This window comes from Tamandua tetradactyla, chromosome 20, assembly GCF_023851605.1.
Source record: "Tamandua tetradactyla isolate mTamTet1 chromosome 20, mTamTet1.pri, whole genome shotgun sequence".
NCBI lineage: Eukaryota > Metazoa > Chordata > Mammalia > Pilosa > Myrmecophagidae > Tamandua > Tamandua tetradactyla.
In genome coordinates, this window is record NC_135346.1 from 41007167 (window position 1) to 41079255 (window position 72089).

A 72089-nucleotide genomic window follows, 5' to 3' on the forward strand; every position below is an offset into this window, starting at 1 on the left:
TGGCACAGTTTCCTCCTTCTATAGGTTTTTGACAGGCCAGTTCTGTGCCATGGTTGGCTGAGATATTTTCTTCCTGGAAATTTGCCCTGGAGTCTGTTTATTCAGCCCACCCAACTTTTTTTTGTTTTGTTTTGTTTTTTTTGGCATAGGCAGGCTTCAGGAACCAAACCTGGGTCTCCCACATGGCAGCCAAGAACTCTGCCACTGAGCCACCGTTGCCTACCCCACCCAACAATTTTATGAACTATTTAGTAATAATAGTCTAACAATATCAATAAAAATAATAATAAACACTTTTTGATCTACCTGTTACTAAATTATTTTCTTAAGTACATTTAAGTAATTAGAGTGGATTCTGTTGTCTGCACCTAGGAACTCCAATAATACGGAGAAGCAAAAAAAGGAAGAAAGAGAGGGAAATGGAGGAGGAAAATAAGCTAAAGAGGAAGTAGTAGCTAAGGTGCCAGCTTAGTTTTCTGATGAATTTCTTAAAAGTATATTAAATCCATGGAAAGGTGTCCACGGCATACCACATTTTAAAAAATTGTATAATATGATCCAATTTCTGTGAAGAAAAATATATGCACACATCCATACATACACATGGACAGCATATATGTGCTAACGACTGTTATTTCTGGATAATGAAATCACAAGGGATTTTCTTTTTAAATTATTTTTAATTGTTCTATAATGAGCATGGATAATAATAATTACAGAGCATGATAAAAATAATAATATCATTTTCTCTGGGTCCCACTCTTATTCTTCAATCTTGGGTAATAAGTTTATCAGACATCAGTGTTGGTGAATGGGTGCAGAAAAGAAAATTGACGTTCTGAGAGACGGCATAGCTCATCCAACTTTACCCCCTTTTAATGTATTCTCTCTCCCAGGTAACAAAAGAAGTAAAGTGGCTAGAAGCACTGGTTTAAGAGTCAAGAGTCTGATTTTTAGTCCCGTTTCACTAGTCAATAGCTGTGTAACCACAGGAGTTTCCTAACCTCTCTGAGTCTCTGTTTCTTCCATCTGCAAATTGGGTATAATAATAGTATGGACCTCCTAGGTTGATGTATCTAATGATATGCTGCATGCAAAAAGCTTAGAACACTGCTTAATCACGCTCAGTAAACTTTAGCTAATACTACTATAGTTTTTGCCAGTATTATCTTATTATAATAGACATTTCTTTAATTCTGAGAGGAGTGGGGGCAAGGACTTTCTGGGGCACATTATAACATGCTATCTCTGGATTCTGGGTTCTGCAAAAGTGGAGACCTATCCTAATCATCTTTGTACTCTCAGCATCCAGCATAGCGGATGCTAGCTGAAGTGAATGAATTAATGAATTAATGAGCAGGTAGATGGAAAGGTGAATGGAAGCATGGAAGGTTGGAACGACACAGGACCAAGAAGATGGGAGGTAAATAAACGAGTTACTGAGGAAATGGATGGGGGAATGGGAAGAGGGAGTATTTTAAGAGACTAAGTATATTAAATGCCTGGATGGGAAGGCAGGTGGTTGGGTGCAGGAGTGGGTAGGTGGGTGGATGGATGAATGGATGGATGGACGGACTAATGGATGGGAGGAAGAGAGGGTTTTTACAGACATAGTGTTTGAGCAAATGCCTGGCTGGATGGAACAGCTAGTGGCCGGATGGATAATGAATGGTCAGAAGGGCAGATGGCTGCCTCTTGGTTTGTCTCTCCCTCCATCCCCACAGCCCACGCTTCCTCGGTTCCAGGACTGCAGAAGTCAAGCCAGGGCGCCCCCGACCGACGAGCTTTATCAGCGAGCTCGGGGCTCAGCCGGCGGCCTGGCAGCTCCGAGGCCCCCAGCACCCGCGGTGGGGCGGCGCTCGCTGGCCTCGCCTCTGCCGCGCGGGGCTCGTCTGCATTGACGTCGGCGGCGGCGGCCGGGCTCTGGGGAGCCGAGGTGAATTGTGATGCATCTCGCGAGCGGCGGCTAAAAAAAGCGCGGTGACTCACCGCTGGCTGCGGAAAGTTCCACGAGCGCCGGCCGCGCAGGGGAGGCGGCGCCTGCTGCGCGGGGCTTCGGCCAGGTGTGTCTCGAAAGCAAAACAGCCAGGACCGTGGGCACCGGGTCCAGCGGGAACCAGGAGCCCCGGGGGCTCCTGTGCCTCCCTCGCTGGACTTGGGTTCCGTGGCTCTGAGTGTAGAGCCGACCCCTGGGATGAAGAATTCAGCTGGCAGGTGCAACTGGGACAACAATCGCTCACATTCGTTGATCTTACTATGTGCTAAGTCTCCCATGCCTCTTAATTCATTTATTCCTCAGAACAACCCCTAAGAGACTTAACATGATTTTTCCCGTTTTACAGATGAGAGTACTATGGCCAGAGGGCAAAGGGACTTGCCAGACTGGGTGATACAGATGCTTCTCCAGCCAAACCTCTCAATATCCCCAATAAAATAGAGATTTCACAACACTGTAGAACCCCTACTATGTGTCCAGGGCTATGCTGGCAAGGTGATGAGAATGGTTCCTGCTGGCAGGGAAGATGAACAAGGTGGGAGACAGCGTGCATTAGGATGCTGCAGGGACTCGTAACCGGAACACCCGCCTAACCAAGGCCGTCAAGAAAGGATTCAAGAGGAAGTAACTTTGAAGCCAAGGCCTGAAGGATAATTAGAAGTTAGCCATATGGAAAGGAGGTGAGAAGAGAGTTCCAGTCAAAGAGAACAGCATGTGCCACTGTCCGGAGGTGGAAGGGAACTGAAAAACATTCAACATTCCTGGACCGGAGAGTGCAGAGGAGGAAGAGAGGTGGGGGAAAAGTAGCCAGTTCATAAGGGGAGCCTGGTTAAGGACTTGGGACTTGGCCAGCGTGCAAAGCAGCTAGCAACCCTACACAGCCGACTGCATTTACTGGGAGCTGAGTGAAATCAGTTCTGTCTGAGCCAAAGGCTGAATTAATGCTATCTGGTGGGATAGGGATACCAGGGAAGGCTTCACTGTGGGATGGGCATTTAGGCTGGGCCTGGTTGAGGGAACTTCTGTAGAGAGGGAAGGGGGGCATGGCAGGGGAACAGCCTAGGCAGTGACATAGATGGCATAGAATCGCATCTAGGCTCTTTAAAGATGCTCTTGAGAGGCCAGGAATTCATTCACATGACCAGGGCCAATGCAGTATCATTCTTCTAGGGCCTGGTGTGTGGACAAAGCAGCCAGTGCCACAATGAGCACCATGTAAATAGAAGGCACAGTCCTGGTCTTTACAAGACATCCATCCATCAGTAAAGGGAACCTGAAAACAGAATTCATTTAACTGTTCAACAATATTTACTGCGTACTGTGGTAGTTAGATTTAGTTGTCAACTTGGCCAGGTGAAGGCACCTAGTTCTGTTGCTGTGGACATGAGCCAATGGTACGTGAACCTCACCTATTTCTGATTACATCTGCAGTCGGCTAGGAGGTGTGCCTGCAGCAATGAATGATGTTTGACTTAATTGGCTGGTGCTTAAATGAGAAAACAACGTAGCACAAGCCAAGCAGCTCAGCATACCTCATCTCAGCACTCACAGCTCAGCCCATGCCTTTGGAGATGCAGAAAGAAATCACCCTGGGGAAAGTTGTTGGAACCCGGAGGCCTGGAGAGAAGGCCAGCAGAGATCACCCTGGGCCTTCCCACGTGAGAAAGAAGCTCAGTTGAAAGTTAGCTGCCTTTCCTCTGAAGAACTAATGAAATAAATCCCCTTTTATTAAAAGCCAATCCATCTCTGGTGTGTTGCATTCTGGCAGCTAGCAAACTAGAACACACACCTACTATATGTCAGGTGTTGTGATAGGCACTAGAAATTCAGTGAGGAGCAGAAAGGGACATGGTCAATATACTTATAGTGCTTAAGCCCAAGAAAGAAAATATTAATGAAAACAAAAGCAATAAGCGCATAATTCCCATCCTGAGAGTTCCCTGAGGCAGAGGTATGCAGTGCTATGAATTCTCATAACAGGAAAGGATTGCTTTGTCCTGGAGAGCCCAGGAAGATTCTTTAACAATGTGACAATTGAGCCAGGATCTGAAGGATAAGAAGTAGGTAACAAGGCAGAGATGGGAGGAAAAAGTGTTCCAGGCAGGGGGAACAGCATGTACAAACCCCTGTAGTAAGAAGGATGGCATGACGAATGGAGAATGAGAGGGTGTGTGGTACAAAAGCAGGCTTCTTGACAGGTAACAGATCGTTTGGCCCTTATGAACCACAAAAATTGGAGATTTTTCCTAGGAACAACGGGAATTCACTGAAGTATGTTATCTACGCCATCTGGGTGTACCCTGGACAAAACTGTGGGCAACACACTCCAAGTGCTATGGGTCAGCAGACAGCCAGAGAAGAAGCAGAGACCCATCTTTACTGACCTTGCTTGGTCTTGCCTCATTTAACCTCGAAAAATAACCCTGCAAGATTCTGCAACATTCCAGGGTCCAAACTTCAGTGTCCAGAACCCATCTTTCTAGTGGAAATGAGAAGCAGCCTCACAGAGAAGGTAGGACCAGAAGTTAGCAGAAAGTAGGATTTGGATTGCCAGAAAGGAGGCAAGGAGGCTTTTCCCAGAAAGGTGAGGAGTCAACAGCAATTTAGAGATGGAACTAAGAATGGCCTAAGAAAGAAACAATACAGGAAGAGCTGCCTGCATAGAACATAAAGCAAAAAAAAAAAAAAAAAAAAAAAGAAAAGACTGGATGGGAATGTACAAAGAGGTTGCTCTCAGAGGCTTATCTCTGAAGGTTACTGTAATTTAAAAAACTTTTTTTTTTTGCTTGTCTTTGTTTTCTAAATTTTCTATAATGTAGAGTCAGTTCTTATGTAAATAGGGGAAATAGTAATAGTTCTATTTTAAAGAGACCATATGAGCTTTTTAATTTCTTGCAGGCAGTTTCTATATCTGTTGCACTTTTTCATCCTCCTATGGAACCCAGTACAATATCAGCACATAATAGGGGCTCAATAAAACTAAGTTAAAGGACTAAGCAGTTGGAGATAAGCATTAAGGTGAAGCAGGATGGTAGAAGGTAGAAAGCATTTTGTTCTGCAACAGAGGTCAGGTCGCCATCTCAAAAATCAATAATCTTGAAACAATCCCTTGGAAGTGTGAATTCACCCGCAGTTGCCTTCATAGCATGTAGTAACCTGACCCTCATCAGATGACATGAGCACAGCCAATAAATTCATCTGCAAGTTTTAATAGTGCTCTTTCCATATGTCCAGGCCTGTATAGGCTCTATGGGGGAACAAATAAAAAAGTATAAGCCAGGGACCTTTGCCAGAGCAAATATTTTGGTGCTGAATGATTTGACTGCATCCAAATCAGGCAGGGGGGCTGCCTCTCCTTACCAAATGACACAACATACTACGTTGTTATAATATTAGGCTCTTAATCATGAAAACACTGGCGTCTGTTTCGGTGAAATTTCCCTCCCAGATGGCACATTCCACTGCTTTTTTGTCGTCTGGAACAGTGTGAGGTTTCTTAAATGGCTTTAAGCTTCCAAATCATCCTCCGCACAATAGCAGCCTGTTCATTAAGTGGTCCCTTTGTGATTGCATTTGATAGATACGAGATGAGAAGGGTTTATTGAGATGTGAAGAACAGCAAGGCAAAGCATCCGGGAGGAGCTCTTCCACACAGAAGGTCTTTGTATGGGCATCACCCAGTGGGCTTCCAGGGGCTCGGGAACAGCTTTGGATGTGCACGAGGGAGAAGGTTCCGGTTTGCATAGGGCTTCATCCTCTACCTCGTGGATACCCAGTCAGATGTAAATGGTGTGTAGGGAACGTTGTGGGGACCGTGCTGTACCCAACCCTTTCCTCTGAGGCAGGCAGCGAAGTGTATGATTTCCAGTTTTTTCTCTGAGCTCGGCTCCTGCTCCTCTCCAAGGTGCCATTGTCAGTCATGCTGCCAGGCGCTGTTTTGACTCCAGCCGTCAAGATTTGGGAAGCGCAGCTCCAAAAAAGGTATCTGCTTTGGAAGCAGTGTTCTGTGTTCTTGGAACAGCAAATGACTGGTGACAACATGTAATTAAATATAAACACTGGGGCGGGAGAACTTGACTTGGAGGGTTGGGGAAGTTTCAGGTCTGACTTGTTAAACTTGGCCTTTTCCAAAGACCTGGCAACTTTCTCCAGAAACAGCACTCCAGGGAATGAGGCCTAAAGATAAGGAGTCTTCAGTTAGATCTCAGTCAGCTGCCCTCCTGCCTCCGGAAGAAATAAATCAGCCCCTGCCTCAATACAGGGATCTGTGATTATCTGATGACTTCTGTGTCTTCCCTCCTGATTAGGCATGTACTAGGAAGAAAGCACATAACTGCAATGTGGGGACCAGCTAATGCGGTCCTATCCTCAAGGAGCTTACAGGCTAGCAGGTTCCTGATTACTTGAGCTATTTGGGGAGAGAGAGTTTGGCTTTTACTTTTTCACTCCAAATGCCCAGCAAAGTGCCTGATGCAAAATAGGTGCTCAATAAATGTTTGTTGAATGCCTGCGGGAGCAAATACCATCTTCCACCCCCTCCTGTATCTCCCATACATCTTCATGTGGTTCTATGCCTTTTTTGAACTTCCTCCTGCTGCCCTTAGTGCTGATTTTCCTAACTTTGGTAGCTCTAGAGAACAACTGTTGCTCAGCTTCTCTACCCAATGCTTCCTATGCTTGGAAATTGTTAATAATTCACTTTTTGGCCTTCCCACCTCCACCTCCTGGTCTCCCCCCACCCTCATCATCTGCTCTTAGTCATCTGTAATAGGAATAATAATTTATTTTGGCACCTTGAAGTCCTTTCCAGCTTGCAAGGGTTTGCACTTGTTAAAGGGAAGTATGATTTCAAGGACTGTGGAAGAGCCTCTAACACACCCAGCCTCACCCAGGCTGCCCCACTCAAATATGGCCCCTAATCTCAGCCACCCACCTCCCACCCACCCACTACCACACACTTGTCCCTCAACCTTAAAATCCAACATCAGCAAATTTAAACTTTCATTCTACTCTTAAAATAAAACTTAGAAAGCCCCTCCCCTGAAACAAGGCATCACCTTGATGTTTAAATTTGTTCACACTGTAGTGTAAATAATACCAGATCTAATGCTGAAAGTGGTTTATGATAGGGAGGAAGGAAAGCTGGAAAACCACAGATATTCCAGGAAATTTTGTCCCAGGCTAGACCTGCCCAGCAACAAATTTTTGACCTTACCAGACAGGTGCAGCAGTTACTGCTATCTTGTTCTTATTGGTGTTATCACTATTACTTCAACAACAACCACTACTGTTAGCATTGCTGCTGTTGTTTCTACTGCACAATCACTAACTAGTCCAGCAAACTTCTGCTTCTTTCTTTAAGTGTCAGCTGAACTGCTGATTGTGTTCGCGAGGGTCTCCACAGACGAGACTGATACTTTTCTTTTATTATTCATTTTAAGCATCAACAGATGTTCTCTTAAAATATTCACAGGTGTTATCAGAGGAAAAGTTTTGATAACTAGTAAACTTTAATCAAACTGGGGCTAAGAGAAAAGGGTTTTTTTCGGGGGTGGGGGCAGGTAATAAGCACAAAATACCACCAAGTGAAGCCACTTACTTCCTTGACTAGACCATTTAACCATTTTTTGTTTCTTTCCTGGTGATGAGCAAACCTCTGCTCAGCAGCTGACTTCCTGGGGGCTTTGTGGAAACCAGTTAAATTCTCTGTTAAATGTTCCTTCTGATGAACCAGTCACAGTCTCAACTCTGAGCACTTCTTACTACAAGGAGGTCCCTGTGAGCATCTTCACCCTCGCAGCCATCCCCAGACTCCCCATGGCTGGCTCTGCTTGACCCTGGGTCCCCTGTGGTAGAGAACTGGTAAGAGGCTTTCTCACTGGCCAGATGCTCCTGCCTCCTGTCTAGTGCCCAGTCTGACCTCCTGGCTCCTGATCTCCTGTCTTCTTCTATCTGTTTATTGACTCCTCACCCTTGTCTCTGTTGGAACTTCTTGCATCCAGGTGCTGCACAGGCACATACTGACTCTCTGCCTGATTTCCCCATGCCTGGCTTCTTCCTGGACCCCACAAGTCATCCTGGGCTAGGTCACCACCGAACAAATAGAGAGGATATAGATCGTAAGTGGCCAACACATCCCCTTGAGGTGATAGAATGGCACCATATAGAAGTCTGCCTACAAATTGCTGGACAAGGAATGGGTCCCATCATTTCTCAGGTGGGACTTAAGGACACCAGTCTATGGCTTAAGCACTTCCTCCCGTGACAACAGCAACACTCTGACCCTTCCTCTTGTTCGATTTGGCCTCCCCTCAGAAGGAAGGCACTGAATGGCAAAATGGCAGATCCATGGGAGAACCGGAGTGTTCAACTTCTCACCTCAGCCTTGCTCACAAGGAGGCGTAATTTCATTCAGAAGCATGGAGAAGAATGTCATTTAAAAATTACATTTCTTATCACTGATGACTTGGTGGTGAGCAGGGGCACATTGTAACAACTACGTGTGCCTCAGTTCATAGGGTACATAGCCAACCCAAAGCTTCCCAAACACCTGCCCTCAAACTGTTGTCCAGTTCTCTGCAAATAAATCACTCAAGAAGCATGTAAAAGACAGAGACTTTTTGAATCCCACTCCCACTGTGATTCAGTAGACCTGGGAAATCATCAGGTGCAGGAAACACAGGCTTAACCTGCGAAAGGAAGGAAGCGATGGAAAGTTAAAAAAAACTCCTTGCTCACTCTGGGGAGAAGCATGTACAATAAGGATGTTGGAGACTAACGTCCAAAACTCATTTGATGGAGACAGTTTGTTCTTCTCTGAGCCTCTTGGGGAAATGACATGGTGGCTAAAAGAATTGTTGATATGTGCTATCCTCTCCCATTAAAAGGAGCTAAAAATGCCCTGGGCACCAAGATGTGAACTATTTCCTTCAGGGTAGAATGGAGCCACTAAAAATAGTTTTGGAAAATAAGGAGTTGTAGAGGTTCAACAAGGAAAACAAATCAGAGATAAATTTGGCTCTGAGAAAGAAAAGAGGAGAAAGAGGCAAGATCTCAGGCAGTAGAGGGAAAGAGGCTATTAGCTTGGGTACATAAAAGCAGGTACATTATTCCCACCCACAGAGCTGCTGGCTGGCATTCCTGCAGCGTAAATCACTCCCTCCAGAGGAAGGAAAGATGAGTCAGAGAGTCAGCCAGGATAGGCTAGGTTATGCCAGGGTAGCAAACAACCCCCCAAATCTTAGAGGCTCAGAAGGGCAAAGGTTTATTTCTTATCACGCTACATGTCTAGTGAGGGTTGGAAGGGGCTCTGCTTCTTGTCATCACTCAGGGACCTGGGCTGGCAAAGGTTCCATTTTCACATGTTCTCTGAGGACCACTTGGCAACAGCAAGAGGTGCTCAATAGCCTGGCACTGGCCATTAGCTGCATCTGCCCAGAAATGACGCATCTCACTGTCCCTCACGTTTCATTGTTCAATGCAGGTTACATGACCCTGCTTGTGTCCCAGTGAGATGAGGAAGTGAAATTCTACCATTTACCAGAAGGAGGAGAAAGGGAATAGATGTAAACAGCTCTCCTGGCTGCTATAATTAGATAAAGGAGAGCTGAGTGTGGGGAGGTGGTGGACAGTGGAAGGAGGGCTCCTTTGGGGCTCCAAATTTGCAGTTTGGGTCTCATGACTCTCTTCTTACCAGTCAAGTGGAGTGAGCCCATGGAGTGGCACTAAGAGTATGCCAGACCTCACCTCCTGCCTGCAAAAAATAAGGGCAGTGTAGTAGTGAAAAGACTCGGTGCTGGAGTCAGGCAGACCTCCATTCATTCATGTCTAGAACCTACCAGCTGTGTGACCTTGGGCAAGTTATTTAATCCCTCCAGACCTCATTTGCCTTAGTTGTCTAAAGTAATATGACAAGAGTGCCTAGTGTTGTCAGGATTCTTGAGAATGTACAAGTAAAATGCTTTGGGCCAGAGCCACTCAAACTGGGCTGTGCAGGGGAATTGTTCTTGTTAACATGCATTTTTGATTCAATAGGTCTGAGGTAGGGCCTGAGGTGATGTATTAACAAACCCCCAGGTGATTCCCATGAACCAAGCTTTAGTAGCAAGGATGGAAAACAAATAGTCCCAGCAATGGTAGATTATATGTATTTTTTAGAGATTTCAAATGTCCTGCTGCCTCCACCCTTGATGAATGGAAGTTAGCTGCTGTGTTGATACAAATATCTGGGTCTGATGCTTCCAGTGCCAGCATTCAGTGGAGGTGTAGTGGTTAAGGGAGCAGGTGCTAGAGTCCAGGCATCTGGGTTTGTCTCCAAGTGACACCAACTTAGTAGTGATGTGTCTTGGAGCAGTCGTGGAAATGCTCTGAACTTCTGTATCAGCATCTGTAAAGTGAGCATCATCATACAGATCCAGAGCCCTCACCTACAATTCCACAATTACAAACAGCTCTGGAGTATGTGAGTTTTTTAACTGAGTTTTGTGTACATTGATCTGTTGGCAAAACTTGACCTGTATCAGCATAAGGCTGTGACTGCCTTTACTTATCCCTCATTTGCAACTATTTTTATGTTTTATCACAAAAATATGAATGTGTTCGATTGCAAAATGCTGCTCCAGACCCTGCTGAGAGTGTTAGATAATATACAGTATATGTACCATGTTACTTTTCTAAAAGTAGAAAAATTGTCACTTCTGAAATACACCTGGCCCAAGGGTTTTAAAGAAGAAATTATAGGCTTATAGTGTCTCTTGCTCTGGTAGTTGAAGGGACCAGGGGGAAATGCATGTAAAACACTTAGCACTGCACCTAACACAAAATAGATGCTTAAGAAATAGAAGTTAATCTGACATTATTCCTCCTCCCAGTGTTTCCCCCAACCTGCAGGGGTAGGGGAGAAAGGGCAGGCAGGAGAGGTGTACAGGACAGGCTCAGGCTTAGCCCAGTTGGTTTTTAGCTCCTTGATTTGTCTTCTGCTTTCTTCTAAGGAAAACAAAAAGCATGGAAATGATTGCATACAATGCAGTGCACACAGGGAAATTGAACAAAAGCAAGACTCAGGCAGGTAGAAAGGGCTCTCCCCTCTGCCTACAAAGCAGCCCATCAGGAATTCAGTTTCACAGTCAGCCAAGGATAGTTGCTTTCCTTGATGCCTCTTTGAATGTACTCTTGAGCACTCTCTGCTTCTCACCTGAGCAAATGACTCTAAGAGGAGAGGCAGGATTTCCGTTCCTTGCTCAGCCAGTCACCTGCTGGGGGAACTCATTCAACTTCACTGGTCTTGGTTTTCTGAAGCAGAAATGGGCCAATAATACAGTACCTTCTCTGATGGCTTTATTGCAAAGGGCAGATAAAAAGCGATTACAGATGCAAATGTATTTTGAAAGGGGATATCTATATCTGCAAGTAGAATCCAATTATTAATTCTACTACAAACCGGAGATGAGCGAGAGGGCTGGCATCACACAGGGAACTCTGCTTAGCACATTCTTTAATCTTGAGCTTGTTGTCAACTCTAATGACATTGTTATTTCCTCTTGGCTCCTTCACCTTGGTCCGAGTCATTTGTGCTTGTCAATTAAGGCCAGCATGATTGAGTTTACACAAATGTGAATGAATGGAATGGCTCAGGGACCACCATCACTTACAGGCAACTGAAATCAAGGTGTTAAGGTAACCTGAAGGCTATCAAATGATAATGATTCCAAAGAGAACAAACATAAACAGGATGCAGATTTGAGAATTTGTCCTTCCAGCCTCTTTTATCTTTAGCTACATCTGCAGACCTCTTGGCCAATAGCTTTTTCTCTGTCTTCACATCCTATGTTCAGAGAAACAACTTTGCGGTCAAACAAACCTGGGTGAGACCCAATCCAGGCTCTTCCATTGCCTCATCTTGGGTCCTTCGGCAAGTTGCTCAGCTTTCCGAGCTTCAGTGTCCTCATCTTTAAAGTGGAGATAATAGCACCTACCTTGCAGAGTGGTTGTAAGGCTTAGGTGTATAAATAGGATGCTAAGTGTTAAATTCCTATTTGTCTCAGAAATTCAATTAAAATCCTCCCACTAAATACAATTGGAGGTAAATAGGCCCATGTACTTAACAGAGGTGCTAGTTACGTAGGTAGATTTAGTAAATAAGATAGAACCAGTCCAATAAATTACCCCATTAACCAGCTCCAGCAACAGAAAAGACTGGAGGTTCAAAAGGGGTTGGAAGAGTCTAGAAAGGGATTTTGTGGCATGTCTTCTCCCAACTCATGGATAGGGAAAGAGGAGTCAGCCAGGGCTGGGGGAAGTGTGCGTGTGTATGTGGGAGTGGGGGGTGGGCAGGAGGATAATGTACAATGTGTGTAGACTTTCTGTTTGGGGAGATGGGAAAGTCTGAGTAATGGAAGGTGGTGAGGGTACTGCAATAATGTGAATGTAATTAATCCCACTGAATGGTATTCCTGGGAGTGGTTGTGATGGGAAAGTTTATGTTGTATATACGTTTCCACAATTTAAAAAACAAAAAAGAGTGACCAAAGAGACCATGACAATTACATGCAATACATGGTCCTAAACTGGATCTAATAACAGAGAAGAAAAAAGCCAAAAGGATATTATTAGGGTATATGAAAAAATAGAAATACAGATTGTAAGCTTTATGTCTGTGTTAGATTTCTTGAAGTTGATAATGTACTTAAGGTAGTTACATAAGTAAATATCCATGTTCTTAGAAATTGTACAAGAAGGATCAAGTGTTCAAGGATTAAGTGATAGATGCAACCTACCCTCAAATGTTTAGGAAATAGATTGGATAGATAGATAAATAGATAGATAGATTGAAAGATATTGACGGATAGATAGACAGATGGCTAGATATGGTAAATATGGTAAAATCAGTGGATCTGGGTATCTTGGAGGTGGCATGTCAAAGTTCTCTGTGTGGGTTTTGCATTATTTTTGCAACTTCCTATAAGTTTGAAATTATTTCAAAATGAAAAGTTTAAGCAAAGAGGACTGCCCCTTCACAAGTCAAATGTGTTGGAAGGGAATAACACAGCCAAGAGAAACATTCACAGAACTTGAGAATGGAGGATGCCTGGAAGAAACCCAGGCAGCCCAGTCATACCCTGGTCAGGTCAGGTCTGCACAAAGAGTAGTGGGATGCCTGTACAAGAGTAGTGGGAGGGCTCCTGCAATGGTATGGCCTGTGCTTGGTGGGATTCATGACCACAGAGGTTGGTCATTTACAGAAGATAGGTGGTGAATTGGGGCCACATGCCAGGAGATAGGGAATGGAAAGAAACAGCCTGCCCTTCCTCCATGTGGCAAGGCAAGAATGCGTGAGTTTCTCATGGGTTGAAGGGGTGCTGCAGAAGCCAGCAGAGCTTAAGTTGTCATGAAAAAACCCAGCAGTAAAAGACTGTGGAGTGGATGACTAGGGCAAGGACAGAAGAATGTCGTGAGAGGTCAGCCTGAGTGCTCCGTGAGGGCCTCTGAGGATCTGCAGCTGTAACCCATGGCAGTCAGCATGTGGGGGCCTGCTCCAGAGGACACTGAACGGCCCAATTCCGATCTTCCCGAAAGAGTGTCCCTTTTCCTTTAATCCCCATTCCCTATCCTGGCACTGAAGGAGTCAGCAGCAGGGACAGAAAAGATGCTTGATTGCAAGTGAAAAAAGAGATCACGTCCCCAGCTGCAGCCTGGAGAGGCTTTGAATAGGATGGGAGATGAAAGTCTTGGTGTAGCCTCAACACAATCAATTGACACCTACAATAGGGTGTTAACGGCCAGAACAGTGCTGCTTTTCATAACCGAACTGAGGAGAAAGCCAGGAGGTGAATCAATCCATGATATCATCAAGGGGCTGGGCGGGGAGTCTGCAGAGCTTTGGGGATTGCAGAAGTTGGAAGAAAAAGAAATCCATTTCCTATTTGTTAACCCTTGAGTTCAGCCCCCCTAAATAAATGGCTACATATATTAAGTACTTAACTCAAGGACTGATATGTGGCTAAGCAGTCAAACAATAGTGAACATTACTATTATTTCTTATCTTAATTTCCATTGCAAACTGATTCAGGCCTTTTAGCCAATGTATAGAAATACCATATACCTAGTAAATGAGAGGATAGAGAGATTTCCCACCCTGCTTTAAAAACTTTTTAAAAAGTATCCGGAGGTATCCCATATTATCAACAGCCCCTTCTAACCTGAAAAAGTTAGAATATGCATAGTTCAAATATCCCAAAAGAGAGGGAGAAAGATAAAGATGATGATGGACTTAGACAAAGAAGGTCGGGTTTAACAAATGAGTGTGAGTGCTGAATCATTATACTAATATTTCTTTTCACCTCCAGTACCTTACAGCGCTAGAAATAAAAACCTAAAATTACAGAATTGTAACCCATACCAAACTCTGAAATCTGCTCTACAACTAATTGCTGCGATGAACTTTGAAATTTATTGCTTTTATGTATATATGTTAAAGAGGAGGAATATAACAGAGAAATGGTATTTAACAAATAAGTATGACTACTGAATCATTATATTGATATTTCTGTTGATCTCCAGTGTCTTGGAGCAGCTAGAAGAAAAAATGAAAAATCATGGAGCTGTAACCCATACCAAACTTTAAAATGTTCTATAACTACTTGTTAAAATGTACTTGGAAATTTATCGCTTTTGTATATATGTATTTCATGATAGAAAAGAGTGTCTGGAGTTGAATTCAGAACCATCTTCAGAATTAGGCTACTGTATGGTCTGTTGATATATTGTCATTGAGTCCTGCCAGGACTCTTCTCATATGTCATGGTGATGCTGTGTGAGTCACCAACTTCACCCATGAGGAGGGAGTGTGTGATTACTGGTGTGGCCTGTTATCCTCCCCAGGACTGATTAGGGCCTAATGAAAGTCAGATGCTGTTGGCCAGCGGTCAGAGTGGAGTCCCCAGCACACTTGGAGCCCACCTCTCACTGTCTCCCACAACAGTCTTCCTCTCCTAGGGCTCATTGCCTCCGGGTCCTGCTCTCTGCTTCCCTAGTGTAGTTGATAAGCCATTTGCTGGCATAGCTCCAAGAGATCAAGGGCCTCAACTTGAACCCTTCCTCTCGTGGAGCTTTGATATTTCCATCTGTAAAATGGTGTTCTAGTTTGCTAGCTGCCGGAATGCAATATACCAGAAACAGAACGGCTTTTAACAAGGGGAATTTAATGAGTTGCTAGTTTACAATTCTAAGGCCGAGAAAATGTCCCAATTACAACAAGTCTATAGAAATGTCCAAAGGCATCCAGGGAAAGATACCTTGGTTCAAGAAGGCCGATGAAGTTCAGGGTTTCTCTCTCAAGTGAGAAGGCACATGGCGAACACAGTCAGGGCTTCTCTCTCAGCTGGGAGGGCACGTGACGAACACAGCGTCATCTGCTAGCTTTGTCTCCTGGCTTCCTGTTTCATGAAGCTCCCTGGGAGGCGTTTTCTTTCTTCATCTCCAAAGGTTGATGCTCGTGGACTCTCTGCATCTCAATGGCTACATCGTTCTGCTCTCTCTGAATCTCTCTCTCCAAAATGTTTCCTCTTTTATAGGACTCCAGTAAACCAATCAAGACCCACTCAAATGGGTGGAGACATGTCATCCCCTAATCCAGTTTAACAACCATTCTTAACTAAATCACATCAACCAGGGAGATGATCTCATTACAGTTTCAAACATACAGTATTGAATAGAGATTATTCTACCTTTATGAAATGGGACTTATATTAAAACATGGCTTTTCTTAGGGGACATGCTTCCTTTCAAACCAGCACAAATGGGAATGATGGTGCCTGCCGTATTTTTCTTGCAGGGTGATTCTGAGTTCAGTGGCAGTCATGGATATGGTAGGACTTGGAAACTTTTTAAGCACCATGTAAATGATTAGGAGCTAATGAGTATATTGTCTTCATTTGCAAAGCCCAGATAAAGCATGTGCACATAAAGTGGTTGGACCTCAATGCACTTGAGTGATAGAAATTCCAGCGATGTCATAGAATCAGTGTGAAACACAATATTGACAACTTCAGTTTGTCCCACTCACTACTTAAAGATCCATCCAACCTCCAATGCTAAATTCCCCACAGACTCATTATTTGATCTGACCCATTCTGGGATCTGCTTAAATTTTGTTGATTTAAAAATAAAATTGACTCTCAAAACCAGGAGCTTATTGGAAACTTGTGCCTCTTCTGTGTAAACATTACCCAGAGCAGCCACTCAGCACACCTAAAACAGTGAATATTGTGGTTCAGCCCCCTTTGTCTTATGCGAGGGATTGCATTTTTTTTTAATGTGTCTATGTGGGTTGCCCTCGTCCTTGTTTGCAGTCTGGCCAGACTCACCTGAGCAGCAGCTCACACTGGCCCAGAGTCTTCTAAGGAGAGACCTGTGTTCTGGGTGCTAACAAGCAACACAAGAACTTTCAAGCCAAGGGAAACATTTTCACTGGCCCCCAAGAGGTAACATCCAAGTCCATGTGCAACTCCAGACTGAATCAAGCAATTAAAATTTGTGTCTGCCCCTGCCCCAAACCTCAAAAATGTTAACATCTTGCACGTGTCAAGAGGGTTATTTATGAAACTATTTGCTTTGTCAACCCCAGGAGGACATTCTGTACTTTTTTGTTGGAATACTGTACATTTATGAACCATGGCTCAAAAATTATCTTTGGCAGGAATATTTATTAGAGAAAAATTCTATCAGCCTCTCGCAAAGCACAGGCTGGGCTCAGTCACAAACGCACGGTGGCTAAGCAGGGTCCGGGTAGAAAACTCTAGCTGCTGCCGGGAATGAATTCCAGATGTGTGCTTCTTCAGGGGAAGGATTTCCATTTCAGATAAAAGGTCTGCTGTCTTTATCTTTTTTTCTCTTTTTCTTTTTTACCTATACTCCTCTATCCCCTTTCTAGACGTATGCTCAAATACTTGGCCTTGAGCATTTAGAACACACAGTCTATTTTTTTGTCTCCTGCATTCAGTGCTTTCACAGCCCCTCCCTGACCTCGTGAAGGCCCCCAGCCTTCTGCTTGCCCAGCTTTAGATCTCCACTTGGTTGGAGAACAGAGGGCTTGGTGCAATGTGAGGTAGACACTGATCTGGGGTAGTAAAACACACAGCCTTCCCAGCAGTTCCACTCATTGAGCTGGTGCATCTGCAACACGTCCTCATGGTCAGCTTCGTCAGCCAACAGTCTTCGGCTGACAAGAGCTCTGAGCCTGTCCATCAGCAGGTGGATTTCTTGCTCTCTCATAAGTTTGGGTGATGAATTTATAATTCATTTTTCTGCTTTCTTCAGGGTTGAAGGCCCAAGGCGGAATGTTCTGTGAGTATGTTGTTCAGGGACAGATGAAGGAAGACAAAGCCATGTGTGCAGTGACCAAAAGAAGCCAGAAGAACCGAGAGGCAACATGTGTGACTGAGCTTCATGTGGTCTTGGCTATGTTTTCCTGTAGCCATAACACCTATGTTTTTGTCTTTAGAAGCCTTTGAATCTTGACTAGGGGCCTATTCTTAAAAGCCTGATCTGCAATGACACGTGGTGTTCTTAGAGAGGGAGTAGAATCTCTTTAGGTAACTTCCTTACCACAGGCACTTAATGGTACTATCAAATATTACCATTATCACCATTTATTAGATATGGCATTTAGCACACTATTTCTGATTCTTAGAAACTGCACAGATCTTATTGTCCTTATTTTACAGATTAAGAAATTGAGGTACAGGGCCGGCCATGGTGGCTCGAAATTGAGGTACAGAATACTTAAGGGTTTTCTAACAATTACACAGCTGATTACAAGTGGAGCTGGTATTCAAACCCAGAATTGACTGACTCTGCAAAGAGAGAGAAGGGAAAAGAGATAAGCCATTGCAGGAATGAGAGAGAGAGAAATCTGAAGCATAAAACAGAGCCATCAACCCTTGGAAGCTTGGGGCTGTTTTCCCAAGCTGCTGTCCCAGCCTCAGTTGACCTTCAGTGATGCGGACGGCTTGAAGGAGAAGTCTCTGTGTGGAAGGCTTCAGTGTGTACATCCAAGGGGTCTGGGCTGTACGTCTTCACAGGGGAGGGCTCCACACCATCCTTGGGCTTTTTGGCAATGGAGACATCAGCAGATCCAGCAGGGGGTTATTCAGGGCCAAGTCAGGAATCTGAAATCCCTGAAAGCTTCTCGGGCTAGTCACTGGGAGTTGAGCTCCCCCAAATGCCTCTCCTTGCCAAGGTCAGGGCACAGAATCAAACTGTCTCTCTAATGGTTCCTCTCCTATCCCAGGCTTTAGCCCTCCCCACCCTAAGGCTGGCACCTTGCCTGCAGAGAGCAGTGACTTCTGGGAGAGGCAGGTCTTCGGACCTCAGGCCACAGTCCAGGGTCAGGAGGCTGTGGGAGGGCTCCCCCGGGGTGTGAGCATGGCTGGAGCTATAAATCCCAGGCCTGGGCATGGGCACAGAGCCAGCAAACACATTTTGGGAGCAGGGCCAACAGGGAGGGAAGACCAAAACAGTTCAAAGTGCCTTTGAAGAAAAACCTTAAGAAGCCTCCAGATCTTAGCAGAGAAGTTGTACCTAGAGGCGTCATCCAAACATAATTAGCTCCATGGAGAAACCAGAACTGCATATCTGAGTCTCCACATCATGAGTTTGAGAAGACACTGTATGGTTGTGTTACAAAAGCTCCATCCATACAGTAAAGGCACCCTGGTTCTAAAACTTTATCTGCTGATACCATCTCTTGATGACTCTGTACGTCAACCTTCTCCCTCAGAAAATGAGAATGAGGTATCTCTGTTTATTAGAAGGTGATTGCATTTGATTGTAAATCAAATCATGTATTTGATTGAGCTGCTCTTAATTCAAAAAGACTCCCTCACTTCTTGAGTATATGACTTTGTCTGAGTTAATGAATCTTAATTTCTCTGTCTCTAAAATGGAAATAATGATATACCTCTTCCATATAGGTCATGTGAGAAGGAGTTAAACATGATTATAAAGATTCCAAACTTGAACTGCATCCTAGCCAATGTGGTCTAGAGGAAAGAGCAACTTTATGTAGACAAAGAATTCTAGATTCAAATACTCTCTCCACCACTTCTTTGCTGACCTTGAGCAAGTTAGTTAAATTATTTAAGTCTCAGTTTCCTCAGGCCTGAATATGAGGATAATGAATGCCTATAGCTCAGGTTTATTGTAAGGATTAAAGGAAGTCATATAATAGGTGCTTAACTCATTAGCTGTCTTCTCCTTCCCCCTTATATCAAGGAAATGGGTTATTGGACAAATTCTGTAAGATAAGGGCCTTCCCAAACCCTTGACCTTGTAGCAGAGAAGCTTAGCCTACCTGTAGGTATGCCTAAGAGTTGCTTCTGGAGGACCTCTTTAGTTGCTCAGATGTGACCTCTCTCTAAGCCCAACTCTCTAAGTAAAAGCGTTGCCCTCCCCCCTACATGGGTCATGACATTCAGGGGTGAAAGTCTCCCTGGTGGCATGGGCAATGACTCTGAGAGATGAGCCTGGCCCTGGCATCATGGGATCAACAATATCATCCTGAACAAAAGGAGGAAAAGAAGTTTAACAAATAAAGTATCAGTGGCTGAGAGAGTTCAAACAGAGTTAAGAGGCTATTTTGGAGGTCACTCTTTAGCAAGATTCAGTTGGACATTGCTACCTATCATAACTTGCCAACCCCAACCAAAACCATTCCAGCCAATCCTAAAGAACACCTATGGCAATATATAAGATTCTGCAAAGGTTCCACGCACTAGTGTAACTTTCCAGAAACCTACAACCTACAGATAGGTCCCTGGAGCAGATAAATCTTGAAACCGAGAGGGCCCAACCTCTCCAGAATGTTAGCTAGTTGCAGCTCCTTACCCCATATTATTGGAAGCCCCTTCCAACATGAAAAAGTTAGAATGGGCATAGCCCAAATACCCCTAAATAGTGAGAGAAAGATCAAAGGTGATGGTGGAGTTTACAGAGAAGGTAGGTTTTAACAAATGAGTATGATTGCTGAATCATTATATTGATATTTCTTTTAGTCTCCAGTATCTTAGAGCAGATAGATGTAAAAGCCTAAAATTGTGGAACTGTAACCCATACCAAACTCTGAAATCTGTTCCACAACTAATTGTTGTGCTGTGCTTTGAAATTTATTGCTTTATTACATATATGTTATTTTGCACACACATAAAAAAAAGTCAATTGTGATGATAAAAAAATATTTATTCCTTTTGGCCTCCTATATTCTGGAGCAGCTAGAAAGTAAAGTCTGGAATGATGGTTTGGTAGCCTAGGACAAACTCTGGGATCTGTCCTGTAACTACGTGATGAAGAGTGCTTTGAAGACTATTGCTTTTTTCTTTCCTTGCTTTGTATATATGTTATATTATACAGTAAAAAACAAGTTAAAAAACAAAAAATAAAAAGATAAGGACCTTCCATCTTCATGGCAGTCTCACGGCTGAGCAACAGACACTTGGAGACACAGGGTCAACTTCCAGTCAAGATGGCGGGATGAACTGAGAAAAGAAGCCCTGCCCTCTCAGATTAAGTACTATTTTTCATTAAAAAATAAAAACATTGGCTTTACTGAAAAGCAAGAAGGAAAATCTCCAGTGCCAAAAACAAAGAGAGAAAAGAAAACTCTTTCGATGTAGCATATCCCACAAAAGGAGGGAAATCCAAGTTTTGAGTCTGCCCGAGGAGCTAGGAAAATGATGGTTGCCAACAGTGGCTGCAGGACTATGTAAAGCCCTTAATCAGCAGACATCTGTTATATCTGGTGATATACAGATAGAAGATGGTAGACTTGGACACAGAAGAGGGTTAATCCTAAAGTACCCCCAAATTCCATTACCCAGAATCCCACACTCTGCTTTCATGCACTCTTCACTTTACCATGTATATCACAAAATTTAGCCATTTGTTCATTTGTTGTTGTTGTCGTTTTTCTTTTCTGCATTACTTAGCCTCTTTGGAAGGAAACAGGAGACTCTCCTTGAGCAAGAATGAAATAATCTGATTTGGTTTTAAGGGACTTTGAGCTTCTTTCCAATGCACCACAAAAGACCATTTTGTGGGGAAAAATGGTGACTAGGGCTTCTGGTGTGGAGGGAGCACGTGAGAATCAAAGAGAAGGGGATCAGATGACAATCTGGGTGGAAGGAGGGTTATTCAAAAGAAGGGAGGATCAAAATTAAGAATTTCTTGATAGAACACTATCAAGAAAGGGAAAAGACAATCCAAAGAATGGAAGAAAGCATTTGCAAATGGAATATCTGACAGAGCCTAAGATATGAACAATATACCAAATACTTACAATTTAACAACAAAGAGACAACCCATATCAAAAATGGACAAAGAACTTGAATAGACATTTCTCCAAAGAAGCTATGCAAATGGCCAATCAATACCTGAAAAGATGGTCACTATCATTAGTCATTAGGGAAATGCAAAGCAAAACAACAACCAAATACTCTTCATACTCATGAGGATGGTTATACAAAATTATACATTGTATGAAAATTATACAATACTTTTTAAAAAACAGAAAACAAAAGTGTTGATAAAGATTGGAGAAATTAGAATTTTTGCACATTGCTGGTGGGAATGTAATATGGTGCAGCCACTGTGGATAATCATTGGCAGTTCCTTGATAAGTTAATTATAGAATTACCATATCACCCAGTAATTCCACTCCTGGATATTTACCCCAAATAATTTAAAACAGATGTTGAAAACAAATCATACAAGAATGCTCAAAATAGCATTATTCACAATAGCCACAAATTAGAAAAAAAAACAAATATCCATCAACTGATGAATGGATAAACAAAATGTGTTATACCCTTCTGCTCTAGTTCACTAGCTGCTGGAATGCAATATACTGAAAACGGAACAGCTTTTAAAAAGGGGAATGCAGTAAGTTGCTAATTTACAGTTCTAAGGCCATGAAAATGTCCAAGTTAAAGCAAGGCTATAGAAATGTCCAATCTAAGGCATCCAGGGAAAGATAAGTTGGTTCAAGAAGGCCAATGACATTCAGGGTTTCTCTCTCAATTGGAAAGACACATAATGAGCATGGCAGCCTCTAGTACCTTTCTCTCCTGGCTTCTTGTTTCACGAAGCTCCCCTGGAGGCATTTTCTTCCTCTCCAAAGGTCTCTGGCTGCGCAGGCTCTTGTAGTTCTTGTGGCTCTGAAGCTTTTTCCAAAATCGTTCCCTCTTAAAGGGCTCCAGTAAGCAACCCCACCTTGAATGTGTGGAGACACATCTCCATGGAACCATCTAATAAAAAATTACCACCCACAATTGGGTGGGTCACATCTCCACGGGAACAATAAAAAAGCTCCCAACCAGCAATTTTGAATGGGGATTAAAGGACATGGCTTTTCAGGGTGCACAACAGATTCATACTGCCACACTATCCAATGGAATATTATTCAGCCATCAAAGGGAAAGAAACACTAATACATGCTCCAACATAGATGAACCTTGAAAACATCATGCTAAGTCAAAGAAGAAGTCAGACACAAAAGACCACATATTATATGATTCCATTTATATGAACTGTCCAGAGTAGGCCAATCCATAGAGACAGAAAGCAAATTAGTGGTTGCCAGGGGCTGGGGGCTGGCAGAATGGGGAGTGACTGCTTAATGGGGAAGGGGATTTTTGGGGGGTGATGAAAATGGTCTGGAACTGGATAGTGGTGATGGTTGCACAACACTGTGAATGTATTAAATGGAATATATTTTATGTTACACATATCCTACCACAATTATATTTTTTTTAAATAAAGAACTTCTGTTCTTCAAGTGAGCAGCGGAAGATAGTGCAAACAGATCCATTTGTGCGCCCAGTGGCCACACTGGATTAAGTGCCACCTACCCTCAGAGAATCCAAGAGCAGAGTGATGTGCTCTGAGGCCTGAAGGAAAGAGAGCCAGCATTACCAAAAACCTCCACAGCTGCCGGAGAATCATGTGATTATTAGAGCCATATGGGTTTAAGATGCTTAAACGGAGTCCATTCCTCAGAATATATTCTTACAAAAGAAGAAGACTGCCAATACTTGCTAACAAGGTTGCTTTTAGATTGAAGATAAGGCCTCCCTCTTAAATGCCCAGCTGATAAAGAAATTTCCAAGTCATTGATGTTGACTTGGAATAATGAAAGAAAAATAAAATTCGGCTTTGAATCTTAGCTCTATCATTTACCAGCAGCAAGGCACAAGCATGTTGTTTATTTCTGAACTGAAGTGTCTGCATCTATAAAATGGGAATGCTAATGGCATCCACTTCATTAGGAATATAATGAGAATGAAATGAAATAATGCATTTAAGGATTTATTAAGTGCACTGATGGCTCATCATGAGCCCTCAATAAATGGTAGTGGTTCAGGCTGTGATCATGATTATTATAGCAGGGGCAGGACTGTTTTTCCAAGATGCCAATCCTCCATCCTGTGACCTCAGATGACTTTCCTTTTCAAATCTGAGCTTAGGGAAATAGTGGTAAAATGTGCCTGAGTTCTGGATTTAGACAGCTTAGGACTGAATCCCTGGTCTGCCATTCACCAAAGGAGTGATTTGGGGCATTTTATGTGACCTCATTAGAACCTTAATTTTTTTCCATTTTAAAATGGGAATGATAACACAACCTACCTCTCAGTAAATGGTTATCATTGTTACTAGTAAGAAGGAAGTGCTGGACCGTTTCCCTTTTCTTTGTACATCTAAGCTTGTGAGTGAATTCCCTCTAGGTCAGACCCCAGGAGTCCCTCACCCCTTACCCACTGCCTTTTGTACCTTTCTCCCTTCCCCAATTGTGCCTTTTACCCCTCCACTGTTGGAGGAAACACAATGAAGGTCCTTCACCTATGACAACCTCATCCCACACCAGGGGCCCCATTCAATCAACTTCCAGGTTCTGATGTTGGAATGATGCTTAGCACGGTTTCTGCCTCAAATTCCTCATCATTACACGGGACACTCAAATATTGGCATCTGAAAGCATAATGAATGTTACGGGCACAACAAAATATTGGGGCCCACAGTAACCCAAGGGCCAAATCACCCTCCAGTAAACAATCCCAGCTAATTGTCCAGAAAGCAGAAGCTTACGTCTCCCTGCCCACTTCTCCTTTTCCTTTAGAAATTCATTTCAGAAAGACAGAGACATAAATATAGATTAGAGTGCACGTAAATGGTAAACGAGTCAAAATATTTAAAGGAAAGGGATCTCTGATTCATGTGCTTCTGATTGCAGCTTGTAATTTACTCCTTTCACGCTTAATGGGCTTCCCCCGGCAAGACTAGGGAACCGAGCTGGCCCTGCTACAGCAGCCAGGTGTGGGCTCTCCCTCCCATCCATTCCAGATGGGACGCCAGAGCCCGAGGAAGGAAGTGCACACGTGCCCACGGGGTATTTGGAGGTTGGGAATGTGATAGCCTGGGAACGGGCCAAGCAGACGAGCATCGTGGTTTAGAACCTAGATTGTGCAGCCAGACAGGCCTGGTGTAAGCCCATCACTTACTGTGCAGCCTTAGACAAGCTAAGTAAGTTCCCCTAAGGCCTAGTCCCCCCACCTGTGAAACCTCAGGGGCCTAGTAAGAGAACTAAATGGGAACACAGATGTAAACCAAGCAGCACAGGGTAAGGCACGTGGTCACTGCTCTATGATATGTCCAACCAGCATGTGTCCGGCTGACAAAAAGACAGTGATTGGATGTTTCTCATGGAAATCCCAGGCTCAGAGGAGACAGTGCTCGCCCAAAGTTATCCAGAACTTTGGGGTCCCGACACCCAGTTCTGTGCTGTTGCCCTGCCCTAGGCAGTACAGTCTCAAGTATTCCACCTCTGGGGCTGGCCTCACCATGAGAAATCAAGCCTGCCCTTGGAGAGTACAGTGTGATCAAGGACAGCAGGAGAACCCAAGTGCCCCAGGAGCCCTTCCTAATGGAGTCTCTCCTCCTTCTCTCCTGACCTGAAGTTACCCCATTCTCTCTGGGTTAGGCAACAGGGTAGAAAGGGACTAGCACCCCTAAATTATAATATCTTATCGCTTAACATATCTTATTGTTTAACTCTCATGACACCTCTATGAGGTGAGTATTTCTGTCTCCAATCTGTAGGTGAAGAAACTGAGGCACAGAGGTGTAGGTGATTGTATACCACACAGGGCCACCCAGGTATTCAAGCCACAAACCTGGGCACCACTACTCATTCCTTGCTCTCTCTTACCCTCTGTATGGAATCCATCACCAAATCCTATGGATGTTTCTCTCAAATTCACCACCTCTTTCCATCTCCATCACCATCATTATAGCCCAAGCCACAATCACTTTAAATCACATTTCCCTGATTTTTGCCCTTTCCCAACCCAAATCCATTCCCCACAAACACTGGGGTAATTTCCATCAAATAAATCACAGCTCATAACACCTGTGCTTCAAAACCTGTCAATGGCTCCCAGCCCACAAGGGAATAAAACCTAAACTTTTTTTCTAGGCCAACAAGCCTAGTCTCTGCCCCACTCCTCATCTCATCCTTATTCCCTGTGCTTCAGCCACACTCACTCACCTCTAGTTATTCAGGCTCACCCAGCTCTATGACTACTTCACGGTCATTGCACATGCTGGTCCTTGTGTCTGGAATGCTTGCCCGCCTACTCACCACCCACACGTTCCGTCCATGTAACTCCAAGGCAGCCTTCAGCTTTCAATCTAAAGGACTCTTCAAAGAATCTTACCCTGACTATAGTCCTCCCTCCACAATTTATTTCCACCTTGTTATTCTTTGCTGGACTTCGTGTTCTTTTACTTCAGAGAACCTTATTACAGTTTGTACCTGTGTATTGCTTAATGTGTATCCTTTCCAAGGAGACTGTAATGAGAATGGAGGCCTCATATTTTGTTCACCATTGTATTCCGAGTGTCAAACACACAGTGCCTGAAATATTGTTGGCACTCAATAAATATTTGCTGAATGAATTCATGAAAGGAAGCCTTGGTATTCCAGCTGCATTCTGTCTGACTTTTGGGCTCTTGCCACCATAAAACAGAAGCAATTCCCTCTTGAAAGTCATGATTAAAATCCACCCATTACACAGCTTCCAGTAGCCATGTTTCTTGAAGATGACTGTATAATGATACAGCTTTTGCAGTGTGGCTGTGTGATTGTGAAAACCTTGTGTCTGATGCTCTTTTTATCTATGGTATGAACAGATGAGTAAAAAAATATGGATAAGAAATAAATGATAACACGGGGAACAAAGGTTAAGATAAATTGAGTAGATTGAAATACTAGTGGTCAGTGAGAGGGAGGAATAAGGGGTATGGTATGTATGAGTTCTTTCTTTTTTCTGTTTCCTTTCTTTTGCTGGAGAGAAGCGAATGTTCATAAAAATGATCACAGTGATGAATACACAACTATGTGATGACATTGTGAGCCATTGGTTGTAACTAGGTCAAGAATGTTTGCATGTTTGTTTGTTGTTTACAATTTTAAAAAATCCACTCATTACACAGCTAATGCTTTCTGACTATGACGGAGCAGCTTGATTCAGGCCCCACTGTAAACAGGTATAAAACCTGCTTTAATTTTTTTTTAATGTCTGTTTGATGACATCAGAGAGCAAGCAAGGCAGCCAGGACTTGAGAGCATAAGTTTCCAGAGAAAAGGGACTCAAGAAAAGTGAGCCTGACATTTTGTTCCACTTTCTACCTTTAAGGCATCTGCTAAATCCCAAGTTGTGTAGGGGTGAGAGGCCAAGAAACCGAGCAGAGAGCATCTGTTCAAAGGCTAAAACTAACTCGCAGCAATGGAAAGATAAAAGTCGGAGTTCATAGATGCTAAGAATGAGGGGCCCTGGTAACACTCCAGACCTCCAGTTAAGACCTGGAATAAAGACACACTAGAAATAGACTAATCCTCAATAAGACTAAGTCTCAGTTTAGCACCATCTCAATGCCAGATTGAAGAAAAGTGATCTGCTCCTATTCTCATTTCTGGCCAGAAGAAAAGAAAGTCTTTTCCAGAAAAAAGATGAAATCTTCTAGAATCTCCACAATTTTTCATCCACAACATCCTCCATTTTCCTCTCTGCAACTCTAAGAAGTTTTATATTTGTCAAAGAAGACCTTGTGTGAATTCCGTGTAAGACTAAAGCCCCTGGACTAAGCTGGACAGACTCCAGAGGCCATGGGCAGCATCAGGAAGAGCATCCTAGGTGGCCAGGTGACAACTGAAGTTGTTAACTGGGAGCTGAGTGCGTTGGAATTTCACTTTGAAGATGGAAAGCTGCCTACCGTGCAGTCAACACACAAATTTATGGAGACCCTATACAAAGGAAATGTCAGCAAGGGGGTGACTTTCTTTAAGACAAGCTATGAAATTGGCTTCAAATTATTAGAATAATGTAATGCTGCAGATGGAAGTGCCCTTAGACATTGTCCAAGGCAAACTTTAATCCCTTTGCTTTTACTGACTGAGGCCTAGAGGTAGGAAATGATCCTCCTACATCCATACATCAGATTGCTTCTTGAACCCGGATGACTGGGCTGTCTCTCCCACAAGACTCCCTCCCTGCTTTTCTGAAGCTCCAAACTCAGACATCTCCAGCCAGCACCCCATCAACACTGCAAACAGCTTCAGCAAGACGATAAATGTCATGTTAGACATCAGATGATAAATGTGATTCCTCCTCAGCAAAGAGAGGTCTGATGGGAGAATACAATGGGATTCCCATGGAATTAAATTCTTCATCTCCCCAAGGACATCACCACATTTTCCCATTTATAGTGTTGTCCTAATAAATACAAAGGAAGTAATAATTCACTGCTATTATTTAAAATCATCCCAAAGCCCTGGCTTTTATAACACCACGTTGGTTAGGACGTTTTCTAACAAGTAGCAGCTGGGTCTTTACACAACACAAAAGCTGGCACTTCCATCTGTGTTGTCATCTTGAAAACAGCAAGGCAGAGCCTCAGAGTTTGGGAAAAGATCAGCAAACATGGTGTGGGAAGGCCAGGTTCCAGTCCTGGACTGGGTGCTTTGGACAAATCTCTAACCTCAAGATAATAACCAATAATCCAGCTCTGTGCCAAAGAGTTTATAAGTCTCCACTCATGTCATTTCATAACAACCTCCTGAGTTAGAGACAGAGGAAATCAAAACCAGAGGCTTTCAACTTCCTTAAGGTTATGTCATCGATATGACAGCTGGGATTCAAACTCAATTGCAGGACATTTGGCTCTTGAACCAGAATCATTTTTGCTTTGTTGTGGTTTGTTTGCTTTTTTACCAATGTTTCGTTGCCTTAGTTTCCTCGTCAGCATACAACCCAGTGTCTGCTGAAGCCTCCCTGCCCTCAGATATTTAAATAATCTTGACTCAAACATCACCCCATCCACCGCCCATGGCAGACCGTAATTTCTCCAAGTCCTCAAGGATATGCCTTATCATGGGTGTCTTGAACTTTGGATCTGCAAGTACTGTCCCCGCCCATTCCATACGAACTTTCTAGATGTGAAACTCAGATCCTTCATGTCAAAATAACTGTGTGGATAAAAAGACAAAAAAAAAATCTGACAAATGGTGCTGCAATAACAGGATACTCATATGGAAAAAGAATGAAATGTGACCCCTACCACATAGCCTTAAAAAAAATGCATGGGCCACGGTGGCTCAGCAGGTAAGAATGCTTGCCTGCCAAGCCCGAGGACCCGGGTTCGATTCCCGATGCCTGCCCATGTTAAAAAAAAAAAAACGCATGGATGTGTGCACATGCATGTGCATGAAATAGGGAATTCATGGATTTAGTGACTTCAAAGGCAATTTGAGAGGTTACAGGAAAGGTCACAACATACAGTCCACCTTCCCTCTTTTGATACCTGTCTTTCCCTCTCCTTCCCCCAGATCCTCCAAAATATCCCTTTCTGAGAAGTCTTGAGGTCAGCAACACTCCTGGACCATGAGACTTACCTGCCCAAACAGGCTTATTCAACCGAGCATTGCCTCAACAACACCAGAGCTCCCTTTAAAGGGAAATCTCAGACACCTCCTGAGAAAGATATTTTTCCATATATGATATGCAAAAGGAAGGGGTTGAGAGAGATGGGAGATTCCCAAACAGGGCTTTTTGAATGCACAGGCCCATGAACTACTTTCAGTATGTTAAAAAGCCTGATAAATATTACACATTTATCAGCAATGAGGGCACATACAAGTCAGGACTTTGTTTGGGGCTGGAGTTATATCAGCTCTGTTTGGTGCCTGTGATTTCCTCATGCTGATCAAAAACTCTTATGGACAGCTATTTGTGTTTCTGATTAATTAAAAGAGCTTAAATAAATCCCTCATTACTTAACATTTGTTGATTCACTCATTCAATAACTATTTATTCATCAATTACTCTATGGCAGGCTTGGGAATTAAGTGGCGAATAAGATGAAGTCCCTGCATTCAAATCGGTGACTGTCAGTAAATAAACAAATAAATTTGCATTATAGTGTTAGATAGAGATGAGAGCTATGAGACCAACAACAAAAAGAAATTGTAGGGAAGGAGGTGCTATTTTGGACAGCATGGCCAAGGAAGGCCTCTCCAGGGAGATGCCACTTGAGCAGAGAACTGAAAGAAGTGATAGATGCAGCCTTGTTATTTGAGGGAGGGAAGGTAGTTCAGGCCTTAGGAATGACAAGTGCGATGGCCCTGAAGTGGGGGAGTTGGGGTGGGGAGTGGTGAGGAGGGACCTGCTTTTTTTGCAATTTGGTCCCCTGTAATTTCAGGCTGCACCTGGTTTGGCTTTTCCAAACCAAAGAGTGTCCCTAAGCCACTCACAAAATATCCTTTCACCTTCACAGCCTCTGCTAACTGGAAAGTCATTTCTATCTTTCTCAAGTCAAATGTCAAAGTGGAAGAGCATCTTATAGGCCAGGCTCCTCTTTTTTGTGCTACTTATGGTCTGGTTAAGCTCAAACCAGATGCTCAGCTCCAGCCCAATTAGCAAGAGCACCGGAAGGAGCAAATGATAATAAATATGGAGGCCTAAGCAGCAGGAACTTCAGCAGGAGGCATGACTGACAGTTGCAAGCCCACTGTGCTGATCTCCAACTAGGTCCTGGGAATAATCGAGAGGTCAGCTCCACAGATTCATCCTCATTAGATGATTGCAGTGCCAAATTAGGGACACTTGGTCATTACTGCACAACTGTGGACAAAGTAATATATCGGTGTTAATAGCAAACGAATAAATTGACAAAGCTGGCTAAAGTCAGTTTTTGCTACCCTTTTGCTGGAGGTTTAGTCTGAGGCTTCACTGGAAGCTTCCTGCAAGCTGGTAGGACCTCACACCTGACAAGCCAAATCCCACTGAAAAGCATCATCGTGGGGAATGAGGGCATTTCAAGAAGCTGTAGTCTCTGAGCATCCCACAGCCTGTTTTCCCTGATATATTCTTCTGGTGACATAGCTGTTCAGCTTTTCAGAGTAATCTGTAACCAATTCCTGCAGCCGCAGAAATGTGATACTCCAGTTGACCAGGATGGACCCCATGACGTCCTCAGGAGTTCCACATGGCCACATGACAGAAATAACTATAGTACTGGAATCTTTTCATAGGCCACATGTTTCTGGGGTATGCTGAGCAGCCCCTAAGGACACAGAATGTGGAGTGGCAATTCCACCCAAGATAACCAGGGTCTGTCGCCAGAAGAAAAGGAAAGGGAAGATGAGCAGAGAAAACCAATAGACATCCACCACAAACAATGTTCCCTTTTTTACAGATGTATAAACCATGCTTTATCCAGATCAATTTGTAGCTGCTTGAGGGTGAAAACAGAGTTTGGCATTTAATCAGTAACCATTACATCTTATTGATTAGTCAGAAGCAACAATTTATTAGGCACCACAGAAAACAAAATGCTATGGTGCTTAGGGAGGTCTTAAAGATGAGCGATTGTTCAGGACTTGGGACTTCAGTTTAGGGCAGTAGACCTCTTCTAAGCATGTGCCAACCCTGGTGCTAATGCTGTGGGCACCATGTTGAATGAGAATACAAGCTCTGACTTTAAAGACCATCATTTCAGTGGGAGTAAAAACAACAGCACCACCATTCATTGAGTGCTTATTATGTGCCTATATTCCATAAACATTAATCTGAAGTCTTAGCATGACCCTTGCAAGGTATGATTTATTATTTCAGTATGATTTAACTGAGGCTCAGAGAATGACACTTAAAGTTTGATTATCAAACTTGGAGATCAAATACAACTTCAAGAATGTCCAAAGTTCCACCGCCCATTAGTAGAATGAAGAATTCTTGAGAGGTGGCTCAGAGTTGGTTCTGGTAATCTAGATACATAGATATTAATTAAAATGGTTTTGAAAAAGCCATTGAGGAAGTGCTTTAGCAGATCACTTGTTCTAGTTTGCTAGCTGTCAGAATGCAGAGATGGATTGGCTTTTAATAAAAGGGGGGTTATTTCATTAGTTCTTCAGAGAAAAGGCAGTAACTTTCAACTGAGGTTCTTTCTTACATGGGAAGGCACAGGACGATCTCTGCTGGCCTTCTCTCCAGACTTCTGGGTTCCAACAACTCTCCCTGGGGTGATTCCTTTCTGCATCTCCAAAGGCCTGGGCTGGGCTGCAAGGGCTGAGATGAGGTATGCTGAGCTGCTTGGGCTGTTCTACGTTGAACTCTCTCATTTAAGCACCAGCCAATTAAACAAAACATCATTCATTACAGCATATACATCTCTTAGCTGACTGCAGATGTAATGAGCAACAGATGTGGTTCACGTATCTTGTCTCATGTCCGCAGCAACAGAACTAGGTACCTTCACCTGGCCAAGTTGACAACTGAATCTAATTACCACATCACTTTTCTGAAGAATTCCCAAAAGCCCTTAAGACCTCATTGCTTGCTTTCCTTTGCATACCCATGCCTTTAATTTTGAATAAACTGCATCCTAAAACTTCTTCTATATGAATTACAAAGCCATTCAGTTCATTAGAGGAACTCAGTGCCAGATAAATACAATATATTATAATTATCATTTTTGTCATATCCTTTTTTTTTTTTAATAGCACATACTTTTCGTGGCCACTGAACACCTACTTCTGGGTGATTAGTGCCTTCGTATTTAATAAGCTTCAATAGGAAATGAGCAGAATTAGTTCCATGTCTTGAATAATGAGCTATTAATGTATTTTTAATGACCAAGATGTTCTGACAAGAAACTTGTTGATTTTTGTCACTCTTACATTATTGGAAAAGTGATTTACATATCGATTGGATGGTGTTTTATTATATGAAGTGGGATGATGTTTTATAACATTCAGAGCACTCTAGAGAAGCCAACTTGATTTAGGGAAGTCGTCACAGAAAGAGGAATGAGTTGAGAGATCATAACTGAGTATGAACTATGGCACTTTTTAGTATTCTTTTTTTAAAAAATTCCTTTAGAAGGTCTCACTTTGTCTCCTTTGGTCCTTGCATTGTAATTGCTTGTAGCTATTAGCCCAATTTAAAGATGGGCAAAGTGAAAAGGCTTGACCTGCTTTTTCCCCTAAACTAGAATTATTTCAGCGCAGGTCTGACTTTCAGCGTAATCGTGCAATGGGCTCACCTTTCTTTTTTTTAGTAGAAGAGATTATATAGCCTCTCTGGCTTTGAGTTTCTTCATCTGTTAAATGCATGAGGCTCCATACATAAACACCTACCAAGGGTTTGGCACCAAGTTACATCTTGGCACTTACCTGGCATGACTGCGTCTAACAAATTTCCCCTCATTACAGGAGGTAAATTTGTAGCTCGAGTCACCTGTTCCTCTTGTAGAATCACGGTCTGAGAATTCTACATCTCAAATTAAGATGCATGAAATTGGCTTATTCCATGATCACTCACTATGACATAAAGCTTTACAATTGCATGGTCATAATGAATTTAGTTGTAATGACTCTATAGTTAGACATTATCTTTCCAGAAGAATGCAACTGTACCTGCTTCCTGGGTGTACATTTGAAGAGCAATGCTAAGATGACCTTAGAAGAAAAGGAGGAAGGAAGCCAAGTATTCAGCACGTTTGTAGTGTTTCATTTTAGATGGCCATTTTTAGTATCTAAGTGGATCGATATACCTAAGGTAAAAAAGAGTAAGGAAAGGAAAGAATATTTGCCATCTCATAGACTAGTGATATATCATCACCATCATTTTTTAGCAGTTACTACCTATAGGCACTATGCCAAAGAGTTTATATCCATTGTTTCATTTCATTTACACAACAACATTAAGAGGTAAGTGCTATTATTGTTCCCATTTTACAGAAGAAAAAGCTAGGTTCAGAAAGCTAAAATCTGATACAGGCAGAGTTTGAATCCAGTTTTAATGACTTCAAAATAGTGTGTTTACTTACTAACTTAATTCTGAGATTGTGCCTTCTACTTATGCAAACTCTAACTTACTGAGTAACTTAATTAGAAAATAAATTACCCTATTTGTTTAAGGAATAAGAAAAACCCTATGTTGCGCAGACAGATTTATTTAACAATGTGATAGCAGCAATTGCCAGGACCTTATCAAGGCTAACTATGGGCCAGAAATTTCATATGGTGACATTTTCATCTACAAATCTACAAAGAGGGTATAATAGCCCCCATTTTTCAGATGAGGAAACTGAAGCTCAGGCAAGTTTATATATAAAGTTATATGTAAAATAACCCAGTTCCCAGAGGTGGTAAATGTCAGAGAGTAGATTTGGAACCCAGATCAACTTTTTTCTTCCTCTGCAGTTTTAGTCCAGGAAAACACTGTTATCACAGACCTAGTGGTTGGGGACATACCATGAAAAAGACATTACAGTTCAACCTGTGTTTCAAGTTTGGATACTTATTATTATCAGTTTAAAGAAGCTATTCAAAGGTATCACTCCAATGTTTGGGATTTAGGTAAGGAATGCCAAAGCATATTTGCTCCCTTGAGAAAGTTCCTCTTGGTCTATTAAGATCCCTGTGTAATTTTAGGGGAAATTCATGCATATGTTTCTAATTCGCTTCCTCAAACTTCTCACCAAGTTTTGCAGGGCCCATTTGAAGTCCGTGACTGTAGGAGTTCCTCTGAGCTACTTGTCTTTGAAGCAGGAAGTTACATTTCCCATTAAGGGCAGAGGGTTTGGCCCTCAGTGGGAAAGGGATGTGTTCCAGGTCCCAAACCACTAGTGCATGTAGTATCACACCGGGCTGGTGTCTGCTTCTCCATCCCTCTTTGGGAAGTTTCTGCCCAGTCACACCTCTCTCAAAGCCCAGAATCAAACTCTGTTTCTGGATCCTTCTCCCTTATCCTCCAATATTCTGTTCAAAATTCAGCAGAGTATTGAATCTAATTTTTCTCCTGAATTATTTTTTTGCAGCATTATAATCTATTGAATAAGTAGAGATGCTTTTTAAAGAAAAGATAAAGAATAGAAACCATGTTAAAAATAAAGCATTTTCATTTTTTCCAAGGTTCCGTCCAGTTCTCAATTACATCTATTCACAAATTTCTACGCTAATCAAAGTGGAGATATGCTTTTATGTCATGCAAATTTCACTCATCCGGGCATCAAAAATAGGTTTCCTGGTAGTTATTTGCTCCTAATTGTTTTTAATGTCTGCATAATATGCCATTAAGTTGATGCCCCGTAACATAAGTTCAAGATTTCTAAATTCCTTCAAGTAACTTATATATACACATGAAAATTAAACATTCAGAGATCCATTTCTGGAGAGCAACAAACTTGGCCCTCAGAGGGAAAGGGATGTGTTCCAAGACCCAAAGTAAACTTCTAACAGACTGACCCTCCCACAGATAATAACTATGTACTCTGCAAAACATGTTTTAAAAACAACTACCAGAAGGCTCCAAAAAGTGAACAAAAGCAGTAAGATTTTGGAGGAAAAACAAGATTTAGAAGAAAAAACCAATGCAGAGTGAGTTTCCAGTTTTTATAGCTTTAACCTTAGGTGAGGTCACAATAGTGTCACAACATGAAGCAGCTAAAACTCCAAAGAAAACCCATGAACTTTCTTGTCCTGATGGACCAGAAGATAGAGACCAGGCAAGCACAGGACAAAGTAAGCTTGACAGAGAGTGGGAAATCCCAGAAAGGAGAGACCTAGAAAAAAAGTCCCCCAAATTCTATGTATAAACTCTGCCCAAGTTCCTAGCTAACCTCTGCACCATACACGATGCACAAAGCAGACTCAAAGCATCTCTTGGGTAAGGCTGCACTAAGATTTGAGCAGCTACCCATCACAAGCAAGAGTTTGCAGTTCAAATCTTACTAAGTTCAGATAAGTTAAATCCTTTTTCTCTCCAGCTAAAACAAAGATCAACACTCCTTCGTGGATGATGACAGAATTCAGAGTCTTCACCACAAAATATTTGCAATGTCCAGGATATTATGCAAAATTAAGAACCAGGAAAACATGAATTATTCTCTAGAGAAAAGACATCAATGGAATTCAGTTCCAAGATGACCCAGATGTTGTAATTCTTAAACAAGGACTTTAAAACAGCTCATATAGCCATGCTAAATGAGATAAAGGAAAATACACTTGTAATGAAGAAAAAGATAAGAAATCTAAGCAAATAAATGGAAAAAATTGATAAGTAGAAACTCTGGAACTGAAAAATAAAATATCTGAAGATTTTAAAAACTCATTGGCTAGGTCTAGTATCAGAATGAAGATGACAGAAAAGTAGTAAACTTGAAGAAACAACAATAGAAATTATGCAATTTGAAGAAGAGAGAAAAAAGACTAAAAAATTTTAAAAAGAACATGGCCTTAGGTAATTGTGTAATACTATCAAAAGGTCGAATATATGTGTAATTAGAGCCTCAGAAGAAAATAGAAAGATTAAGATGTAAGAAATTAGTGATAAAATACAGAGAAAAATATGCCTAAACATTTCATGGTTAAATTGCTGACAATATATATATATAATGATAAAAAACTGAAAGAAGCCAGAGAAAAACAACATATTATATACAGGGGAAAATGACAGAAATGACACAAATGACCATGAATTTCTTATCAGAAATCACGATGGTCAGAGGACAGAGGACATCTTTAAAATACTGCAAGCAAAAATCTATCACTCCGGGTTGCTATATCCAGGGACAATACCTTTTGAAAACGAGGCTGAAGTGACATTTTCAGATAAAAGAAAACTAAGACAATTTGTTGCCTGCAATTTGTGTTACAAGAAATCATAAAGGAAACTCATCAAGCTTAAAGGACATGTTATCAGAAGAAAACTTGGATCTTTAGGAGGGAATTAAAAGCATCATAAATTGTAAATACTAGATAAGTATAAAAGATTAATTTTTTACTTTCAATTTCTTTAAATTTCTGTGACAGTTTAAAGAAAATTTATAACATTATCTTGTAACGTTAATAATGTAAGCAGCTGTGCCTCATATGACAACTATAGCATAAAGGATGGCAGAGTGGGGGACAAATGGAGCTATATCATTGCAAGTGTTGTACATTTTACATGAAGTGGCACAAAATAAATGTGAATGAAACTGTGAAAAGTCAAAAGACCATGTTGTAATCCCTAGAGTATCTGCGAAAAATACAATGCAAAGAAATATAGCAAAAACATCAATACAGAGATTAAATGGGAATTCTAAAAAATTTTTCAAATAACCCAAATAAGAATAAAAAACAGAATGGAAAATAGCCATCAAAGGAAATGATAGACCTAAATTCATCCATATTAATAATGATTAATTAGAACATTAAAAGATAAATGAACTATTAATTTAAGATGTTATTAATGGGGGAAACTGGATGAGGTGTATAAAAGAACTCTCAATACTATCTTTGCAATTTTGCTATAGATCTAAAACTGCTCTAAAAAATAAAGTTTATCTTTAAAAACAGGTAATGGGCTAAACATTCTAATTCCAAGGCAGAAATTATCAGAATGAATATAAAAGCAAGACTAACTTATATGCTGTCTGCAAAAGACATACTTCAAATATGAAGACACACATAAGTTGAAAGTAAATGTATGTACCATGCACACAATGAGTGTAAGAAGGGTGGAGTGGCTCTATTAAATTAAAATTAAATAGATTTTGAAATAGAAAAGTAGTATCAGAGATAAATAGATATATTTCAGAATGACAAAGGGTCAATTTATCAGGAAAACATGGTGGTCATAAATAAATAAATGCCTAAGAAAAAACTTCAAAATGCATGAAGCAGCAATTGACAGAATTAAAGGAATAAGTAGTTCCACAATCATAGTAGGAAAATTTAGCTCTGCTTTCTCATTAATTGATAGAATTACAATTTAGGTTATAAAGGCGACCTCAAATATCAATGACTTAGACAAAAAAGGGATTATATCTCTCATTCTACCTTGTGACTCCAGAGTAGTGCCCTCCCTTATCCCAGGGCCCACAATGGCTTATCCCCATGTCTTCCCTCTATCCAGCAAGATGGAACGGGGATGTGGCATTTCCCTCCCTTTTGAGCATGACCAGCAGTTGCACACATATCTCTGCTTACATTTCAGTGGTCAAAACGTAGTCACATAGCCACTCTTAACTGCAAAGGAGGAGGAGAAATATATCAGGGGTTCTGTTTCTAAATGAGAAAGGGAGAAGGCATAGCAGGCAGAAACTAGAACTCTCACCCCATTTTCATTTTGTCTTTACTAGTAGAAGGAAGGAGTCCTTTGAACCAGCAATTCATAAGTTGGCATGTCATGTGATCCTAGATATTAAAGCCAAAGAGACCTTAGCTGATCACCTAGTCCAGCCCCGACTCCCACTTTGAAGGGTGAAATTCCATTTTGCAGGCACTCTCAGAGCTCTTGGGGAGAATGCAGCTCACTTGTTTATCCTTGTTCCTAGACTGGTACCTAATGGATGATAAAGGCTCAACTAACACTTTTTGGATAAATGTATGCATGTTCCCTAATTCTACTTCCTCATCGTTTGGGAGTTTCAGGGTCTGTTGCATTAAAAGTAGGAATTAGAAATCATTTGAGGCCCAATTTGACAAGGAATGTTAGGAATCTTCTGAAACAAGTTAAGGAAGAGCATTTACGAAAGTTTTTATGGGGTGAAAAAGAAGCATCATCAATCTTCTCCCAGCCCATGTAAGATCCTGAGCAGGCTTGCCCCTCCACCTTCATGAGTTACTATGGTATGATTTCAGCCCCTCTCATCCAAAATGTCTCCTCCTTTGGCCCCTGCAGAGGCCTGAAATTTTGCTACTCATCCTTCCTTGGGGGTAATTGAAGACCCCTGCGAGAATGTAAATAAGCTACTTGAGAGGTCACTATGACACAGATCATCTTTCTAGAAGGAGATTTGACCAGACTGCAGCAAGCAGGGGCTTGAAAAACAGGAGCGATGAACAGCCAGTCTTTTTTGTCAATTGTAGGTAGGAGTTCAGAGCCTAGGGAGCCCCCCACCCCCGCCCCACTCCACCAAAGAACAGAGCTGAGTGAAGGGAGAAGGTGAGCAAATAGTCCAGCCAGAAGGCGAGCTAAGGACTCTGGGCACAATGAATGGAGGTGGGGTCAAAAAGAGATCCTGGGACAGGCCACGGTGGCTCAGCAGGCAAGAATGCTTGCCTGCCATGCCAGAGGAACCGGGTTCGATTCCCGGTGCCTGCCCATGTAAAAAAAGAGAGAGAAATCCTGGAGGATCCTGTCATAGCTACCCTAACTTCACAGGCGGTAGCAGGTGCTGGAGAAATACTTAATTAATTTATTTAATAAACACTTATGTCATCTTACTATGTTCCTCACACTATTCTAAGTGCTTAACAAGTATTAACTTGAATTTGACAAAAGCAACAGCCTTGTTAAAAGTCAGAGTTTGAGAGCTTCCTCCACCAGTGTCTGGATGTGTGAACTTGGACATGTGACTTATGCCTTCTGGGACTTGTTTTTATCTTCTGTAAAAGGGGTACAATAGTGAAACTGCCTCTGTGTCATTGTGAGGAACTAGTAAGTCAAGAACCAAAAAGGTACTTTGTAAGCTATGAAAGGCTTTTCAGATTGTTACTAATACTATAAGCAAGCCTAGGACTGGCTCAGCCTCTAAAGTCAAAAATAAAACAAAAGTCATCATTTTGGAAAACTCCTTATATAAATTGTGGTGGTGACAGCATGGCTATGTGATTATACCAGGAACCATTGATTTTTTACTTAGGCTGGCTTGTATGGTGTGTGAATTAAACTGTTTGGAAATGAACAGAGAGATATAAGTGCTGGAGAAAATGTGGAAAGAGATGTACCTATTCACTGATGGTAGGAAGTAGAATGGTACAGCCCATCTGGAGGGCAGTGTGGTGGCTCCATGGGAGGCTAGGGGTGGGGCTGCCATATGATCCTGCAACCCCATTACTAGGTATTTACTTGGATGAATTGAAAATGGGAACATGAATGGACATTTGCACACTGGTGTTCATCCGGGCAGTGTTCATGGTTCACAATGGATAGAGGTGGCTTAAGGGTGCATCAACTGATGAATGGAAAAGGCAACTGTGTTTGATACATATAATAGACTACTGAGCGGCTGCAAGGAACGAAGTTGTGAGTCATGCAACATGCAAGATGAATGAACCTTGAGGATAGTATGTTGAGTGAAATAAGCCAGAAATGAAAAGACAAATATTATTATGGCTCAATTATATGGACTAATTTTAATGGGCAAAATTTGAGAATTGAATTCGAGAGCAGGGGTTATCAGGTTGGGGCCTATTGTAAAGGTTCCTAGATTGTAAGTTGTTACAGCAGTCACATCTCTTCCAGAATGGTAACTTTTATTTCTAAATTCTGAGATGCTGAGCTCTTTGCGTATAAACTGATTGCTCCCTGGATCTTTGGTATTTGTTTAACATTTGAGACTCAGAGCTAGAGTTCTGCAGCTATAAAAGTCAGCATTACCCCATACAGCAACTGTTAAAAACACTGAAAAAGTGGTCAGACTTCAATTAGAGATATGAATGAAGCAGAACTGGTTAGGACTAAGGTATATGAGACTAAAGAGTAAAGGATGATATTGACTGAATATTAAAAATTCAAATTTTATGTAAGACCAAAGGAAGATATGTTAATGTGGTGCAAAGTTTACATTTTCTTTAGCACATTATCTAATTTAACTTGCTTGGTCAGCTTATTCAAACACCATAATTACATGGAATCATAAATAGGGAGTGATATCTTGTTGGTTTGTACAGGTTGGTGTGATGCCCTGATACATCCCAGAGTGATCTGGGCAGAAAATAAAAAAGTATTTTCAGAGTCCCCTTGAGAGACTTGGGAAAAGGTAGAAATTTTAAACTTCCGTACTTGGGGAATACCTGATAGTCTCACAAGCACTGAGGATTGCCAAGTTGATGAACCAGGTCCTCAACCTTGGGGCTTGCTCTTATGAAACTTATTCCTGCAAAGGAGAACTATGCCTAAGAATCACCCACAGAGAACCGCTTTTGTTGCTCAGATGTGGCCTCTCTCTCTCTGCCAACTCAGCAGGTGAGCTCACTACCCTCCCGCACCTACATGGGACATGACACTCAGGGGTGTAAATCTCCCCAGCAATGTGGGAAATGACTCCTGGGGATAAGCCTGGCCCTGGCACTGTGGGAGTGAGAAGGCCTTCCTGACCAAAAGGGGAAAGATAAGTGAAACAGAATAAAGTTTCAGTGGCTAAGAGATTTCAAATGGAATCAAGAGTTCACTCTGAGGTTATTCTTATGCATTATATAGATATTCCTTTTCAGTTTTTCATGTATTGGAGTAGCTAGAGGGAAATACCTGAAACTGTTGAACTGTAATCCAATAGCCTTGATTCTTGAAGATGATTGAATAACCAAAGAGCTTTTAAGGTGTGACCCTGTGATTGTGAAAACCTTGCGACTAACACTGTCTTTATCCAGTGTATGAACAGATGAGTAAGAATATAAAGACAAAAAATAGATAAATAATAGGGGGTATGGGGGATATGGGATGTTTCTTGTATTCTTTTTCACTTTTTTTATTCTTATTTTTATTAACTTTTTTGGAGTAATGAAAATGTTCAAAGATCAATTGTGATGAGTGCACAGCTATATAACGATACTGTGAACCACCGATTGTACACTTTGGATGGTTATATGGTGTCATGGTCAGGTTCATGTGTCAACTTGGCCAAGCGGTGGTTGGGCAAGTGCTGGCTTGTCTGTTGCGATGAGGACATTTCATAGAATGAAATCAAGATCGTGTCAGCTGCATCCACAGCTGATTCCATTTGTAATCAACCAAAGGGGCGTGTCTTCTGCAATGAGTGATGCTTAATCTGATCACCGAAAGACTTATACGGAGGATTCAGAAGAGACAGGCCCTTCCTGCTTCGGCTGGCAAGCCTCTCCTGTGGAGTTCATCCAGACCCTCCATCAGAATTGTCGGCTTCACAGCCTGCCCTGCGGATTTTGGACTCTGCACTCCCGCGGTCACAAGAGACGCTTTTATAAATTTTATATTTGCGAGTGTCCCCTGTTGATTCTGTTTCTCTAGAGAACCCTAACTAATACATATGGTGTGTGCATATACTATATCTCAATATAATTGCAGATTTTTAAAAGTCATCATTTTCAGAACCCCATCACTGCCAACTATTTACATGCCAGGCAAGCTCTAGAGTCAGATGACCGATTGGGTCCAGGTTCCACCTCTTAGTTGCATGACTTTAGGCAAACTGTTTTATCTCTCAGTGATTCCATGTTCTCCTGTTTAAAACTGGGACTAATAATAGTATCTACTTCATAGAGTTGCTGTGAAAATGAAAAAAAAAGATGATGAAAATAAAGCACTTAGAACAATGGCCTGGAATAAATGCACTCTAAATGATGCAAACCTCTGCTCTTTTAAACCTGACAACCTTATGAAGTAAGTGTGCATTATCATTACGATGATCCTCATTTTCCGGAGAAGAAAGCAGAGGGACAGAGAGGTTAGGTCACTTGCCTAATGCCACACACCCAAGAAATGAGAGAACTGGGATTCCTAGGCTGGTCTCAGGCATTTTTGTGGCTGCATGAGCAAATGTTCTTACTGTCCCTAATGACACCAGAAGCACCCTAGGGAACTCTTGAGCAGACGGAAAAAGAATTATAAAGCTAGATAAGGTGGGGAGTTGACACGCACATTACTTCTTAAGTGCTAAGTTATTGCAAAAGAGAAACTCATATCTTCAACCACAAATGCTGGGAACTGGAGAGGCTCCAAGAAGCCGTCTGGTCCCACCTCCTGCCTGACACAGACGTGGCAGAACCTGATGAGTTATGAACCCAAGTCAGCACCTCTTCCTCCTGGGCCATGACCCAAACGTTGCAATTGGATAAGATGGAGTTCTAGCCAAGGGAGTATGAGCGGAAGGGATATGCTGGTCTTCCAGGCCTGGCCTCTAATGACCTCTCACCCTTCTACCTGTTCCATGAGATCCAGCATGGTGACCTAGAAAGCCAAGTAGTGAAGATGATGGAGCCACAAGATGAAAGGGACCTGGGTCCCTGAGTCATTCCCTAATGGAGAATTCTCCACCTCCCAGAAACACCCAGCTGGGACTTTACTTGAACAAAAATAACTCATGTTTTAGCCATTGTATAGTCTGGGTTGGCTTGTCACCATAAGTAGAGTAACTTTGACCCATGCAAGGAGCATGGGGAGTTGGGGTATTCTCTAGCATCTCTAACTAGTAGCCTCCCACCCTCTGCTTAAATCCTTCCAGTGTTGGGGAATTCATTTCTCCTGATACATTCATTCATTTCTCATCCATTCAGTCAACAAATATTTATTGAGCTTCTACTCTCTGCCAGGCCCTTGTGCTAGGAACTAGGGAAGCGATGATGACCATGGCACAAAGTTTTCTACCTTCCTGAAGCTCACAGCCCAGACTGCTAGACAGAAAATACACAAGTCAGCAGACAATGGGCATGATATGTACAGACTTTGATAAGTAATATGCAAAATATAAGCAGACTGATGAGACAGAACAACAGGAGAGGAGAACAACTTTAGAAGGGGAGGGGGAAAGAGTTCATGGAAGGTTTCTCTAAGAAGGTGTCTGAGGTCTAAGACACAATTTGGTAGACAGCTCTAATTGTTGGGGAAAAAATGTGGGGGAGGGGGAATATATTAACAGGAAAATGTGTCTCCTTTAGCTTCAGCTCTGGCCTTAATTATATATTCTGGGATCCCAAGAAAGACTGCTACCTCCCTTTTCCAATTGACAGCTTCTCCAACATCAACATTTGCAGAGAGCTGTCACATTTCTGCTATCCCCCAGAGTTCCTCCCCCTTCCTGCCTCCCTCACGCTGCCCTCTAAGGATTTAGAAGTCCAGGTATGAAAAATAGCAAGTAGCTTGCAGGAAGGATCCAGGTGAATGAGGGGGTCGCAGTGACCCCCACTCTGAGGCTATGTGAACCCTCCATACACCTCGGGGATGGTTTGTCCTACTCCCTCAGCATTGCTTTTAATTTCCTTGCGGGTGCTTGCTAACTGCTGGCTCCTGTCAGGCATTTATTCTTTGACATTGGGAGCAAGCAGGCAGGGTTAGAAGCCTTCTCTCTCTCTTGAAAACAATTTATTTTTTCAATGTTAAAACCACGCTCCCCCACCCCAGCCCACCCCACCACCAGTTTGAACACCAAAACAAACCCAGCTGTCCCCAACACTGGGCCGTAACCACAGGCGTTTTGATAACAAGCCAAAGAGGCAGCAGGAGGAGTGGCTCAGAATCTCGCCCTTCCAGATTCCTGCCAAGACCCACTCGGGAGGCAGGGAGGCCAGGCTCCAAAGAAGCCCAGAGTTAACCAGGCAGCACCTCAAAGGCACAAATCTGCCCTCTCCTGAGGGCTCTCCCAGGAGGCAGAGGCCGAAGCTGCTGCATTCCTGGGGTCCCTGAGTTAGCTGACACTCCCCCTCTCACTGTCCACGCATGGTCCCCTGCAGATCCGGGGGCCCCCTGGACAGCCAGGGGAGCTGAGGCCCGATACCCAGGCACAGTGGCAACAACTTGTTTTCCTTGCTTGGTTTAGAGATAACGAAAACAACTGCTGCTCCTTGCTTTCTCACACTTTCTGCCGAGGTCACTTGGGGCAGGACTGAGTCAAGGCTTCCAGAGGGTGTGGCAAGAGCAGAGAAGCAAACCGTGGCGAGACAATGAGCACAGGACAGACTGTGCCCAATGCTTTCCGCCGCAGGAAAGTCAGAAGCAGCATCTGGTCTGCAAAACTAACCTCAGTGGCCTTCACACCACGTTTCCACTTCCTGGGGTCTCTTCCCATTCACCCCGACCTGTAGATGTGGTCCCCCGATTCATACCTGGCCCCCTTCCCTTCCTTCCCCACCTGCCATGCTCAGGGCCTGGTAGTAAGGTGAGGCAAGCGAGGCATCCAACGGCTCACTCTCAGGGTCATGCAAGGACAGGTTCTGCCCTGGGAGGGAACGCCTGCTTAAACGCTGCACCCTGGATGCCTCGCTCGCCTCACCCTGCCCACACACCCAACCTGCCTTTCCCAGCAGTTCCCAAAGGAAACATTTTACTTTGATCTCTCTTCTTCCCAAACCCAAACTGCAGGTGTGACATTGGAAAGAATCTATAGATGGTTTCACATGCACATAAAAAAGACCAAATCCACCTTGGAGATAAACATTTTGTTTGGCCAGATCGTATGTTAATTTTTTTTTTTTTAATTTGTTGCTGATATTTAAAATTCAGAAGAATTCAAATGAAATCATCCACATTGTGAAAACCGAGAAGTTGAAGATGTTGTGTGGTGGCACTGACAGCACTGCCCCTGCAGATCCTCCGATGCAAGACTGCACACACCATTCCCCAGCAGCACTGTCCACTCACCATTTATATTGCCTGCTCAACCCCTACAGGCATTTGAGTTTGCAACCCTTGGTCCAAAGACAGATTTCACTGAAACATAGTTTGTCTCTAATGGTGCTATTTCAGGCGCCAGTGAGAGGCCAGGGTGGGAGACTTGGGTGGGTGGGGAAGCTGTTCTGCTTCATGGAAGCAGGTTCCCACTCCATCAGCCAGGATGCAAAGGTGACTTAAGCTTGGCATTTGGGAGTAGAAGCATCATGCAACAGAGCAGAAGCTGCTGGGGCAAGCACGGAAACAGTCTCACCCAAAGGCAAGCATGCCTGTGTGGGTGCACCACATTTGCCTCTAACTTCTGTGTGACTTGAAGACAAACCAATTCCCCCTCTGGAGTTGCGTGTAGGAGAGTCGCCTGAATTATTTCTAAGGTCCTTTCCAGCTCTACCTCTCTTGAATTACAATGCTTACTATTCTTAAGTGGAATTATTCTAGAAGAGAGTCTGGGAACATTGTCCAGGATCAACTTAGAAGAGTAATTGAACAAATATCAAAAAACATATTTCATTGATAGCATGAGATTTTGCAACTGTTAAACTCTCTCCTTATCTTTTCATAATGACTTCGGTTTTGCTGAGAGTGTATACACTTAGAGAGGCTCAAGAAATGGTCTGACACAATCTCTTGCCTCCACAATCGCTTGGATTCTTGAGAATTTCCTAGGTGTAAAATCTAGTTTGCTAAGGACTGCATCCGTACCCTGAACATGTCTGAGGAGAAGAAGGATCCCCGCCAACACGGGAAGTGGCAACACAAAGTGGAAATTCAGTGCCGCAAGTCATTGACAAATGTCCAAACAGCGTGTGGGGTGGACTGTGGGAGGAGAGCAGGAGATATGGCAATGAGTGAAGTCCAGTCCTGCCCTCAAGGAGATTATAATGAGACAGGGAGGTTAACACAATGCCCGCTGAATTCCAACATATAACAGTAAGATAAAAGTTATAAAGCTCCAAGAGGAGTCAAAAGAGGAAGAAGTCTCATAGGTCATGAAGGATGAATAGGTGTTCAACGGATAAGGATGAGCAGGGAGGAACACTGGCTTCAATCATTTATTCATTCCCCAAGGAATTAATGAAAGTTTCCTACTGCCTACCACTGCCCCATGTACTAGGGAAATAAAGATTAACAAGATAGGTGTGTATTCTCTTTTCATTACACCTCCTTTCTAGTGGGGGACATGGACAAGTACACAAATACATAAGATTATTTCAGATATTGTTAAGTGCTATGAAGAATATTAAATAATATCATAGGTCAGAGAAAGGAGCTTGGGTATAATCCAACCTTCCATAGAAAGTCAATGGATACAAGCTGATTTATAATTTTTTTAAGTGCTTTCATGGATTTTTCTCTTTTGTATGCTGTATGGTGGGGGTCACTTCATTCTTTTTCCATGTGACTGTCCCATTATTGCAGTACCATTTGTTAAATGTTTTTTTCTCCCCCCTTTGGGCAGCAGGGGAAGTGCATAGGCTGGGAATCGAACCCGGGTCTCCCACACGGCAGGTGAGAATTCTACCACTGAACTACCCTCCCACCACTTGATTTGCAAAGACCCTTCTGGCTGTTGTGTAGGAAATGGATTCCAGGGGCCAACTGGAAGTAGGGCCACCATAAGGAGGCCAATGCATATCCTGGCAAGATTTATCACAAGGATCTTAAAAAGGAGAATGATGACATGGGCTTCATCCTGGTAAAAGGACTCTGGCTTCAGCTGGTCACTTTATAACTTTTGCCCTTTAGATGCTCTTATAACATTTGCCATTTAGATACTCTTAATCCCTGGTAAAAATGGAAGACTACAAACCACTGATTTCTTCCTTCTAGAATAATTAGTGTAGGTTTCCATCCTGAAAGAGACTTCTTTACTCTTTGCTAGAAAAGATGCACCTGAGCTAATTAAATTCATTTATTTCTAAGTATCGGGTTGTCATCATGGTATCTCCTAAGAGAGAGGAAACTAGCCAGTGACTCTAGAATGCAGAGACTACAAGTTCCCTTGCTCACGTTTCTTGTGCTCATTTTCCCTTCCCTGTTAAAGCCCATATCGAGCAGAACTTCCTGCTCAGCTGAACATTCTGTCCCTGAAAATCTCAGAGATGAAGTTTTCCTCATTTTTCTAACCAAGTCTTGCTCTCCTGTCTCTAATAGTGGATGACCAATACCTAGATTTTTAAAAAACATTTTTACGGACAAATCTTCATCCATATACAGCCATACATGATATACAATCAGTGGCTCACAATATCATCACATAATTGTGTATTCATCACCGTGATCATTTCTAAACCATTTGCATCATTCCAGAAAAAAGAAATAAAAAGAAAAAACTCATACATCCCATACCCCTTACTCCTCCTTCTCATTGACCACTAACATTTCATTCTACCAAATTTATTTTATCCCTTATCCCCCTCTTTATTTATTTATTTTTATCCTTATTTTTTTACTCCTCTGTCTATACCCTGTATAAAAGAAGCATCGGACACAAGGTTTTCACAGTCACACATTCACATTGTAAAAGCTGTATCTTTATACAACCTAGATTTTTTTTATGCTAAAACAAGCTGATGTTCTGATTGTCTATTGCTGTGTAGCAAATTCCTCTAAAATGCAGTGGCTTAAAACAGCCATTTTATTTTGTTCAGAAGTTTGTTTGTCAAGGATGGAGGGAGGGCTCAACTGGGCGGTTCTTGCTTGGGGCCTCGCATGTGTTGCAGTCAGCTGGCAGCTGGGGCTGCCGTCAGCTGAAGGTTCCACTGGCCTGGGTGTCCAGGATGGCTCCCAGCCGGGCAGTTTAGATGGGCTGTCTGCCTGCGTGCTCAAAGGGGCTGGCAACACATACTAAATGTAGCCTCTAGCCTATGGCCATCTCAGAGAAGTCAGAATTCTTACAAGGGATCCAGCTTCCTCTATAGTGAATGTTGTAAGAGAACTTGGCAGAGGCTACCGGTTGATTGTTGTTTTTTCTAATATAGCCTGGTGTCATGGATTGCATCACATCCCCCACAAAGACATGTTCAAGTCCTAACCCCTGGTCCTGTAAGTGTGAATCCATTTGTAAATTAGGATCTTTGAAGATGGTAGTAGTTAAGATGAGACCAAAGTGAATTGAGATGGGCCTTAATCCCATACATGGGAGTCCTTATAAGCAGGGGCATTTCAGACAAAGTGCGAGGACAGAGATGTGAAAAGAGACAACCATGTGATGGAGGCAGAGATTGAGTCATGGACTGCTGGTGAGCCACCTCCAGGATGCTACAGACTTCAGAGAAGGCATGGCCCTGCCAACATCTTGAGTTTGGACTTCTATTTTCCAAAACTTTGAGACAATAAATTCCTGCTGTTTAAGCCAATAAGTCAGTTTAACACCCTGGCAAATTAAGACACCTGGGAAATGACCCAGTGTCATTTCTAATGGTCAAGAGGGTCACAGCCTGCTCAGATTTAAGGGCAGGGGAATTACATACCACCCATTGGAGGGAAAGTGTCAAAGTCACATGACAGCAGAGCACGTGAGATGAGAAAAATTGTTGTGACCATCTTTCTTTGGAAGATATAATCTATTGCAGCAGATAATCAAGATTTTAGACAATTCCCAAATGTTTGGAATCATGTAGATCAGGATTTCTCAACCTCAGCACCACTGACATTTGGGCCAAATAATTCTTTGCAGTGAAGGCCATTTTGTGCGTTGTAATGTGTTTAGCAGCTTTCCTGGCCTCTATCCATTATTTGTGAATTGTAAACCCTCAAGTTGTGACAATCAAAATTGTCTCCAGCTTTGACAAGAGATATGAATGAAGCTGATCTGGATAGGACTAAGGTAAATCAGAAAACAGGGTAAAGGATGATATTGTCCATTTTTTTAAACTTCAATTTCTATGAAGACCAAAGGAAAAGATGTTTATTTGGTGCAAAATTTTTATTTTGGGTAACACATTATCTAATTTCACTTGTATGGTAGTTTATTTGAACACCATAATTACATGGCATCTTGAACAGGGCATAAGACCTTGTTGATTTGTACAGGTTAATGTGATGCCCCAATATATCCCAGAGTTATTTGGGCAGTGAATAAAGAAGTATTTGCAAAGTCCCCTTGAGGGACTGGGGAAAAAGGAGAAAATATTCAACTTCCCCATCTGGGGAATCCACTGCTTGTGAGTGGAAACAACCAATTCAGTAGGCTGAGTCTTGATCTTAGGGTTTCACCTTATGAAACTTGTTCCTGCAAAGGAGGAGCTAAGCCTACTTATAATCATGCTTAAGAGTTACCCCCATAGAACCTCTTTTGTTGCTCAGATGTGGCCTCTCTATGTCAACTCAGCAAGTGAACTCACTGCCCTCCCCACTACATTGCACATGACTCCCAGGAGTATAAATCTCCCTGGCAATGTGGGACAGGACTCCTGGTGATGAGCTGGTATCCAACATTATGGGTTTGAGAAAGATTTCTTGACGATAAAGGGGAAGAGAGAAATGTGACGAAATAAAGTTTTAGTAGCTGAGAGATTTCAAACAGAGTCAAGAAGCTATCCTGGACGTTATTCTTCTGCATTATATAGATATCCCTTTTTAGTTTATAGTGCATTGGAGTGGCTAGAGGGAAGTACCTGAAACTGTTGAACTATATTCCAGTAGCCTTGATTCTTGAAGAAGATTGTATAACTATACAGCTTTTACAATGTGATCGTGTGATCGTGGAAACATTGTGTCTGATGCTCCTTTAATCTCAGATTTGGGCAGATGAGTACAAACATAAGCAAAAGTAAATACATAAATATCAGGGGGGGATAAGCGGTAAAAAAAGAGTAGATTGAAATACTAGTGGTCAATGAGAGGAGTAGAAAGTGGCACAGTATGTATGAGGGTTTTTTTTATTTTTTCTTTTTATTTCTTTTTCTGGAGTGTGCAAATGTTCTAATAATGATCATGGTGACGAATACACAACTAGCTGATGATATTGTGAGCCATTGATTGCATACTGTGGGTGGACTTTATGTATGTGAAGATTTCTCAATAAAAATATCTTTTTTCTAAAATTATCTCCAGACATTGCCAACCATCTCCTGGGTTCCAAGCTCACCTCCTATTGAGAACCACTGATACACACTCTACTATAGCTGATACCATGAGACTACTGGAGCTGACACGGGTCTTTCTGAGCCCAAGAATCTTGCATCTAAAATGGCTTTAACCACCAAATGAGAGACAGCATGATTGGTCCCTGACAGAGAAAAGACAAATACTTTCTTGCAAAAAGTTGCATCACCCCCATACATTCTCTGACATGCCAGGCTTCTTTGTTGACGCTTGTTCTCTGCTTGAGTAACTAACACACAGACAGGGGTGAAGGGGACAGAGAGTGGTGGAAGCTAGTTGTGTGTGGGACTTCCCACTCCAGTGTTCTGCACCAGCAGGCAAAGGGAAGGCTGGGAGCTCCAATTCTTAACGCCAGAACAAGCTTTCTTCAATTATGACATGGCAGCCTCGGGAATTTATTTCAATCATCCTTGCTGTTTTAAGGTAGAGTTTTTATAGCCATCCTTACCTGTATCTTTATTTTTGTTGTGCTTTTTAAAGATGATGAGAGGGAAAAAAATAGCATAGGATGTGATTCAACAGGTATGACTCAAGCCCCTACTGAGTCTCCACTTGTCTATTCCTTCCCAAGGGCATAAGCAAAGGCCCAATGGAGCAAAACTCCTGCATGCATGTGGGGACTGCCAGCCATTGGGTATGGCTGGAGTGAGGATTCAACTACAGGGGATAGACAGGCCACAGAGATAGATCCTCGAGGCCCTTAAAAACCCTGGTAAGGAATTTTAACCTCATCCTATTAGGTATAGTCCAGGGAGTGGGTAGGTGACTGCTGGTTACACTGAGGGGTAAATGAGCAATAGATGGGTCTAGGTGAGAAGAGTTCAAGGACTTTATCCTCTTATTCGATATTCCAAAGGCTTGTGGGGTTAACATTCACCTTAAGCCGAGCTGCCCTCCTGACCCCCTGCCATCCCCTGTTCCTTCACCATTTGGTGCAGCTCAACACGACGGGTGCAGGAGTGACGGCCAGGAGCCTTCTTGGGGGAACAGGCCCTCTTCGGCAGTTGCCACGTTCTTGCCCCCAAAGGGTCACAGTTCTCTGCCTCTGAGGAGAATGGGAGATGGAGCTGCCTCGGTGTAGCTCAGAAAACATATCCAAGCTTGGCAGCACTTGAGAGCATTTTGGAAACTTCATCCCAGGTTTTGTTTTGTTTCAGAGAGGCCATGAGAGTAAGCTGCAGAAAGCACTGCCTCTGTGAGCTCTGTTCCCTGAGCACGCCTTGCTCCTGGGAACTGCTGAGAGCCTCCCCTGGCCCGATTCCTTGGCCGGCCACCCCCTGCCCCCTCATCAGCATGGTCATTTTCTTACTGAAACTGAGCCTACCTACCACAGAGGGGCAGCGTTCCTGGGGTCAGCTCCAGGGAGAGGCGCAGGATGATTCAAGTCAGTTATTAACAACAAATAGCTGTGATGGATTGAGTGACTCCCATGCACTGGACACCAAGTGCACGCATCCTCTCGTCTGTTTGTCAGAACCACCCCATGAACTGGATATAGTAATTTTCTTTGTTTATCAAATAAATTACCCCAAGCACAGAAAGCAACTTGCCCAGTCATTCAGCCTGTATTTGGTAGAACTTAAATTCAAACCCAATTCTGACTCCAAAGCCCAGGCTCTTTTGCCCTCCAGTGTCTCATCTCTCAGTGCTTTCCTCGGAAAGCTGTCCATTCCTCCATCCCACAGGTACCAGTACACTGGATATTTTCTCCAGTAAACATCCAGTCCCTTCCATAGGCTGCTCCAGATTGCAGGAGAGTCCCAACTCTGCTCTGACCCCTTCCTCCCCCTGGCCTCAGTTTCCTCGTCAGTAAAATGGGATGCCCTGCCCCTCGCACACAGTCATGGTAGGGAACAAGTCAGGTCATGTGCCTTGAGGCCTCAAGTAACCTTGAGGGACAGGCCTGTAATGGGGAGGTCTTATTGCAATGGCGCGGAAGTGACTTGTTCCCAGCCCCTTTGCAGGCAGTCAGTGTCCAGGAGATCTCCACAGATAGACTCCAGCAACAGGTGCCTGTGCCTGGGGCAGCTCAAGCTACCTGCCAACTCAGCTGGCAAAGCTTGCTCTTGGCTCTTTCCACAGGTTGAGGTAACATTCTATAGCTCAGCCCAATAGCCCTGCACAAGGAGTCAGCTCTGCCTAAACACCAGGAGAAGTGAACACTAAAGTTCCCTGTTTGTTTATAAAAGGTTTATGAGACTCCAGGTCCTCTTGTTCGCTGCTGAGGGGAGAAGAGGAGGAAGGAGGGGGTGGATTCAAGGGAAGCCTGGAGAGTCTCCTCCTTCATAGCCATTGAGCAGAAGCCCTCCCTCCCCAGGGCTGGGGCCTGCGGCTTTCCCAACAGACAGGCTGAGGACAGCTCTGCTCAAGAGTTCAGACTTGGGTCTGGTTTAGAATGAGCCCGCAAGCAATATTTTGAGGCTCCTGTCACACCTGCCCTCCTTGTACTATATACCCGGTGGGGGAAGACAAAGCAAAACAAAAAGTTCAAAAGATCTGGATTTGAGTCCCAGCTCAGCTAATAATTAGCAGCCTGGTCTTGATGAGTGATTTTTGACCACAGTTCCTCATCTTAACAACTTGGGGAAAAGAATAAATGAGATCATAGGAATCACCAGATGTAGATCTTGAACTGACCTCTTGAGTTCAGCCATCATTTCCCAAAATGCACTCATCAAAATACTAACCCTACAAGGTCCTCTTGCAGGGACAAAGGGGGCTGGATCTGTGGGAGTATGGGGGCCATGGAGTGCCTCCCTCTCAGAGTCCTCAGTGCACGCTGGCAGGGCAAAGGCCCTAAGAGGTCCTGCAGTGAATCCCCACAGGACCTGGTATTTGGATAAGCCCTGCTACCATTCTTGATCACTGATCCACACTGGGGAAGTGTTAATCTAGATTAACCTCTTTTAAGAACATTAGAAAACCAGGATTTAGACTTTGATTCAGACTTAGCTCACTTCTGCATAAATGGCCTCCCTACTAAATCTTTGTCTTGGGCTCAGCTTTAAGGGAAAGTCAAATGGAGACCCATCTTTGTTTCCCCAAACAAAAGCAGTTTGACTTCCCACCTCTCAAGGTAAGACCGAAACAGTCAAATCAAATCTCAGCCTCTCTTGCAGCTCAAGGGAAGGCCTGTATCCCAGGTTCCGCCAATCAGGCATACTCGCATAAGACTTTGATTCTGAAAAGAACAACTCGGGGAATTCATTTTGCTGGCAAGGCTGGAGTCAATGAGTCAGGCTTTGGTAGTGACAGTGTTTGCAAGGTTGAGTGCCTGACACCAGGACAATGGCAGTTTCCTTTAAGGCTTGTCGGGACAATAGCCTGGGGAATGGTTTCCCCATGGGTGCAGTTCTATGGTGGGGTGTTTTCACTGTAACTGGAAGCTTAGTTTCAAGCCTGGCTCTCCACTACTCCTAACAATTCTGTGAACTCCCAATAGGCTTTTGATCAACTCTTTCTCTACCTGATGGGTCAGAGTCAGCTTCGATTGCTTGCCACCAGAAACCTTGATAGATATGCTATGATGTGTTAACTCTCATTACTTTACATGGAATATCCATGGCTTCGGTGTCTACAGACCACAAAGTACAGAACAGAGCTAGTCATTTTCTGATTCAATTTGATAAAAGGGGACAACTCATTTTGATACTAAAGTGAATCTTGGGTCAGAATTATACAGATGGAATTCTACCATACAGCCAAATCTCCAGTTCCCTTGTATTTTAGGTCCAGAGCCCAGGTGTCAGAAGCCAACTGGAACTAGATTTGCCTGAATGAGCTTTCTCAAAGAAGTTTAATTGAAAATTATATTTACCTTTTAACCCAACAGTTTTCAGACTGTTCAGTCTCAAAACCCCTTTACACTCTTAAAAATTTTGAGGACCCAATGCGCTATGGTTTATGTAGGTTATATAAATTGATATTTACTATATTCAAAATCAAAACAGAGAAAAAAGTTAATTATGCATTTCTAAATTCATTTTTTAAATAATAAATACATTTCAGGTTAACCCAAATAACACAATTTATGAAAAATAACTGCATTTTCCCAACAAGAAATTAGTGAGAAAAGTGGCATTTTTTTACATTTCTGCAAATCTCCTTAATGTCAGGCTTCATAAAAGCTGTTTCCTTCTCATATCTACTTCTGCATCCAATCTGTTGTGATACCACATGTCAAATAGTTTCTAGAGCATTCCACTGTACACTTGCAACAGAATGAGAATGAAAAGCCATTTTAATATTATTATGACAATAGTTTGGACTTTACAAACCTGAAAAGAACTCAGATATCCCCCTCCCCCACAAGGATTCCTAGACTACACTTTGAAAACCACTACCCCAAGCTCTAACACCTCTTCACACATTGCATCTTAGATTTGAAATCCAGATGAAACTGATTCACGAAATATACTATCTGTAAGCATATATGAATACATATAGTACATATATATATATATATGAATCTGTTTAGTGGCAATGAGTGAGGGATGGGATTATGAATAACTATGCACTTTTGTTAGCTTGTTTGCAAGTTTCTTTTTGTTTTTCTATCTAATGTAGTATTTTGCATAAAATTTTTAGGAGCAACAAATCTAATATATGTAAGATAAATAGAAATATGTACGATCATCAGTCACCCCATTCCCCATTCCTAGTGCCCTCTAGCTTTTTATCCTAAGACACAAGGCTGACCTCCTCTACCATCCTTCATGTCACCTAATGGAACTCTAGGGAAAGAGCTGAGGCAACCTCAAGATACTTCTGCTCATCAGAAACATCTTATTCATACATTTTGCTTCAACATTCCTCAAAGAATCACAAAAAACAGTTCTCCTACTCAGAATAGAAAGCAGTCTATTCTTATGTATATGCAATTCTAATTTTCTCTAGTTCTCTTCCCCTCTCCTCCCCCTTTCCTCAAGGTCTCCATCAGCTCCCATGACCTCATCATGATATTTAGAATAATAGTCTTTTCCCACAGGTCATCAACTTCTAAAATAAATATATTTCCATCAGCGGAAGCTGCAGAGTCACCGAAATTATTATACCTCGGTTCAGAGTCACAAGCTCATTAAAGAATGATTATTGTGCATTCCAAAAAGAATTGCAGTGGAAGAAGCAGGCTGATTTTCATTCATTTAACTAGGGGGAAAGATCCATAGGCAGATTAATGTAAAAGGCAGCCTTTAGATGAGGTATCTGAGACAGCTTGAAGGTAAATAAAGGGGTAAAAGCCACTGGACCTGGCTTCCAGTGAACAAAGATGGCAGCAAAAGAAGCTCTGGGATGTTATTTCCATGCCCAACCACCACCACCACCAAATCTCTGAACAACTAGCAGTACTGGCAGCGCAACTTCCTCAAAACTACAGAAAATAGTTAATGAGTTATAATAACAGCACGAAGGATATATCAAGAAAGTATAGCTTTCAAAACAGTAGGAGAAGCTCATTGTGCCCTTGCTTGTGCCGTGTGGAGCCAGCTTGCACTCCAATTGTAAGTCACTAGAGCTAGTCCAGAGGGAGCAGAGTAACCCTTGTATGCACACTGGGATGTCTCTATGTCCATGCCAATGTATCATGTAGTTGCCCAAACGACTGAGCCAGAAAACTCATCTTTGGCTCACCCTCCCACAATTTGCCATGCCAGGAAAAGCAGCTTGCAGACAGCTAAGGAAGTAGAAGGAGCATGGGACAATGTCCCTATGAAGGGCCTTCATAGGGCATAGACAGAACATTCAAAATTCGGTAAACTGGGGGAATTCTAAGACCACCAGCAAGCATGAGCCCAGGACAAGAAAAAGCTAAGAACAGACAGAGCTTGCCAATTGCATTCACCTCAGGGTGTTCTTCTTGATAGGAGGGCGAACTCTGAAGGAAAGTACCAGCCAATGAAAAGCCAATTTGCAAAGATTATGAGAGGTTTTGTTTTGTTTCGTTTTTTCATCAGTTGGTTTGTATTCTTAGCTCCTGGCACCCAAAGAAATCTCTGTCATATCACTAACTGAATACAAACTTAAAGTACAGACAACTCAGGGACCAAATTCCAGAGTTAACTCTTTAAAATATTAAAATATACGGTGTCCAACAAATCATAACAAGAAAAATAAAGAAGCAGGAAATGATGACCCATCTAGAGGAACAAGATGAAAATCCACAAACCACCAATGAAGATGACTAGGCATTGGACATACTGCACAAAGACTTTTTTAAAAAAAACTATAAGAAGTATACAAATATAAGCTATTGATATCAAGTTGTTATCTAACCAAACTTGATAGTTACAGATTTAGGATATTAAATTTTAGATCCATGGTAACCACAAAGAAAATGTATAAAAAATATACACAGAAAGCAATGAGAAGGGATTCAAAATACTAAAAGAAAAAAAAATCAAATAAATATGAAAGTAGACATTAGTGGAAGAATTGAGGGACAAAAAATGAGTACGACTTACAAAGACCAAAGCATAATGGCAGAAGAAAGTCCTACACCATCAATGGTTATTTTAAATGTAAATTGGTTAAACTCTTAGGTCAAAAGGCAGAGAATGGGAAATGGATTAAAAAAAAAAAAGCAAAGCATGGCCTAACTACAGCCTCTAAACAAGAGACTCACCTTAAATTCAAAGACACAAGTGGGTTGAAAGTGAAAGGATAGAAAAAATATATACTGTGCAAATAGTAACCAAAAAAGAACTGGGATACCTATACTAATATCCGATAAAATAGACTTTAAGTCAAAAGAAGGTCACTAGATACTGATAAAGCAGTCAGTTCAACAAAAGGGCATAACAATTATAAATATATATGCATCTAATGGCAAAGCTCCAAAATATATGAGGCAATACTGACAGATTTGGAGGGAGAAACAAATGACTCTACATTAATAGTAAGATAATCCAATAGACCACTCTCAATAACTGATAGAATATAAGTAAGGAACTAAAAGATCAGTACTGAATAGAAGATGATGAATGACACCAACTATACCTAAACAGAATATATAAAAAACTTCACCTGACAGTAGCAACATACACATTCTTCTCTAGTGCACATGGGTCATTCTCCAGGTTAGATTATACATTAGGTCACAAAACAAGTTTTACTAAATTTTAAAATATTGAAATCATACAATGTATCTTCTCTGACAATAATAAAATGAAGTTAGGAATCAATAACAAAGAGAGAACTGGAAAAGTCACAGAAATGTGGAAATTAAATAACACACTCTTAAATAACCAATGGGTAAAAGAAAAAATCACACTCAATTCTGAATGATACAAAGTTTACCCTCTAAAATCAGACCCAGGATAGGATGCCCATTGTCATCGCTGTTGGAAATTTTAGCCAGAACAATTGGGTAAGAAATGTAAATAAAAGGCATCCGAATGTAAATAAGAGGCTTCCTTTCCTCTGAAAAGGAAGAGGTAAAACATTCCCTATTTGTAGGTTGCATGAGCTAGTTATAGAAAATCCTGAAAAACTCATAACAAAGCTATTAGACCTAATAAGTGAATTCAGTAAAGTGATTGGCTACAAAACCAACCCAAAAATCATTAGTATTTCTATACACTACTAAAGAACAATCTGAAGAGGAACTCAAGGAAGAAATCCCATTTATAACGGCAACTAAAGAATCAAATATCTAGGAAAAAAATTAACGAAAGATGTAAAGGACTTATACATGTAAAACTACAAAATAAAATTAAAGACCAAAATAAATGGAAGAAAATTCTGTGTTTATGGATCAGAAGAATAAATATTGTTAAAATATCAACCTACCCAAAGAAATCTGCTGATTCAACACAATCCCAATCAAAATTCCAACAGTTGATATGGAAAAGTCAATCATCAAATTCATAAGTAAGCATAAGGCATCCCAAATAGCCAAAATCTTCTTGAAAAAAATGAAGTTGAATGATTCACACTTCCTGATTTTAAAACTTTTTACAAATCCACAGTAATCAAGACAGCATGGGACAGACCAATGGAATTAAATTGACAGTTCAGAAATAAACCCTCACATCTATGGGCAGTTGATTTTTGAAAAGGGTACCAACTTCATTCAACTGAGAAAGAACAGTTTCATCATCAAATAACTCTGGGAAAACTGGATATCCATATACAAAAGAATGAAGATAGAGCCCTACCTCACACCATATACAAAAGTCAACTCAAAATGGATCAAAGGCCTAAACATAAGAGCCAGAACTATAAGACTCTTAGAAGTCAGGCCACGGTGGCTCAGCAGGCAAGAATGCTTGCCTGCCGGGTTCGATTCCCAGTGCCTGCCCATGTAAAAAAAAAAAAAAAAAAAAGACTCTTAGAAGTCCTCCTATCCCGTATTATTGACAGCACTTTCCAACATGGAAAAGTTAGAATTGCCATAGCTCAAGTACCCCTAAAGATTGGGAGAAAGATCAAAGGAAAAGGTGGAGTTATAACAGAGATAATAGGATTTAACAAGTGAGTATGACTGCTGAGTCTTGGAGCAGCTAGAAGTAAAAACCTAAAATCGTGGAACTGTAACCCATACCAAAGTCTGAAATCTGTTATATAACTAATTGTTGTGGTGTGCTTTGACATTTATTGCTTTTTTCTATGTTATTTTTCACAATAAAATTTTTTTTAAAAAGTCGTAGAAGAAAACATAGGGAAGCATCTTCAGGACCTTGCATAAGGCAAAGCTTTCTAAGACATTACAGCAAAAGCACAAGCAACAAATGAAAAGAAAAATAGATAAATGGGACTTCATCAAAATTTTAAAAGTTTATGCATCAAGGGACTTTATCATGAAAGTAAAAATACAACCTACAGAATGGGAAAAAAATATTTGGAAACCACATACCCAATAAGGGTTTAATATCTAGACTATAAAAAGAAATCCTTCAATCCAACAACAGAAAGGCAATCCAATTAAAATTGGGCAAAAAACTTGAATGGACATTTATTCCTCCAAAAAAGATGTACAAATGGCCAAAAAGCACATGAAAAGATGTTCAATGCCATTAGCCACTAGGGAAATGCAAATAAAATCATCATTTCACATTCATTAGAATGGTTATTATTGGAAAAAAATGGAAAATAAGTGTTAGAGAGGATGTGAAGAAATAGGAATACACATTCCTTGTTGGTAGGAATGTAAAATGGTGCAGCCACTGTGGAAAACACTTTGGCAGTTCCTTAGAAAGTTAAGTACAGAATTACCACATGATCTCACAATGTCACGTCTAGGTATATACCCAAAAGAATTGAAAGCAGGGACTCGAACAGATATTTTCACACTGATGGGTATAGTGGCATTATACACAATTGCCAAAGGATGGAAGCAATCCAAATGTTCAACAACAGAGGAATAGATAAATAAAATGTGGCATATACATATGATGGAATATTATTCATCTGTGAAAAAGAATGAAGTTCTGATACATGTGACAGCACAGATGAACCTGTAAGACATCACATTAAGTGAAGTAAGCCAGACATAAAAAAAAAAAAAAAGTTTTATCTCATTGATAGGCAATAATTAGAATAAGCAAATCCATGGAGCCAGAAAATAGACTACAGGTTAACAAGGGCCAGGGCAAAGGTACGGAATAAGGAGTTATTGTTTAATTGGTACAGAATTTTCTGTTTAGAATGATGGAAAAGTTTTGATAATGGATGGGGATCTTGGTAGCCCAATATTGTAAATGTAATTGATGCCACTGAGTTTTATATTTAGGAATGTGTTCAAAGGGGGACATTTTAGGTTGTATATACATGACTAGAATAAATTAAATAAGCAACAGCATGGGAATATACAATACAAAGAGTGAACCCTAGTGTAAACTATGGAGTATAGTCAGTAGTAAATAATTCAATTATAATAATGTCCTTTCATCAACTACAACTGCATCACTCTAATGCAAAATGTTAATAATAGGAAGGAGTAAGATGGAAACACAGTGTTTTCCACATGATTTTTCTGCAAACTTATAATATCACTAATTTTAAAAATTTTTATTTACACCCACTGGAATCTTGATAAGCATTTCCTTCATCTCTGAATTTCCCTGGAAGACACCAACAGCAAAGAGAGCTTGGTGGGGACACAAATGGACATCTGCACACATGTTTATGGCAGCAGCATTCAAGATCTGCAATAGATGGAGGTGGCCTAAGTGTACAACAACTGAGGAATAGAAGAGCTAACTGAGGTATACACATACAGTGGAATATTGAACAGTTGTAAGAAGGAAAAAAATAGTGAGGCATGTAACTAGGTGAATGAACCTTGAGGTCAGTATGTTGAGTGAAATAAGCCAGAAATGAAAAGACAAATATTATACCACCTCACCAATATGGACTAACTATAAATGTGATATGGACTAACTATAAATATGCAAACTCTGAAAATTGAATTTGAGAGCATACGTTATCAGGGGAAGGCCTATTAGGAAGATTCCTAAATTGTAAGCTCTTAAACCAAGCACATCTATCCTGGAATGGTGATATTTTTTCTAAATTCTGAGACACTAAGCTCTTTATGTGTATAACCTGGTTGTCCCCTGGAACTTCGATTATCTTTGTGACACTTGAAACTCAAAGCTAGAGTTCTACAGCTATGAAAGTCAGCATTACCCAAATACAGCAACCGTCAAAATCACTGATAAAATGATCAGACTAGTTAGAGATATGAATGAAGCAGATCTGGTTAGGACTTACGTAAATCAGATTAAAAGGTAAAGAACGATATTGACTGTTTTAAAACTTCAACTTCTATATGACACAAAAAGAAGAGATGTTTATTTGGTGCAAAATTTATATTTTCGGTAGCACACTAATTTAACTTGTATGTTCAGCTTATTCAAACACCATAATTACATAGAACCTTGAATAAGGAGTGAGATCTTACGGTTTGTACAGGTTAGTGTGATGCCCTGATATAGTCCCAGAGTACCCTGGGCAGAGAGATAAAAGTATTTGCATAGTCCTCCTGAGGGACTGGGGGAAAATGTGGAAATACTAAACTTCCCCATTTGGGGAAGATCTGATATTCTCACAAGCACTGGGGACTGCCAAGTTGATGGACCAGACCCTCAATCTTAGGGCTTGCCCTTATGAAACTTACTCCTGCAAAGGAGAAGCTAAGCCTACTTATGACTATGCCTAATAGTCACTCCTGGAGAACCTCTTTTGTTGCTCAGATGTGGCTTCTCTCACTAGACCAACTCCGCAGGAAACTCACTGCCCTCTCCTCTACGTAGGACATGATACTCAGGGGTGTAAATCTCCCCACAACATGGGACATGACTCCTGGAGATGAGCCTGGCCCTGGCAATGTGGGAGTGGGAATTCCTTCTTGACCAAAAGGGGGAAGAGAAATGAAATAAATTATGGTTTCAGTGGCTGAGATTTCAAATGAAATTGAGAGTCATTCTCAGGGTTATTTTCATGCAGTATATAGAGATTCCTTTTCAGTTTTTGGTGTATTGGAGCAGCTAGAGGAAAAAACATAATACTGTTGAACTAAAATCCAATAGCCTGATTCTTGAAGATGACTATATAACTACATAGCTTTTAAGGTGTAACTGTGTGATTGTGAAAACCTTGGAGTGATACTTCCTTTATCCAGTGTATGGACAGATAAGTAAGAAAACAAAAACAAAAAAATAGATAAATAATAGGGGAGTTGTGGAGGATGGGATGCTTTGGGTGTTCTTTTTTACTTTTATTTTTATTTTTATTTTTTTGGAGTAATGAAAATGTTCAAAAATCAATTGTGATGATGAATGCACAGCTATATGATGATACTGTGAACCATTGATTGTACACTGTGGATGATTATATAGTATGTGAGTATATAATATATGCCATTAAAATTGCATTTGAAAAAGAGAAGAGCAGCTTGGTTTGCAGGAAGAAAACTCTAGAAGTCAGGAGTTCTAGACCCCATGCTGCAGCTCACTCCAGACAGGACCTTGCCCACTTCTCTGAGCCTTTGAAGTTGGGTGAAATCGGGAATGGTAAATGACTGGCATCCCTCTTCCACCCCCTCCCTTCTCCATCCCCTCCCTCCTCACCTGTAGCAGCCATAACTAATGCATCCCAGCATTCTTTTCCAGTGAGCCCAGATATGGCCTGGAAATCAACACCATACCTCAAGCAGCCAACATCCATTTATCACAATGAACACATGAAGCTGTCTATTATTATCTCTGTGCTAAAGATTTCCACAGTGCCTATAAAATTCCAACAGTCTGCTTTCCCTTTGCTGACCCAGGTCTATTTCACTTACTAAATGTTCATGGAAGGTATTAAGCGATCAAGTATGATATTATTAATATGATGAATGGAAAAAACTGATAGCTACTGAGTACTTATGATTAAGAGGAAGTTGAGACAATGGTGACCATTTTACTTTAAATTGTAGGGACTGTCATGTGTAAGAGATAGTCAATATATTCTGTGGGGCCCCGAGAGACAGGCCTGGGGTTGCTGGAGATGTATTACAGGAAAGCTAATAGTAGTGTTTACCCATCAATGGGCTGACCCAGGCAAGATGCATTTCTCTGTCCCTGGAGGTATTTTAGGCAAAGTGGACCCAGCCACTTTCCCAGGAAGGTTCTAGAGCATGGGTCACAAGACCAAACACTTACAGGGGTCACACAGATAATGTAAGTATGTGAGGGGGTCCCAGCACAAGGAAGGCATGTCCCTTAGGTGGAGGAAAGCCGCGACTCAGCTCCAGACACTGCAGCCTTGTGTGTATTTCCACCCTGCTTTCTCAGCCCCCAACTGCCCTACCTTCTTTCATATGAGCCTCCCTCCTGTCCTTTCCCATACCCAAATTCACATAAAAACCTAAGTCAATGGTACATTTAAATCAATAGTACAGCTAGTCCAAGTCCATCACAATAAGTGTTATGATGATGGTGGTGGCAATGTTCGCTGTATCTTCTATTGGTTGACAACTTCATCCACATATCACCGAGTTATCTTCAATGTAGATGCTCTTGTCAACCCCAAAATAATGAGAAAACTGGACTTCAAGGTTAAAGAATATATCCAAGCATATACATTTAGCAAGTAGAAGAACCAGCATTCAATTCCAGGTCTGTCCAACCTCAAAGTTGGCATGTGAAAATAGCCCCAGGGAATGGTTTACTGTGCAGACTTCTACCCTTCAGATATTCTGGGATAGAACCTAACTGAGGCTGTGATCAGTACCCAGAGGCCTCTTTAGTTTGAGGTTTTTGTCACTCGCTGCTAACCCTAATCTTAACTGGTACAGGACGAATGTGGAGTAAAATGTGTTTTAATTACACCCTTCCCTGAGTTGGCCATATTCAATCAACTAACTCATGGCCCACAAAGTGCCAGGCAGTAAAGATAAAAGGAAGGACTAAACAGACCAGGTCCTACTTTCTTATTGCTTACACTGTATTGGAGGATACAGATGATTATTAAGTAAACAAATGGTAAATTAATTACAAACGAGCAATAAAGGAAACAAACAGGCTGCTGAGAAAATAATGGGGAGATGGCTGTGGTCAGAAGACCAACTGTAGATGTGGGAGTGAGAGATGTCTCTCTGAGGAAGGGATTTTTAAACAGAGGCATGAAGAATGAAAAGGAATTGTGTGAAACAGAGGGATGGGGAGGGGGTTTTGTGAATAGAGGGAATGGCATATGTAAAGGTCCTGGGGCAGGAAAAAGCTTGATCTGTAAAAGAAACTGATTTCAGACCAGAATAATTGAGACATCAATAAAATAAAGATGAAGACCTTCAAAAGGACCCATAATAAAAATATTTCATGGCTCACAAGGGGGACAAATCCATTTGAATATACACCCTGTTAGACCTCATTTTAAAAATGTGAAATAACTTTCTGAGTAACTCCATGAAGCTAAATGGCATGTTCCTGGCCCAAAGGAAGGGTCAAACAAGCTTTTATGTGTAGTGGAGTGGAAGGTGGTGGTGGAAAAACCAATGGTTTTCCTGTTGGGAAATAAACTTTCAAGGAGACAAGAGTATGTCCTTTGGGATATACTGGGACAAAGCTCTGCTATCTTGCCAAATATACCATACCCGGGGTATCTCCAGCTTCCAAATATTAACATCTTTCGAGAATTTCCATAGAAAGGCAGTGCTCAGTGGTCACATTTCAGGAGAGAAGGGAAGTAAAAAAGAAAAAGAGAAAGGAATTGCAATGTTGATGAGAAGGAAGAATCAAATTATCCTGGCAGTTTCTCCAAGTTAAGTAGCTAATTTAAGCTTGAGTAGAAACTTCATTTTTAAAAGCAAGCTGATGCTCTAAAAGCATTAGTTTTCAACCCCAGCATAGTGGGATCACCTGGACCCCATCTTCAAAGACTGATTCAGAAATTCTGGGATAGGGCCCAACCTGCCTCAAAGAGTTTAGGCTAGGGGAGTGAGTAGTTAGAGTGAGGAAGGGGATGGGGCAAAAAAAAAGGTCTGAGGTAGAGAGACTCATTGAGAGTCCACCCAATTCTGATTTGTGTCAGCAGTAGATTGGAATCATACCTGCCTTAAAATCTCATGCACCTCACATCCCCCCTTGCCCTCCCTGGAATCACTGTCATCCTTCTCTGAGGAATCCCCCAACTCCTGCCTACCTCTCACTCTGCTGCAGTTACCAACCCAGAATAAATCCAACTTCCTAGCCATCCAAACCTTTAACTGTAGCTAGAAACGAAGACGCAGACAAAACTGTCAAAGCTCATTTTAACAGACAAGACTGTCAAAGCTCATTTTAACTTTTGGGCCACAAATCTCAAATTCCCTTGGTAATCACCCAAAGCCAACACCCCCTTTCTCACATTGGGATCCCATTACTTCTCTCCTACTCGAGGACTCCCCGGATATGTTTATCCTCTCTCTCCCCTATGGGAACAGCTCTCCTTTGTTTATTGGATCATTCCTAATATCTTGCATCACCTTAGCTCCCACATCCCCCTTCAGCTACTATCCTCTTACCTCTGTCACCTTCTAGAGCAAAATTCCTTGAAATAGCTGCCAACTTCAATCATTCTCTTTGTCATTGTCTTCAGCCAGGCTTCCAGCCCTTCCACTGCACAAAACATCTCCTTCTCAAGCATCTCCCTCTCAAGCTCCCTAACCACCTCCTTGTCACCAACCTAATGGCTGGCCAATTCTTAGACCCTGATTACTGCATTTGACACATTTAATCACCCCCTCCTACTACAAACATTTTCTTCACTAGGCCTCTGGGATGCCATCATCTCCTAGGTTTTCCATCAACTCTGTTTCTCCTTCTTAATTTCCTTTACTACCACATCTTCCTGACCTCCCAATGTTGAAGGACCCCTGGGAGTCTACCCTGGGCCTTTTTCTCTCCAACTTCCATTCTCACTCCCATGATGATCTTGCCATCCCCATGACTATGAATACCTTTCATGTACTGACTTCCACATTTATATCTCTGGCCCCACCACTTCCTCTAAACCTCATACTCGATTACCCAACTGCCTACTCTTCTTGAATGTCTTTTGAACATCTCAAATTTAGTATATCCAAAACAAATTCATTATTTGCCTACCCAATTGCCATAATATATATATGTGTGTGTGTGTGTGTGTGTTACTCTCCTCTGCCCTCCATTGCAATAAATGGAGCCCTGCTCACCCATCTCTTTCTCTCAAACTCTCTCAAACACCCATCCAGTCTATCAGCAAGCCTTGTTTGCCCTAACATCAAAATGTATTCCAAACCTGACCACTTTTCAAACACTCCACCCTGTACCAGAACCCATACCACCATTCCTCCCTGGAAAAGCACAGGAGTTCTTGACTTGCCTCCCAGCTTCCACTCCTGACTCAGTTTCCATAGTCTGTTCACGCAACTGCCAATGTAATCTCAATCATTAAATCAGAACATGTCATTTCCTTGCCCAAAAGCTTCCAAAAGTTTCTTACCAGATTTAGAATAAAATATAAACTCCTTAGCATGACCAATTCTGCATTCTCAGCCTCCTCCTCCTCCTCACCCCCCTGCTCCTTCTTTCTATCCTTTCAAATAGACCATGCTAATTCCCACTCCAGGCCTTTGCCCCCACTGGTCCCTCTGCCTGAATACCTTTCCCCTTGGCTTTCCCATGGCTCACTCCCTCTCTGCTTCCTGTTTCCACACCGATGTCATTGCTACAGAGGGACTAAGGCCCCACCTCGTTATCTCTTCTTTCATCTTGCTTTATTTTCTTCCTAACACTCATGACTACCTGGGCTGAATCACGGCCCCCAAAGATGTCTACATCCTAAACCCTGGAACTTGTGAATACGTTGCCCTACATGGCAAAGAGAATTTGCAGTTATTGTTAAGCTAAGGGTCTTGAGATAGGGAGATTTTCCTGGATTTTCCAAGTGGGCCAATATAAGCACAAGCATCTTAATAAGAGGGAAGAGGGAAGGTCAGAGTCGGAGGAGCTGTGACAACAGATGCAAAGGTGAAATGATGCAGCTATAAGTCAAGTAATACCGGTGGCATCTAGAAGCTAGAAAAAAGCAAGAAACAAGTTCTACCCCAGAACCCTCAGAAGGAATAAATTTCTGCCAACATTTGATTTTAACCTGGTAAGACCCATGTTGAACTTCTGACCACCAAAACTATAAGGCAATACATTTGCATCATTTTAAACATTTTAAAAGTTCGTTGTAATTTGTTACAAAAGTAATAGGAATTTTTAAAACTAACTGAAACTATGGTGCATATTAGTTGCATAATATATATCTCTCCCCACAAAATCTAAACTACATGAGGTCAGGGATTTAGCTTGTTCTTTGCCATATTCCCAGCACCTGAGATGGCTCAGCCAATATATGTAATATTTATTGAATGAATGCACAACCACTCTGAATTGGTGTTTCTTTTCAAAGATAAAAGAGAAAGAAGGAGTTGAGTCTTGGAATTAGAAGCTACTAGGGACCCCCAACAGCTCCTGGTGTGCTGAACCCACACTATTTCGTCATGGAAGCCTGGAATTCATGAGGTTGTTCTTTCATCTCTGGCTTTAGATGACCCCATAGTCCTTTTGCCTCCTACTTTTTTCATATCTGAGTTCATTAAATTTTTTGATGCAATTCCAATGTATCACATCACAATACAGCTGCTTAACCTATCATCATCACCACCACCTGCACATAATTATATAGGGCCATTTGGGTTAAATGAGAAACTAAGGGCTAAGAATTTTAAGTGGCTTCGGTCACACCCAAAGATGGTAAAATCAAATACCTCCTTTCTCTTTCTTACTATTACCACCTCTAGTGAAAGAGGAGCTGCACCCTGGAATAATTAGGAGAAATTAATTCCAACTCTGTGCTCAGGAGTTTTTTGCAATTTGCAATGTGTTTCTGGCTCAGGAGGTTCATGAGGCTGTTAGCTCTTCCACTGATACATCTGAGAGAGAAAGGGTGAATAATGCTGGAACTTAACACATAGAGAATCATAAACTCTTGTCTGACCTCATAACCATTTTGTAGCTATCGAGGGATATTTTGCCTGCAAGTCATAGAAAACCTACTCAAACTGCTTTACCATAACCCGGAATACAATGGTTCACAAAACTCCTGAGCCCGGTAGTACTGCTAACTTCAGGCACAGCTTGACGTCATCGGGACCTGGTCCCACTGCACCTCTTGCCCCTACTCTCCTCGGTAATTTCTCCATTCTCCAGTTCTACATGGTGTCAAGAAGGCTACCCTCTCCAATTTGTCCCCTTCCGGCCTCAGATCCAGTGGACAAGAGAACCATGCTTCTTGCTCAACTGTTCTTTTTGACCAAAATTGAATTGCATGCCCCTCCCCAACCTGTACCACAGCCAGGAGTATTGAGATACCTGACCTGAATCCCCCAGGCTCATCCCTGAAGCTAAGAGTAGAGACAGCACCACTTCATTTAAAGTACTTGGACTGAGAGTCGGGGATAAGGAGTTCTTAGAGGAGCATCAGGCACAATAACCAAAACAAGGGGGATGGATACTTGATGGCAAAACAAAATCCCCCTTATGAATCTCTCAGTCACGTGTCATTCAGTCTCTGCTTGGTCACCTCAAGGAACAGAGAACTCACTACCTTAGGAGGGCAAATCTCTCTACTTTTTGTGCTAAATTGTTAGAAAAATCTTCCTTATGTTGTACTGACAAGTATAGCATCCACAGACTCTCCCTGCTTCTGCTCTCAGAACAATATAGGAATGTATCCAGGCACCCGACTGTCTTTTAGATAATCAAGGACAGCTTTCATTAACCTCTCAAACTTCCATTCTAATGGCAAAATATCTCAGTTCCTCAATTGTTCTTCTAATGACATTTCACCTTCCTCTGTGTGAGCTCCTCTTTGTCAATATCCTTCTCACATTAGAGCAGAACCATCATTTCCATCAGTTCCAGAACCATAGAGTCATATCTTATGTAGAAAATGAACTCTAAAATCAGCACACTAGACAAGAACTGAGAACTGCCTAAACTACCCTTGAAAAGAGGTGCCAATTTGGAAAATGTTATTATCACCTTTCAAGAAATCCAACAGCTACAGTTTTCCTCCAATGCTAGAACAGATCACTGCTCTTTGCTTGATCGCAGGATAAAATGTTGCATTTATGGGGCCACTTACACTTTAATACTTGGCATTAAAATTTGTATTTATATATAGTAGAATGAGACTCAACACAGGGAAATACTCATAGTTAAAGAGATATAAAAGAATTTAATCCAGCTAAGGGAATATCAAGTTAACAAATCCCAACCCCTAACTGCTCATTGACGTGGTCTAGTAAGCAAAGTCCCTATAAAACTTAAATTCACTTTCTTTCTCAACCCAATCCCACTGCCCCATCCAAATCCAAGGAGTTAAAATTTGAGTAAGATATGTGTAATTAGGCTTAACTATACTTCTATTAATAAAATATAAAATTATCAGCCACATCATATTTCAGCAGCCATTTTAGATTGGCTCATATTAAGCTTACTCTCAACTCAAACTTCCAAGGCTTTTGCTCTTTTAGCAAAAGGACAATTATCAAGTCAGGTCTCCTAATACTCTATGTAATCAGTTATTGGACTGTAAATATCTTACTTTGCTATTTAGTCCTGTTCCATTTCATTCTGCTGATTTTACATGTGATGATCATTTTGGGATCTCTATTCCATCACAGTACGCCTTCATTACCCTTCCCAGGTGAGTGTCAGAGACAGATCTGATGAACTGTGGTTCAACAAAAATGTTATTAAACATATGGAATAAATAGGGTAATCCTGGGAACAAAGCCCTGAGGTAAATCACCAGCGTCCTCTCATCCACAACGTCATGACCTCCATTCTTACTTTTCAGATACAGTTGCTCAGCCTGAAAAGTGTCAAAGTCACATACGTTATTTCATCCAAAAGAAATGCTCCCAATGTTCCATGAAACCAGATTCACCACGAATGTCATTTCCCAGAGCCACCAAGCTCAACCACCCTTCCAAAACCGAATAAGCCTATGTGGGGCATGATTTAGAGATCTAGGCTGGTTCACAGTGACCGCTTTTCATAAAATCACTCACCACTGCCTATGCAATTCTAGAATTTTGCTACCAACTGCTGTCAAATGGAGATCTATCATCTCTTTCTCTCTCTCATTGAGTTCCATTTAAAATCAGCTTTCCCAAGTTTTCCACCAAGCTTGGATCCATTCTAGAGGAAACCAGGAGCACTAATGCCAGAGCTGAAGGATCTTAATCTAGTGTTTGGTGGATTGCATCAATGTTCCCAGTGATTCCCAATAAAAGGATTAGGCACCTCCACCCACTGTCCTGTGGTTTTCAGTACCCTCTGTGGAGTGTGTTCCTTGCCCCATGAATTGACGTCAGGCCAGGCCATGTAATTTGCTTTGGACAAGGGAGTGTGAGCAGATGTGAAGTAGGTCCTGTTCAAGCAGAAGCTGTGAGAGCCAGTGCCTAAGTCAGCATGCTTTCACCAGAGCTGCCCCTTCAGTCTGGCTTAGAATGACATTTCCCAGAAAGGCAGCTGACCCACAGCCAACATGTAACATGTGCAAGAAATAAACCTTTTTCGTTGCCATGGCAAAGCTGGCTGATACAACCTTCACACACAAGGATATCAAGGCCCCCAAATGCTAGGTGATTAGCAAGTTAGCAGAGCTATTTAATAAACAGAGCTTGAATTCTATTCAAGCTAATAGAATCCTAATATCTAGTTTATTCACCCCTTCAAAAGATGTACAGTGAAATTTTTATCAGAGAATGAAAAAGAAAGGCCTTAGAGCTAATGAGGAAACCATTCTGAGTGAGGTTATTGTGATCACTCTACCAGTATTAACAGATCCATACCATAAGAATTAAGGACTTCTGTATGGAATTTGGACATCCGGTGATAGACCAGCCTGATTTTAAAACAAACAAAGTTAGGGAGTTGTATCAGTCAGGGTTCTCCAGAGAAACAGAACCAACAGGAAATACATATACATATAATATACTTATAAATTATAAATAAACAATTATAAATAATATATTTATAAATAAATGAATATATATATATATATAAAGAGGCTTATTTTAAGGAATTGGCATGTGTAATTGTAGGGACTGGCAAGTCTGAAATCTGAAACTGTAGACAAGAGTTGATGCTGCTTCTATGTGAGACTAAAGGGAGAGAAGTTTATTTGGTGCAAAATTTGTATTTGTATTTGGGTAGTGCATTTCCTAATTTAACTTGTATGGTCAGCTTGGTTGAACACCATAAGTACAGGGAATCTTGAATAGGGCATGAGATTTTTTTGGTTTGTACAAGTTAGTGTGATGCCCCGATAAATCCCAGACTTATTTGAATAGTGAATAAAAAAGAATTTGCAGGGTCCCCCTAGGGGAACAGGGAGAAAGGGGGAAAGATTCAACTTCCCCATTTGGAGAATTTCTGATACTCTCACAAGCAGCCGGGACAACCAAATCAATAGACTGAGCTCCTGATCTTGGAGTTCACCCCTATGAAATTTTTTCCTGCAAATGATAGGCTAAGCCTACTTAAAATTAAGCCTAAGAGTCACCTCCAGAGAACCTCTTTGTTACTCAGATAGGCCTCTCTCTCTAAGCCCACATGGCAAGTGAACCCACTGCCCTCCCCCTCTGCATGGGACATGACTCCCAGGGGTTTAAATCTTCCTGGCAACAGGGGACAGAAATCCTGGGATGAGCCGGGACCCGGCATCAGGAGATTAAGAAAACTTAGTTGACCAAAAGGGGGAAGAGAGAAATGAGAAAAAATAAAGTGTCAGTGGCTGAGAGATTTCAAACAGATTCGAAAAGTTATCCCGGAAGTTATTCTTATGCATTATATAGATATCCCTTTTCAGTTTATGGTGTATTTCAGTGGCTAAAGAGAAGTACCTGAAACTGTAGAGCTGTGTTCTAGTAGTCTTGTTTCTTGAAGATGATTGTATGAAGATTTAATGTTTACAATGTGACTGTGTGATTGGGAAAACCTTGTATCTGATGTTCCCTCTATCTAGGGTATGGACAGATGAGTAAAAACTATGGATAAAAAAATAAACAAATAATAGGGGAACAAAGATTAAAAGATATTGGGTAGATGGAAATACTAGTGGTCAATGAGAGAGAGGGGTAAGGGGCATGGTATATATGAGTTTTTTCTTTTTATATCTTTTTCTGGAGTGATGTAAATGATCATGGTGATGAATATACAACTATGAGATGATATTGTGAGTCATTGAGAGTATACCATGTACGGGATATTTGTATGTTAAGAATGTTTGTGTTAGTATGTTGTTTTATCAATAAAAATATTTAAAAAAAAAAAAAAAGAGTTGATGCTGCAGTCTTGAATCTAAAATCAATAGGCAAAGCCAGCAGGTTGGAAACTTAAATGAGAGCTGATGTTACAGTCTTGAGGTAGAATTTCTTCTTCTCTGGGAAACCTGTTATTTGCTCTTAAGGACTTCAATGGCTTGGACGAGATCCACCCATATTATCAAGGGCAATCTCT